Source organism: Meleagris gallopavo, chromosome 8 (assembly GCF_000146605.3).
Source record: "Meleagris gallopavo isolate NT-WF06-2002-E0010 breed Aviagen turkey brand Nicholas breeding stock chromosome 8, Turkey_5.1, whole genome shotgun sequence".
Classification (NCBI taxonomy): domain Eukaryota; kingdom Metazoa; phylum Chordata; class Aves; order Galliformes; family Phasianidae; genus Meleagris; species Meleagris gallopavo.
Genome location: NC_015018.2, coordinates 30033037 through 30105125, shown reverse-complemented (window position 1 = coordinate 30105125; position 72089 = coordinate 30033037).

Genomic DNA, 72089 nt, shown 5'->3' with positions numbered 1-72089 from the left:
ACATCAAGTTTTATAGTGGGTGCATAAAGAACAGCTATTATCACATCTTTTTGCAAGAGCTTAATTACTGTGACACCCATTTGAAATAAGTTCTATTCTTTCCTCTGTTGTTGCACTGTTTGAGGCAGAAAGTTGTGGCTTAATAAGTGGTGGTGCAAGTTTTCTTTGCTTTCCTCTTGCTGAACCTCTCTCATACGTATGTAATGTTTAGCCATCCGTTAGATCAACACGAGGACATTCATGTGTGCGCATGGATGAGCGCAGTGATCCAACCCCGGGGTCAGGACATCCCCTGGGAGAGGGGCTGCCTGAGTCAAGGTCCTTGTATGGATTTAAAATTTGAAATAGACATCGATTGAAGCAAGGACTGGAACTTGGGTCAGTCTCCTTGCAGATGGGTGACCTAGAGAAAGCCTATGGTTTTTTTCAAGCCCAATCGATATTTAACTATTTAGTTCAAAATATAGCAGGCTTGGTAAGAGGGGTAAAGAAAAGTCTCCTCTCAGGACTACTCAAATCAGTTTATAAATACTGAACAACTTTAGGATATTTTTCTTGTTACAGAATCTGTAGAAACAGTAAAATGCCAATCATAAACCAATGTGCTAATAGTAATTAATTAATCCTTACAGAGGCACCTCACAGTATTTAAGTAGCAGTACACATTTCACAGATGACTTAATTGCTGAGCTGAGGTTGATGTCTCAAAGTCAGCAGCAAGGCCACGGCTACGAACAGTCAGAACTCCACTCCCAGGCTCTTGCTGTGAGCAGCCCTCCTTTCCCTGTGCACGGGTTTGCTGTGCTGTGCTGTTGGTGTATTATTTTAAGAAACGAGTGGCTGACCATATGCTTTTATGATCGCTTTCAATATTCCATGGAATGAGGCAGAATGCATCACTTGAAGGATGCTATTTCCTAACAGAGCTGTATTCTAAATTTAAATGAACACACTTTCCCTCTCTAATTCCTCCCCTGTCCCCGCCAATAAGGATTACATTTAGATTGTCCAGAATGTTCTGATACTTACCAGTGGCAATGCCTTCTGTGTGAACAGGCCAACAGAAGTAGCAAGTACTGTGCTCAGAAGTAAATTCTTGTGGGATCGAGGTCTATAATGCTAACCAGACATTATGGCCTCAAATGGCATTTTAGGCATGCATTAATGACCCTAAGCGACAGACCTTCTCATCTTATTGCTTAATTAATCAATGGCCCAGTGGCACATTGGCAGTGCTCTTTTTCAAGCTGTGCCTCCCCTCAGATGGTAATCAGATGGTATATGGCTGTATCTACTTATGGCAAAGTCAAAACCCAATAAATAAAGTTTAATTTCCTGATTCCCCTGGGATATAGTGATTCTTTTCAACAATGCTTCTTCAGTTGAGTTGAAATTAAAAAACAGCATGATCAACATATTGCATAATATTTCATGGATGGAGTTAAGTACCAGGTTTAAAGACTTTGCTGTTGTAAAAAAAAATAAAGGCCTGGAGGGGGGAAAAGACCGTTGAGAGGGAAGCAAAATATTTGCCATCACAACGTCTAGTCCTAGCTTTGTTAGTGGTGTTAAAATTTACACTGGTAGCTTTCAAACATTGCTGTGAAGATCTTCTGTGCATGGGATGTATTAATTTTCATTCTAAATTAATATTACTCTCATTTGAGTAGAATTAATGTTTAATCTGAAAAATATTTTTGTAGCATGCGATACAGTTAGGTACCATAGGAGGGCAGATGTGTTGAATAGCTTTGTTTTAAAATTTAAGTTTTGCTTTAGTTTAAGATCTACTGGAGTGAATTTAATGATTGCATTTCTACTGGTCTCGCTGGGCTCTGAATCATATCTGCAAAATGCAACTACTTGATCCATACACAAACAGTGACAACTAAGTTTCATGCCTTCATGGATTTAAACACCCTTTTCTAGCTGTTCATTTTTGATGCTTCTGAATTTCAAGTTTATTTCTTCTGTGGTTATTTTGTTTTGCCTTTGAAAGCCAATAATCTAAGCAACTTACTTTAACAAGAATGACAATATTCAGCAAATTAACAAAATTAGTTCTTTAATTTATTACTAAGATTTAATTCAACTTTCTGTGACATTTTCAGCTTGAAGCTTTCAATAGGAGCTAACATGCTACAGTTTTCTTTACACTTGAAGTTAAATTCAGCCTTAAATACAGAAGAGCTTTAACCTCTAGGTTAATGAATTCCTTATGAAATCTGGAATTTGAATTCTGCTCAGTCTTGTGTAGAGAGTGGAAAAAGGAATAGGAATTGTTTAGTTAAAAAAAGAGTATGTACTTCCATGGCTCAGATAAACTCTTCTTGCAGAGTGATCGGAAGGGAACCCACCGCAGTGAAGGGATCCCCAAACACCAGACTTGTGCTGAGGTCCCCACCGATGGGCTGTCAGATCCAGAAACAGCCTGGAAAGTAGGTGTGAGCTCCTCGGGCTGTTTGCTTGGCTCTGTTCCCATCATTGAGCATCATAAAGGCAGATTGCTACTGAAGTCTTAAGCAGAGACTGTCCTGCTTTCCTCTGTTACCACATAATGATTGTAGAGTGAAGGCTATCAATGGGTAATATTGCTGCTGCTGAAAAGGGAGAAAAATTTCCAACATCTCCAGCTGGAAGAGTAAGATGAATGTTTTATCTATCGTGTACAACAAAGTCCCTGAAGCAAAGGCAGGCTTATTAAACAGTGAGGACATTAAGAGGCACTATTTCTAAGACAACTGCATGCAAACTAAGAGAGGTACAGGTGGCATCCTGACCCTTCTTTGTGTTCAGCTGACTCCAGCTCTTCCATTTGGGAATGGCCAAGTCTCTCTCCAAATGCACCCCAGCATCTGCAGGTGGGATGCAGACAGGTTTGCTTTGATGTTGGTTGAGAACTGCTTCATCCTGCAGCAAATATTCTTAGGTCATAGGAGGAGGATGTGGCACAATGATATTCTGTTGTCCCCAGACCCACAAGCCATAGAAGGAGCAACTTAAGGAGGAAACTCTTCCTCACCTTCCTTCCCATCTGTTCTCTGGCTGCTGTTGTACTTTATGTAGATTCTGTTCTTACAGCCAGAGTAGAAATGAGCAGCTAATGGGGCAGCTGCTACACGGGTGAAGGTGCTGCCAGAATCCCAAAGAACAATGCTTAGATCAGAATGCTGACTGTTCAATTAGTTTACTTTTCTTGATGTGCAGGTGTCTCTTTGGGTAAATTCAGAATGACCTCAGCCTGCTCTCCAGCATATGATCTAAATGTTGGTATCTAACATGGAGAAAATCTGTCTGACTCCTGATTTCCTTAGTGAGCTGTGCATAAGAAGCTTGTCTTCAGATTTTCTTTGCACTGTTATATGTAGTTAAACCTTTTTTCTGTAGAATGAAAGCTTCTCTCTCATTTTTCTTAATGGCATTATTGTTGGTTAAATGCCAACAAAGAAGGAAACACTTTTCTAGCCAGCTACATTTTGCTACTTCTTCCCTCTGTCTCCCCACTCCATTTTACTCCCCCCAGTAGGATTTTTGCAATACATTTCTGGAAATAACATATGCACTCTGACACAAAACCGTATCTCCAGCAGTAACAATAAATTAGACACTGTGGGAATTTAAGCTTGTTCTTTTGTCCAAGGTGAGACAGTGAAGTCATTGGTAATGAAGAATAAAACAATTGTTATGCAGCATGTTTGTGTTAAGCACTGCTCCCCACATTATCCCCTGTATAAAAGAGAATGTTTGAGGAGCTTTGTTACTATCACACTTGGACAAAGCACATGAGAATATCCTCTTATTTGCATAACAGGGATTTCCTGAACTGCAAACCGTTCAGATGTGCCCCAGCTCCCTCAAGCCTCGCTACCTCACAAGACATGGCATAGTTTGATCGTTAATCAAAACAAAGCCCAAATCAATAAACGTGCATAATCAAGGCTCTCTGATTCCAGTATGTAAATACTCTGCGTATTGATGAAGTGGCTCTGAATCTAAAACAGTTTTGCTTTTTTCCTCCTCTCGGAAGACCCTAAGCCTTTTAATTTTAATATTTTATGCATTGCTATACAAACACTGCAAGGCTTTGTCCGTGTATCAGAGGTAACAAGTTAGAAGATGGACGCTCCAAATACTTCTCATTCACTTTGTGGACTTGACAGCACTTTATGCATTTGCATGGCTAGTAATTACTTGACCTGTAAAGGCCCAACTTGGCACGTGGTGAAGCAGTCGTTCTGCCATGCACTTTCTTGCTACTGTATCAGAGCTCAACCTGTCAGGATCCTTGGTCCTGTGCCAGGGCCAGTGGTTACTGTGCAGAAATCAGTTGTTTCTTATGTGCAGGGCAATGGAGATGTTGCATAAGGAGGGGACAGAAATGCTGCTCAGTCGGGACAGGTTTGTGCCCTTGGTGTGTGACTGGGAGTGATGCCAGGGCATTGTTGAGGGGATGTACAGATCTCTGGGTCTAAATCTGGTAGGAGCTCTGACCTTCTCACACGTTAATGGATCATGCAAGTAATTATTGCTGTATGCTTAGTGCTGTCCTATATGGATTATAATTCCTTATTAAAAATATACATGCTGTGATGCAGGGATTGTTACAGTCTGAAGATGCATCCAAAAATAAATATTTTGACAAAAAGTTCACTGAATTTGTACGTTTTAGAGATATTCATAGAATCATAGAATGGTTTGGGCTGGAAGGGACCTCTAAGATTATCTAGTTCAAACCCCCTCACTATTGGCAGGGACACCTCTCACCAGACCAGGCTGCTCTCAGCCCCATCCAGCCTGGTCTTGAATGCCTCCACAGAGCAGGCATCCACAGCCTCACTGGGCAACCTGTTCCAGAGTCTTCCAGTTTAAAGCCATTTCCCCTTATCCTGATGCTACATACCCTTATAAAAAGTCCATCCCCAGCATTCCTTTAGGCCCCCTTTAGGTACTGGAAAGCTGCTGTAATGTCCCCCCAGAGCCTTCTCTTCTCCAGGCTGAAGTTCATGTTGAGTCTTTCATCAACTGACACCCCAAATCCTTCACCTCAGGGCTGCTCTCAAGCCATTCTCTGGCCAACCGTAATTAGTTCCTGGGATTGCCCATACTCGTGTGCAGAACCTTGTACTTGGCCTTGTTAAACTTCATGAGGTTGGCACGGTCCTGTCCAGGTCCCTCTGGATGGCATCCCTTCCCTCTAGCACCTCAACTGCTCCACTCAGCTTGGTGTCATCTGCAAACTTGCTGAGGGTGAACTGCTGTAGTTAAGTTTCAATTCATGGCTCACATTAATTCTGCAAGTTCCTTTAATCTGAATTAAGTGAGCTGGAATGGGGTAAATCATATCAGCAACTCTTCTTATATATTAATAAGCTGCACGTACCCACACCAAGTGTAAAACAGACCCAAGAAACAAGAACAGCAGCAATGAAAGGATTAAAATGAAATTCTGTGAAGGCCAAAGTTAAAGGAAACGAAGGTCAAAACAGATCAGTGGTGGAGAAGCCAGGCTGCAATTAAGTTGAAAAAGTTCCTTGTTTGCCAGTCAAATAATAAGCTGTGTCAGAGCTTAGAATTGGCTATTCTGGTGTAATTGCATCTCTTGTGTATCTGTGGGACTCTGCTAAGCACAGGCACGATCCTCTCGTGAGTCATCTCTCCAGAGCTGATTTATTAACAATGTGAAATGTTTAAAGGTGTGATGTTTATTTTATATCATAATAAAATAAATGTGGCAGTGATTGTAGATTTGGACGCATGGTTGCAAACTGAGAGAGTCTTTGAGGCTTATTAATTTGCTGCGGATGGATTTCACAATGGGCATGTATTTTTGCCAAGTCATGCTAATTTACATTTGCTCACTGCTTGTTTCTACAACAAACATGTAAAAAAATATTTCCTATGCCTTTGACAGGAATGAGTGCTCACATGGAAAGAAGAGAGAGGTCCTGCCTCTCTGGCTGTTGTCCCTATGGATGGAAGCAGCCCCACAGAAGTCAGCAGGATGATTTTATATAGATAATATAGATAGATTTAGATATAGCATATATCTATATAATATATAGAGCTACATCTAGATCTATCTCTGTATTTAAAGCTGAGGGATGTAGTGACTTCCTCAGAAAGTCAGGTACTTGCTGCTTTGAGTTTGCCACAAGGATGGCTAGGTGAAATGCTGTTACGCTTTTTAATAGATTCTTCAGTGATCTGATCTGAAAGTCACTGATCGTTTAGTCACAGTATGGAGTTTTAAATGCTATGGCAATTGCCTGTGCTAAGGGATGAATTTGGCAAAGGGAAGAACAAAGGTTTCTGCAGCGGTGGGTCGATGATCAAGAGGAGCCAGTGTTTGAAGCCAGAACATCTTCTGTTGTAGGGAAGCTTGCTTTCTTACTTAAACTGCTTTCCTGCTGCTTCGTAGTGCTTGATTCATATTTGCTTACCTGTCTGTGTTTTAACCACGCCATTTTTTAGAGGACAGCAGTCTGGCAGCAAGCAGTGCACTCGGCCAGGATCACTGTGCTCTGGAGTGTGGTGAGGTAGTCCTCAGTATCTCCTTCCCTGCTCAGTTTCCTGAGACAGAAAAGAGTGAGGGCTGTTTATCTTTCTTTTGACCTTGGCTCACACAGTCTGGGGTGGGACTTAACCCCTGCCCTTTTCCTTCCTCCTCTTGGTAATGGTGCATTGCTGCGAGTCTAGTGGCCTGTTTGCTTCACCCAGTCTTGCTTATTACGTTATATGCAGTCTTCTAAGCGTGTTTGTTATTTATTTTAACTGTAATTCACTATTCTGGTAGGTCTAAGGATAATAAGTAATTGTGATCTGATGCATTCTACACTTCTACACCACAACTTGGTTCACACTTGGTTATTTTCAAAAGTCAGAAAGAAAAATCAACTAAACTGGGAAAAACAAACTGCACAGCCTGTCTGGTTTTGGCAGGGATGGTAGAAAAAAATAAAACTGTAGCCGTTTTCTTATTGCTTGTGAAAGGTATTCAAATAAATAAGAAACTGGAGTGGTGATGTGAGTGATTAATATTTGTAATGCTCTTGGGTTTCTTTGGCTCAAACTTTCTGAAAAAGGGTGGAGTATTTGCATTAATCACAAGCAAGGATATTCATCTCCAGGGCTGTCAGCCAGCCAAGCACCTCTTCTCGTCGTTGCATTTGAAAAGGAAAGAATAAAAACAAATTACCTGGTGGCCCTCAGGCGCAGGGGATAACAAGCTGTGGGGTGAAGGAAAAGCCATCTTCTGGTCCAGCTATGAGGACTGCTAAGTTTTTAACATCAGTACACTGCAATTCACCAGACTGTTGTTCAGGGGATTTATTAATCTCTAGCTACATGGAATACCACTTACATTTAGACTAACATTTTGTGTTTTTAAAATATTTTCCATGTGAGACTTCTGAAGTGCATGGGAGAGAATAAACGGACTCTCGCCGCCCTGATGAGGTATAACTTAACTACTTGGCACAGATAGGATTAGAACCAAGGAATCCCCATTGCCTTTATCTCCTTACCCTACTCTCAGCATCTTCATGACCTTTTTGGGAGAAGTTTTGCAGAAGTTCTGTTGAGCAGAGGACATTTTTTTTCCACGTTCTCTGTTCTATTGTACACTGTTAGTCTGTTTTAAATAAGCTCTGCGGTGCAGTCATTTAAGGAAATGAAGATATTTCATAGCACGCTTAGCATTTGCATTTGAATGTAGGCCACCCTGCTGTTTGATTAAACTGGAGTTTAAGAAAACTGTAAGAATTGAAGTTCATAGGCAGTGCAGTTCTTCGCACTCGGATTGCAAAGGTTGTTGGAGGAAGAAAAAATGATAATATCCTTGGAAGTACATGACTAATGAGAATATATATAGCACTTCTGAGACAGCTCAAATATATAATTATTGTGAGGATTTCACAGACACATAAATATAATGATCTTCAGCTAAGTAAATTACTACCTACCAATGAAATAAATATGGTCCCTTCAGAATTTGAAATAATTCAGTACTGTAGGTGGTGGGAAATGATTCACCTTAGCTGTTATCTCTGGAACAGTAATATAGAAATATATCTGCCAGTACGGTTACATTTACATTGTTCTTCATATCCTGTGGAGCTTGTCAGAAGATCTGTGGTCCCTGCTGGCTTCCACCCCCTTATTTTGATAAGGCTCCACACAGCATGGCTCAACAATGGGTTGGAGCAGCTAATATTGTTTACCACAGTAGGCATCTCAGCCATAATATTTTTCCAAGAAACACTGATGTGTTTAAAGGTCAGGTTGATACTGATTTGACTGCTTAACATGAATTCATTTCTCTAGGAGTAGAAGGGTGCACATGCCTTGGGATAAAGGTTAAACTGTTGTTTATGCACTCAATAGGTGGAAAACACCGGGCTTTAATACACAAACCCTAATAGCCTATTCTGGTCAGTCAGGGAAATGCAGTGCTTTACATTTAAATGAAAGCTTAGAGTGCACAGGCTTTGCTGACTATTGCTATGGAAGAAAACTTACCAAAAAGCTGCAGCCAGTTCGTTTCTGGTCGCTGTAGTTCAGACTAAAGCAGGGCGTTGGGCAGCACCGCTGCAATGGAATTTGGCTGCCACTGCCCGGCCACTCCTGCTGTGCTAAGGGGAGCAGAAGGAAGGAGCACGAGGTGCCGGGCCTGCACGTTTGGCTTTGCCTCTCTGGGCATCCTTACTGTGCTGTGCTGGGGGAGGCCTGCTGCCCTCCTCACCTCTGAGCCAACTGTAGCCCCATGAAAGGCTAATGTGCTTCCCAAAGAACCAACTGGGGCAGCTGGATGCCTCTGCAGCAGACCAGCACCAGCAGTGGAAGATGTATTTAAGGGACTCAGGCTTACTAATCAGCACTGATAAGCATTCAACTTCTGCCTTTAACTTTGCCTTCGTTCATTTCACTGTTTGTCTTTACTTTTGCTGATCCACGTGGGTTGCAAAGTGCTCGATTGCCTCAGAGCCCACCCAGAATTATTCTCACGGAAGTAGCATGTAAAGGTTTTATAGGGCTGTTGTTTCTAATTTTTATAGAATTTGTGTTTGCAAAGGCTCCAGTCCTTGCATGGCAGCTCAGATCACTTTCTTCGATCGTGTTTCCAACAGGATGTTCTGACACCTTGACCATCCTGGCATTTGCTTTGAGAACAGATGGAGAAAGCAGTCCACAAGACGCCTGTTGGCCCAAAAGCGAGGAATCTAGCAGTGCCACGAGCAGCTTGCTGGCTGACATCAACAGCACAGGATGCTGCATTTGATTAGCTTCGCTTTCACAAGAAAGACCCACTGTATTGTTTTGAAGAATGTGTTTGGTTGTTTCAACAAACTTAAAAATCCCCCATGGCTACGTAAATAGGACATTCAAGCGCAATGGCTGCAATGTCAGGGACAAAAAACCTCACAAAATGTTTTGTCTACTGATCACATTTGATCCTGAAGCTCTATCAGTTCAGAAAAACTTTTGGATTCCTTTTTTTTTTTTTTTCTTCTGAAGGCAGACATCTCTGGAAATCCACAAGTGGATTTCTTACTTAGCAAACAGAGCTTGACTGCATTTTAGTTTGATATTTTAGCTTACAAACATTTGTGTCAAAGATTCTGGCTTGAATCCTGGAATTATTTCAGATGCGATGGTGCGATAACAAAAAAAAAAAACACCTCTCCAGGATTTCCTGCCTGCCTCTTACTTCTGCCAGGCTGCTGCTGCTGAACAGGGAAAGTTGAAAAGCAAACCCTGTATTCCTGGGGTTCCTTATGGGAAAGCAATTGCCATGGATGCTGTGTAAGGAAACGTCTGTAGTGTTTTAAATAGAAAAGCATGGCAAATACAAAGAAAAGGGTCACATTAAGAAAAATAGCACAGGACTGGCAATGAGAACTTTGGTTTTCAATCTGCAGCATGTTTTTCTTCTTCCAGCCCTGCTCCCCACAGCAAGGCCAAGTCCCACCTATTTCCTCTCCTCAGTATTAATTGTTCCTCCGCATTGGTACCTTCAAACTGCTTTCTTGGAAAACCATCTCTCTGATTTCCTGGTAAGTGGTGCCTTACCACTAACGTGTTGAGCTCTTGTGACAGCCGTGTTAGATTAATTCCAGATATGTGTTTTACAAGGGCAAGTCCACGTTTCTTAAACATTTCAATGAGTATTTAAAAATACTGTCAAGAATTGATATTGTTTCTAATATCTGCTGTTGTTGGCCTTTTAAGAATCAAAATGAGCATTGACATTTGGTTGTTATTTTAGAAGTATAATCTTACAGATTTCTGTGGAAATCAAAAAATTGAAAAATGATATAAATACCATTCCATGTTAAGGCTGTTTCAAAACAGGAAGAAAAGCTTAATCAGTTAGAGAGATTCCAGGTTTTCTTCTTTTGTTCAATAGTAAGTAACAGATATTTACCAATAAATGTTAGTTTCGCATGCTAGTCGAACGAGGTAAAGGACACAATTAGATTCTCTTATTATTAGTGACTTTTCTACCATCCTTGCCACCATGGCAAGCATTCTCAAGTCATACATTAAGTGAAATAAGCAACACGTGTCAGACTTTCCTTGTCTCTTCTTATGGAAATTTGTTTATCCCCTTCACAATTTGAATTGATATAGCCTTGCTTAGGTGATTTTTATATGTATATGTAAACATGAAATATAATCACCAGGCAAAGAAATCACATACTGCGTACTGAAAGAAGGCCACAACATGTGTGATGAATTGTTGGATCTGGAATTAATGATCAAAACACCAGGCTGAGTAATACCTTGAACCTGAATACCTCCTAGCTTTGCATCTCTTGCTAACAGGAATACATAGGATTCCTCAGTGGAAACTTAGCAAGCGTAGTGGGTGAAGAAGATATGCAACTGGGCATTATGTTGTATTCTTACAGGTTAAGACATAATATTGTACAGCTACATTGAAACTGCCTCAAAATGAACTAAAAAACTTTGTGCTTTCTCAGTAATAGCACAATAAAACCTGGGCAAGTTTAAGCTCTATTTAATAGTGAAAGCAAAACAAACATTGGAGATTGAAAGCAAGTGAAAAGAAAGTGATTCTTAGTAACAGAATCAGGCAGGAGCTGTAGACACCTTCATATTAAAAAAGGCAATTAATATTTATTTCATATCAAAGCAGAGCTCTAATTAGGGCCGTGCTTTTCCCATCCCCCAGGGAAATAATCAGATGAGTGAATCTCATCTGGAAAGTTCACGTATGGCAATGAGAAGCTCATCATGAAGATAAAACCAGGAGAGAACCTGGGCGACCTGATGAGATGTTCAGCCTATCTCATAGACTTTGCTCTCTAATGGGGTTTGAAAGACCTAGTATTAGTGAATTTATTTTCTTGGATTTCTGGTGACACTTTCTAAAAGGCCATGATTATATATAGCTCAGTCACTTGTCAGTGTCTTTTCATTAACATGCCTAAAGAATCTTAATTGCTCAATCAGAATAGCAGATTTTTCCTCTGATGGTAAAGTTTAAGAGGTTATTCAAGCCAGAGAGAGAAAATGGAAATCCTGCCCAAATTGATCTAATAGAAGGAGCAAACTATTAGAGGAAAAGTCAAGCGGGAGGAGGAAGGAAATTGAAAAGTAAATAACTGAAGATAGAAAGATAAACAAGAAATGATTTCAAATATACCAAAAGTAGTGGAGGAGTAGGGGAGTACAGCAGTGCTGAGTATTGGTGTCAATAAAATGACACTGTTGAGATAAGCCAAAAAATTGAAAACCAACAGGTAAGTTAAGCTAAATGGCCTCCAACATTTAAATGTTGGAAATGTGAAATAAAATGTGGTCTCTTGTACAGCTTACAGCACTGTGTTATGAGAGCTCAGTAAAAACTGTGTGTGGCTTTAAGTGAAATATCCAAGTGATTAAGTAAGCCTGTGTTTGGTATGGGGAAACAACTTGAAATGATAAGTGGGGATGATATGAAATTTTCTGCTAATGAAAAATCGCTTTCCCTCTTTCCCACTTTCTCCCTTTTGTTTTGTTTTTGACCAAGTCTTGTCTGTATGTGTGCCAAAGCAGTGTGTTTTCCATTGGAAAATGCCAATGCTTGTCAGACCTTCCAGTAGCCCCATCAAGGTCCTCTCCATGGAAAAATTAATCTTTGGGTTTTCGATGAAAAAACCACATTTCTATCTTAAAAAAATTTAAAGATTTTCTTGGGAATAATTCCTGTTCCCAGCCAGATGTAAACCTAACTGCATTAGAAGATATCTGTGGAAAAATACAGCTGCTTTGGAAATTTCCCTTCTGGTTTAGCAGAGGTTTGGGTTTTATCTTTTCTTGTTGTGGTTAACTTATTGAGAGAATGAACTCAGACTTTGAAATGTCTGTGATACGTTGACAAAACAATGACATCTTCAAGGAGTAAACAATATTTCTTTTTATTTTTGTAGCTCCTTTCTAAGCTGAAAAAAATCACATTTGTCAGTTTAATTTTTTTTTTTCCAAGACAGATATGTAACCCAAAGATTCACACTGCATCTCATTCAATCTCTTAACATTCAGAATAAGGTATGAATGAAAAACATACAGATGAAACCAGCCGGTTAATTGCTGTAGGCAAGAGAGGCTGATGAGACTTGGAGGAAACCCACATACATCAGTGCTGAGCATCATAAAAGAACTGAAATTAGGTGTTGCATTAAAGCACATTTAAAGGAGTCATTAGAAATAACCTCAGAGATATAACACACAGATAGCTTCTACATTAATTCCAAATGCTCCAGAGAAAGAAGAAGAGTAGATAACCCTTCAGAAGTATAACTTTCAGTGGGTAAATGACCAACCTGTATCAGAAAAGATTTTGTGGAAACAGAGTTTACAGCTCTGGGAAAACTTCCCCAAAGAATTCCAATAATAAATAACAAACTCAAGTAAACAAAAAGTCTTCAAAAGAATTCAAATAAAACTTGGTAAATTTAGTAAAAGAACCATGTGATTCTCTTGGCATTTTCCTGTGTGGGTGTGCACATGCTTAAACTTTTTCAAATTGATTCTTTGGTCTTTCATAGATTGTGTCATGCTTGGAGGTATTTGTGTGAGGAAAGTCCAGTAGCTGCATTTTTTTCTTTCTTTAAATGCTCTGTTTGCTATTTCAGGTGTAAGTGAAGGATGCAGGTTGTCTTCTAAAAGTGTAAGCTATTAAATCAGCAGCAAGACATCTGACGTGGTTTGCCACTGTTCTTAGAAATAACTAGGCTGCGTAGTGGAGTCAACCTCAGTGGAATACAGGTATCTCTGTAACCTTGAAGGCTTAAGTCTTAATTACACAATGGCAGTAGTCAGTTCAGCACTTCAGTCCATTTTGCTGGATGTTGACATTACTAAATTATCTCATCTTCTAAATGCAAAGTAGCTGATTTTTCCTAAATGTATTTCTTGGCAACCAAAAGACAAATTGGTCTGGTTCCATTTTTAAGAAGGGCTTTGTCCTTTAATGGTCCTTACATTAATCCTGCTAATCCCACCTCAGAGGACGACACTTCTAGAAAGCATCGAACAAAATCAGGCATGGTATTGTATTGCTCACATGCATTTACAAATATTATTGCAGAGAAAACGAGATTTCTACAGTTATTGAAGAACAGAGATATAAATAGATTAATGCCATTAAGGAGCAGCCTTCCTGCAGTTGAATTTAATGGTAGAGATTTAGATGAAGTAAAGGACATTTTGGCCTAGAAGGATGCAAGTTCATTTCCAGAAGAGCTCAATCCCTTAAATTAGGTAATGGGGATTTATTTATAGGGATAGATCTTAAGGCATTTTAATATATATCCATTCTGTCTCCACCCACATTCCTTAGTCTATCTTAATTCTCGGACTGGTCCTTTGGAACAGGAGACTGTTAGCAACTTGTTTTATCTAATAAACTTGTGGAGTGTTTGGGGATCTACATCCCAGTGTCTCTCTTCCTTTTTGTTCAGGCGCAGTATTTCAGTGACTGAGTTCAACAGGTGTGCTGTTCAGGGGGAGGCAGAGCAGAGCCCAAGTCAGTCCACAGGGTCTCTTGTCAGAAGACCCTGCTCTAAATCAGCCATCTCATGGTATTTTACAAATATTACTTTGGAGAAAAGCGTTCCTTTAAAAAAAGGGAAACGGTAGCACAAGAACTCTTTAGGAACCAAAGCCATAAGGTGCTGGTGCCAGCAGCTGGACTGGGTGCTCCCATACCATCTGATGCATCACTTTCCCCTCTCTTCCTGCAAACACAAAGGTAGCACACCTACTTCAGCCTACACCTTGCTTGTAGTTAAAGCAAGGGTTCTTCTCACCCACTCCGCTTGCAGGGAAAGGAGGTTGCGTAGTACGAAGTTTAGTAAGTTTCCCAGTAGATGGTGCTGCAGTAAACTTTTATTTAACTCAACCCATCCCTTGGGAGGTACAGAGGGGGCAGTTTGTACAGATACCCAGTCTTAAGATGTGCATGTTTATCACAACTTTCCCAAGGAGGCCTTTCAAACTGAAACAAACTCAGCAAAAGAAAATCAGCCTTTATGTAGCGTAGCATAGAGCGTGTTCAGTGCTATAATTTTAGCCTCTCATGCCAATTAATTGGTAAAACAGTGCAAAAAGTTACTCAGCAATTATAATAGCTCCATCATTTTGGATCAGAAAGACATAAATCTTGATGCTTTCAAAGAATGACTTCCTTTGCTGGAAGAAAGAAAGTTCCATAAAAAGAAAGGAAATCAATATTAACAAACTATACATAAATCTGTGGTAGTGCTTCAGGAAAAAAAGTTTCACTTAGTTACCTTTGTGCTACAAAGTACAAAAGAAAACATAGAGTCCTTGAAGGGCATCCGTACACACAGCCCTCCTGTCTCATTTCTCTGAGGTTAATTATTTGCAGCTTTTCTTTCATTCCAAGCTAAGATAATGAGGTCCATGACACTAGAACAGTCTCTCTTCCTGAGTTCCTTTTTTTTTCCTGGAAATTTACTTGGAAATTAAGATGTTCATCTTGGTCACAGAAGTAATAAGGAAGAAAGGGGTTCTAAAATCCTGGCTCAAGAATTGAATTTTCAGTTCAGTATTTAAATCTCTCGGTTAAAATCCAGGATGGTCAATGGAGATATTAACACCACCACCAAGAGCACATCACATTTAAGACAGGGGAGGTTTAGGTAAGATATTTAGGTTGTGGATGCCCCATCCCTGGAGGCATTCAAGGCCAGGCTGGATGTGGCTCTGGGCAGCCTGGGCTGCTGGTTCGTGACCCTGCACACAGGAGGGGTTGGAACTGGATGAGCATTGTGCTCCTTTTCAACCCAGGCCATTCTATGATTCTATGATTCTATCCAGTTCCTCCTACTGGCTTTCAAGAATGATAGATTTGGAACAGAAATGTATGTAAAAGTAGATATTAGTGTCATTTCCATCCGACTTTAATAATTATTATAGATAAAGTCAACACAATATCCCAATTTGCTAATTTTAACTGAATATTGCTAAGATCCCGTCACACCTCTCTTTGAACAAACCTATCAGAAAGTGAGCTGGAGATCCCAAAATCTCAAATACAGTGTATTGTCTAACTCCAAAAAACAGTTTTCAAAAAACTTTTCTGTCTATATGAGCCTGTAGGTATCCAAGTCTTTAAATGCTTGTTTCTTATCTTTGCTTGTTAACTGCTGTTCAGATCTTCCGTGATCTGAATATGAGCTTTGGCAAGACCAAGTAAAAGCTGCAAGCATAACTCAGATCTGGTCTCTCAAAAAGATTTAGAGCTGTAGCGAGGAAGGATGGAGAGACAGCAGAAGGAAGGAAGTGGTGTGAACCCAAAATGTCTTGCAAATAGCTGTGCTCGGAGTACTTGTACAAATAAATGGTACTTGTATAAATAAATGCTATGTGTTACATAAATAGCGAGTGATGTATGTTCCATTTCCTCCTTTGGATAGGGATATTCAGATCTTGTCTCTCAAGTGAATTATTTGAGTTACAGAGGGGTGGGTCAGGAGCATTACTCGGCTTTCCTGTTCAAAAGCTGTTAGTCCCATGAACACCAGTGAAAGTGGGTGTCTTTAACCCAGAATGCAGGGCACTTGCTGGAAAGTGCTGGAGGGTCTGTCTTCAGCCCAGTGACTGGCTTGATACACAGAAGAGAGATATTCTAAAGGCAATCTAAAACCTGTTATATAATAAGTTGCTCTATCTCTGAAAAGATATCAAATCTATTAATCCCCAATTCAGATCGTAACACATTTATCAAGGAATCTCTACTTGTGCATTTATCTGATTTCTGTACTATTTTCAGTGTAGAGCTCTGTCTTCTGATGGTCTTCTGTCATAGTTTGATCAGACCAAGAATACAGAAAGCTTTTGGACAGGATGAATGCTGGCAGCAAATTTCCCACTGTTGTGTGTGTTTGCAGCACAGCTGAATTTGCCACCTACCAGGGCAGTGGGCAGCTGGAAAGCTCCAGTTTCAGGCAATCCCATGTGAGAAGTGCATAGACAGAAATGGCTTCGGTTTATTCCATGGAAAGACCGGGTGGTTTAATCTGAACAGGGGTTTTTAACAACAGATGTGTTTTGGAAGCACTGCTTGAAAGGTGGAAGGTAGAGGGCTGGTTGTTACTGTTTGTCTGGGGTGTGGATAGGGGAGACTTTAGAAAGAATGGCAGAATAGGTGTAATGATATTGATGTTCATACAATCTGTACTCTGCATCTACTTCTGGAAGATGATAAAAATGGGTCTCTTTTCCCATAGTTGTGATTAAATACCTGTCCTATAGCTGCATTTCTAGTGTCAAAATTGACTAAATGTGTTTTACATTGCTTTTATTGCAACTGGCAAGTGAACAAGTCGCTAATAGTTACAGAGCTGTTGTGTAATCAAAGCTAATCCTTACCCATGGTAAGAATCAGAGTCAAAAGCCCATAATCCTACTGTAGGCTACATTCCTCTGAAGGTTTCCTCTCAATATTTCTTGTTTTGTTGCTCCTTGTGAACTGTTCTCTTTATTTTTAGATTAAGTTCTTGACCTAAAATTTGTATTGTTGTTTTTTTTTTTGGAGTTATTTCCCACAGGGAATGTGTTCTCTGAGTTTGCCTTGGTGCCCTCTTGATTGCCTAGCAGCCTGCCGTTGTGTCTTCAAAGACAGTCACTCTGCTGGCAGTGCTAACACATTTCATTGCAAGCCTCTCTCTATTTGCTGCATTGCTCACATTCCAGGTTTTTAGATTCCTGCTTTATTTCTGAGTCTCAGCTTTTATTTAATAAAGCAAGAGAAGGTAAAATCTTTGTGGCTACGGAGAAAAGTCTACTGTAAAGGCCTATAAAACAGAGGTGGAGGGTGAGGAGGAGAGAACTTCAGACTCACTCCTCTGTTGGTGCAGACCTGTTCCAGAAGTTTTGAACAGCTAAGAATCTTGGCAAAGCCGTGCCTGTGCTAAAGTGGAACACTTTCTGTGCCATTTTTTCTTCTTTCTTTCTGATATCTGCACATCTCTGCTGGACTGAGCCAGGTAGCACTAGAGATCCAGCCCTGGACTGGTGGCATTTACCCATCCAGCATGCTGCCTGTGCTGCTGCCACTGATGTGCTTAGCACAGTGTAATTTTTTCCCCCATGAAGGAACCAGATTGGCAGTACCACGTGGTTTAGTGACGTAAAGTGAGGGTCAGCGCCTTTGGAAGTGCCCAAGTTCGAGCTTGCTAACTACAGATGGTCCATAGAATCACAGAATCATAGAATTGCTCAGCTTGGAAAAGACCTTAAATATCATCAAGTCCAACTGCAGCCTAACCGTACTACCCTAATTCTAACAACTCTCTGCTAAATCATGTCTCTGAGCAATAGCTCTAGACAGCATTGAAAGACCAATGTCAGGCTTTGGGAAATCCCCTAGAGACAATGTATTGTTTTGCTTTCCTGTCTTCCTTTCTCCCATCTGTTTTTCCTCCAAACTTCTTAGAGTTGCTCATTTTCAGGTATTTTTTTCTTTCTGAAACTTCATGTATTTCCTGGAAATACAATATTGGATTTTCAACAACATTGAGAGGAATCATAAATCTCTGCCTCAACAAATAGTAACCATCATGTGAAACTAAGAAGCTTCAGAATCTTTTTTTTCTCCCTAAAGTATAAAATGGGAAAATCAGAGGGAGAATGCAACGTTGATGAATGCTGAACTGAATAAGTAAATTTGTAGATGGACATTCATTGGTGATTAATTTGATCAGAAAACAAGATTTATGATCAGTTTTCAATCTACTCATACTTGTTTCAACTGTTTTAAAATGATTGAACTGGTTTAAAATGACTTCATTACATATTAAAGTTATTAAATGCTAGTGGAACTGAGATCAGTATCTGTTTGGAGCTGGTTTCTTTCCCAGTTGTTTTAAGTGGAAAATAGAAAATTATCTACGACGTTTTGAGCTCATTAGAGCTTCAGGTGCAAAACATTCAGTGCCAAACTCATTCTTTCACTTGCAACAATCCACATTTCATAAACATTTGCCTCACGGTCTGGAAATTTAATTACTACCATTAATTGTTACTACTGAGCAACAATTTCCCACCGCTTATCCTTCCCTAACACAGCACATGTACTGAACTCTGTGTTTAGTGTAGAAATTAAGTAGGAAACTTCCTATGGAGTTCCAGACATGTAACTTGGATTCATCTGTTCATTAGAAACCTCCTGAAATACTTCATGCAGTTATGTGCTGCCTCTTCTGTTTCCTGATCAACTATGGTAGTGAAGTGTGAAACCAAAATCACTTGATGTGCTGTGTTTGAAGTCGCAGGGAATTGAAATAAAAACCAGTATTGTTTAGCAAATAGTGCCTATTTCTTGTCATCAGCAAAAATAGTTTCTTGCTTTTAGAATTTTGAACGGCTGCCAGTGGACAACCATGAATGAAGAGTTTCTACGCAATGCAGAATATTTTTTTTATTAGTAGGAATGTTGTCTGTTTTGGAATACATAGAATCACAGAATCATAAAGGTTGGAAAAGACCAGTATGATCATCAAGTCCAACCATCGACCCGTCAGTACTGTGCCCACTGTGCCGTGTCCAACGTAGTTGCACTTGAAGCTTTATTCTAAACCATTTTTAAATATAAAGAACACTACAGGATGGGAGACATCAAGGCAGAGGGATTGATTTTATGGAGAGATTGTGGTGTATCTATGTGTGGAAGCTGACTGACTTCAGAAGTTGTTAGCTATCACTATTCTGTTTGTGGTTTGGAATGAACAAAATGGCAAAATTTTGTTACTTTGAGATCAAGCAGTAATCTGATGAAGTTTGATCTCACACAAACCCAGGCTCAAACCACTCAAGTAAGATAAAGATTCTTACCAGGATGTTTTGTCAGACTCAGTAGGGCCAGCAGCACTGACATCACAGGGAAAATGCCATGGATGAGTATAATGAAAGGCAAAAGATGACTGAACAGGAAGAACATGTCAGCATGCATTATATATAGGGACAGACAGCTTTCTAAAATCAATGGTTTACTTTGCAGGGCTTTATTTGCTGCAGGTATGTGAGTGAAAGGACCAAAAAGAGTTAAGATGCACTTGGTATCTGTTAGCATCAGATAATAAAAATTGAATCATTGAATGTGATGGTGAGTTTCCACCAGAGCAATTAATTGCCTCATCTTTCACGTGCATACATTTTCTGAATTGCAACAAGTAAAGCCTGTGGTTCGGAATTATCCCCTTAATGTAAATAGATTTTTTTTTTAAATCTAAACCTGAGTTGCATATAATTCATGTCTTTTGCCAGCAGAGGTGCTTTGATGCAATAAACATCCTCTTCCTGCTATCAGGAGCTTGGCCTTGTGATCTGTGTTCAGCTTGTAGCTGTCTTGCTCTCGTGTAGCTTGTGATAGGAATTGGTATTTACTCACTGCATGCCAAGGGAAACATGGAGATCCAGCAGGAAAGGACAGAAGCTCTGCCTGAGACTCCGTAGCCTTTTGCACACGTTCTGTGGTCTTCCTCTCTTCCAGCTCTCAAGAACTGTCTGCAGAGTAATTTTGTATTTAAACTAAATAGGCATTTTAAACTGGCTGGACCACTTTATCTGTCAACATTTGTGCCTCCTGTCAAACTGCTAAACCTTGCCCTTGGATGAATTCCTTTTAACCATCGCATTTGCAGAAAGTAGACGGCCCATATGCTGCTTCCAGCAAATCTGTTGCTTCATTGAAGCCAGAAAGGGTCATTAGATACAGGTTAGTCTTGCATGGAACAAACACTCCAGGATTTCACCTGGCTATCTTGTTTTGGAGTGCGATCATTTTTCTTTTTCATTTAGGAGGAAGAATCTGAGTTCCATTTATTAAAACAGCCTTTGTTCTCATGTAGGAGGAGAATACAGTCACAGATAATCTTTATCTTTCAGTCTCTTGGTATTTCAGAAAAGCAGCTATCTTCAGGGCGAGCTTTCAACTAGAAAAGGGAAAAAAACAACAATGTTCTTTTCCTTATGCAATTTCATTTTTAATTTTCAGATAATTAGAAAAGATGGACAAATACTAATTGAAAGAGGTTGCACGTTTGTGCAAATAATCTTTCAGTAAATTACAGGTGTTTTTTTATAAACAAAATGTTCAAAGTGCCTCAATTGACGAATATATTTAGCTTGAATGTATGATAACGTGAACAAATCAACAAAGCAGATGAAGAATGAGAGATTGTTCTTTTTGCAGAGGATGCACACAAACTACAGCTACCAATGGAAGTGCCTGGCTATCAGAACTAGCAGATTAATCTGTGCAGAACGAGCACTGTGCTCAGTGCAGGAGGGAAAGTTTCGGTAACAATGACAGCATTGTTGGGAAAAATGCAGCACCCCATCTGCTGAGGACGTGTGGCTGAGTCATACACCGACATCCACGGGAGAACTGTGCATCCTGTAGAGCAATCTGGTATTCAGCTGAGAGGAGGTCTGAGCTCGCGACAGGCTGAACCTGCCTTCTGAACACCTTTCTAGTGGAGAAAAGAAAAAAAAAGACACATAAGAAAAATTTTCAAATAAAAAGTTCCCACTTGTTCAGCTGATGGGGTGACCTTTCCAGAGACTCTTACAAATTTCTACCCTCTGAGTCTTTGGTTTGAAATATGAATTTGAAAAGGAGGGGAGGTAGAAGGCGAGTGTGTCATTTCTTCTGGTATTTTGTTTCCAGCTCTATCCTTTGATCTCTGCAGCAGTGTAGTTCAGACAATCTGTAGGAATATTGCTAAACCAAGTTATTTTGTTATATTTTACTTCAGCCATTTGTCAGCATATGCCATAAAAATTACAGTTTTCTCTCTTGATCTTTATCAGAGATTGCTGTTTCGCTTTGATGTCTCCCTCCTTATTTGACATTTGGGTCTGGTTTCCCATTTAATTATCTAACTCTCTATTGCTATTCTAGTTTAAAAGTTCACTGCAGTATTTTACTCCTCCTGTTTCTGTCCATTCCTCAGTGCTCCAGCTGAGGCACAAGTAAGGATGAGGGCAGTCACCACATCGGGAGCTCGGTGCCCAAACCTGCCTGTGAACAGAGAGGTGCTTGCCCTGGGCTGCAAATTTAAGCCTCATTTTGGGGCCTCCTGCATCAAGATTTCCAGGGGAAATTCCAATTTCCACTCTTTAATTAAATGAAAACCTTAGAGCATTTCAGGTATACTTTAAAGTCGCTCTCACAGCTGTTTAAGTTGGATAGTGATAGGACAAGGGGGAATGGTTTTAAACTGAGACAGGGGAATTTAGGTTAGATATTAGGAGGAAGTTTTTCACACACAGGGCGGTGAGGCACAGGTTGCCCAAGGAGGCTGTGGATGCCCCATCCCTGGAGGCATTCAAAGCCAGGCTGGATGTGGCTCTGGGCAGCCTGGGCTGCTGGTTGGAGACCTGCACATAGCAGGGGGTTGGAACTGGATGAGCATTGTGCTCCTTTTCAACCCAGGCCATTCTATGTTTCTGTGATTCTCAAATTCTGGGACAGTGCTGTTGGAGAGCCAGTGTTCTGTGTGAGTCAGCAGACATTAGGTGGCTTTTTTGTGCACTGTTGCAAAAAAGCTGTCTTGTAATAGCTGGGAGCTGATTTAGGACACCTGGCTCCTAGGATTATTCAGCAAGCCATTGGCCAAATATTGAACAAGGTGGGAATGACCAAAAAAGAACAAGGATTTCATTTGCATAGCTATGTGAATGTGAAATACTAAGGATTAAAGAGGCTGCATTCCTTGCAACCTGTCCTCTGGATAGAGAAGTGCAGGTGAACCAGTGTGGTGGCCATAGCATGCCAGTGATGTGATGGAGTTGTGGTAAATGCCTGCAGGGTCAGCAAGTGGGGCAGGGAAGTTTTAACTTCATGTAGAACACAGTGTGTTGGAGGGTGGAAGTCTGGGACTGCTCTTGCTCTGGAGAAAGGGCAAGTAAAAAAAAAAACCTCTCTGTGGGTGCTCCGAGATAAAAGATGACAGTATTTATATTGATTATTATGAAGAACAGTACTGAGGCCATGTACAGCTACAAGGTAGCCCTGCAATATGAACAAGGGGTCTTCAGTGCAGGATGTGGGCTCCATCTGGCAAGCTCAGAGATGTTTATCCACTGGGACCCTCTGCAGAGCTCTGCAGCCTGAGTATAATGTGCTTCTGCCTGGGCAACCTCCTCCCTGCCTCCACTTTGGCAGCCAGACTGAAATGGTAGATGGGAATACTAGGTTGGATCAAACCGTTCTATTTTTAACTTCTTGGCTTTTTGGCTTTTTCTCCCCTTTTCAAATGGAATCTTTGAAAGCAAAGAGGAAACTGGCGAAGTGAATGTCTGGAAAGAAACAGGTTCAACATCCTTTTGGCGTCGTATTTGGAAAGGTATAGAGAATTTTTTAATGCATTTGCACTGTATCTTTCCCATTATGGAAGTACTTAAAATGTGATGAAGCAGGAGAGAATGAAAGTGACATCCTGGCATAATCAGAATTATCTAGGTTGTAAAAGACCTACAAGACCACCAAATCCAACCATCCTCCTTAGTCCTTCACTAAGCCATGTCCCTTGTGCCATGTCCGCAAGTCTTTGCAACACCTCCAGGGCTGGGGAGTCCATCACCACCACCCTGGGCAGCCCATCCTAATCCCTAACCACTCTTTCCATGAAGAAATTCTTCCTGATAGTCAATCTAAACCTTCTGTGGTACAACTCGAGGCCACTTGCTTGTGACCTGTCACTTGTCACCTGAAATAGCAACTCCAGCCAAAAAGTATTTTCTGTTCTTTGCATTGGAATGGCTTATTTTCGTGTAACAGACAAGGCACTTCTCAGAAGATGGTGCTGGAAAATACAATCCTTTGGAGACGAGTGAAAAACATTCTCTTGCCTTTGGCTTCCCTGGCCACGTTGAAGGTAATAAACTGGAGCAGCCTCCTAAGGGAAGAGAGGGAAGCCTTGCTGACAGCAAGCCACTTAGCATTAGGCTGGACAAAGCTGCATGAGATATCCTTCAGGGAGCTTGTTTTCAGTAATATTTTCTTTTCCTTGGTGCAATTCTGTTTGTGTTGTAACTTTCTGCATGTATAAAAGGCCTCATTTCTAATGGACAGGGACAATAATACACTGATGGTGTAAGCAAACACATTTATTACTGAGCACCTCAAAAGGCAGGGGATTTGAGCATTGGGGATCTCCAAGTGCCGAGCACTCTGTTTTCCCACTTAGGGTCAAATTTAACATCAGCACAGCGGTAAGTCCTTTCTTCCTGATATCCCTTGCTCACAAATCCTTTGCAATTGGATCTTTTATGGGGAAGAAGGTGCTTGTGGTGACATCCAGATCCCCACGCTGCGTTCTCATGGGTCTCTCAGCTTGCTCAAACAGCTCTTGCATCCCAAGCACAGAAGAGAAGGAGTTTGTGTCTGATTTGTCGCCGTGCTTCTCTCTGAAAGGCCATTGCTAACATCTTTGTAAGTTTCTTTTCAAAGTTATCGTGGGGAGAAAAAAGAGAGCTAAAGCACTAATTACTTGACATGCTCAGAAGAACAGCGGCGGAAAAACAAAGAAACTTAATCTGGGATACACAAAGAAGAAGTGCTGGGGGAGGTATGGTGTAGCCATAATGAGAAACTGCAAGATTGACGGGAAAAAGATGGGACAGGCAGCAGAGTATAAATAGTAGCTGCAGTTTATTTGTAACTTTCATTTTTAGGTGAGGATGATTGACACATGGATGGGCTGGATGAAGGTAACCTCCCTGATCTTTAACTTGCAGGTCACATGGAGAAAACTTTGAGAAAATACTCCAACATGTAGATGTCAAATTGAGTGACAGCCGCGTGTGAGGTGAATTGCATTTACTGGCTTTTTTACATGCATCACTTCACAGAAATGATGGCTGCCATTTGAACAAAAAGACATCCTTCCCAACCGGGGTCAACAAACTGACAGTGCCCACCCATTAATAGAAAACACTGTCATTTAAAATAAAATGCTACGGAGAAAACTTCAAAAATCTATTAGCCAACACAGCGAATAGTATCGGTTTATGCCCATGAATTACTGTATACCGTTCCAGTGTTAATGTACAGCACAGTGTGTGGTACAATTTTCATCTGTAACAATATATATAGAATGCCATATGGCTGACAGCATGTACTACACATGTCAGCCTCTTCTGTTTTCTAGCTCTGTACTTCTTACTCGCTTCTGTCTAATTATCTTGCTCTGTTGAGGGAAGGGAGAGGAAATAATAAAGTCAATGAGGATTGAAAAACCAAGGGCAACAAATAGTGCCAGTTACTTAATTCCAGTGTTAATGTGTTCCTGCAATATTTCCCAAAAGATGCAAATGGACAGCGGTTGTGTGAGGGGAATGTGGTTCTGGAATAAAGGCTCTATCTGTGGCACTTCAAAGGAGGGAAAAAAAAAAGGAAAAAAAGAACCCAAATGAGAAAGAACAGCCCATGCTTTACGTTGTCCACTTAGGTTGTTTAATTATAAGCATCATTTTTTCCAGCTGCTAGAATGTGCCCGCATTGCTGCCTATTTGGATCTCTCTTCCTACAAGTACTGCCTGGATTTTTATTTTCCAGAAGCAAAACAGCACTGAAAAGGCATGCTGCAAAATTGAACCCCAAGATCAGAAATGGTCTGAGGAGCTCCTCAGAAGTTAAATCCTGAATTAAAGTTTATTGGAGGCTTTTTGTATTGTTTAAAGGTCAAAGCACCAAGATTTGAGATTTGTCTTCAGGGATTTACTCTTGCCTCGTCTGTCAGTCATCCTCCCTCCCTTAAAGGCCAGAGGCAATTGCCAGAGCCCCCTCCTCACCATGCTTGCTTTTTATTGAGCAGTTCTATCCAGAGAAAGATGTCCAAGGGTGGAAGCTCCCACCTGTCTGGGATGGACACGGGCACAGAGGAGGAAAGGGGGAATGGCACCTGTTTGCAAATGCCCCGAGTGGGCAGCAGTGCTATCCCTGCTCTGCTCCTGAGGCAGTGACAGAGCTCAGGTTTATTGAGGACATCACAGGGTGCCCGGGGTCTTGTTGAGTTTTCACCCAATTACGGCACACAGGAGTGTATTTGCCTTCAAATCTCAGGCTGCAAAAAGTTGTGGGGTTTTTAAACAGATGCTGAGGAAATCTCTTGCAGTAGCCTTTGAAGAAAAGCAGATTGTACTTAGGCAGTGAGATGAGCTTATGTTTCATGTTTAAGGGTGACTCATCAAGGTCACCTCTTGTGCTGCCCAGAGATGACAGGGATGGGGCAGTTGGGACACGGGGCTGCTGCAGCCCCAGGCGTTGCATTTCTTACAGGGCTGTGAAGCAAACCCAGTTCCTCCCTGGTTAGAAGTGATTGGTTGGTCCAACGCAGGCTTAAAATAGTAACATTTTTGGATCATTAACTTTTAGTAGCTGCTGCTCTTGAAATGAAGCTCAGTGCCATGCCGAAAAGTCAATATAGTTAGAAATGAATTATAAATTTGGTTGGAAAAAGCAAATGGCAGAAACAACTGGCTTGGTGCACCGATTTTAGGGTGGCAGATGCTAAATTGTACTAGTTAACATTAGTCTGTGCTTATAATACCTTCCTGAGTTACAGACATTACGGGAACTCAATTTTTAACACACGTGGCACAGGCTTCCAAGTAGGTGTAAAATACTCTGCCCATGAGCGGGGTGCCCAGAGCTGCCCTAAGGAGGTACCTACAGTCTGTACACTTGGGATGTTCCAAAAGGGGGCATTCTTTGACCAGGAAGGCAATTTTTCCTTAATGTTTTCAACAGCAAAATGGTTTTTATTGTACAGATCTCATTGCAAATTCAGGAAGCAGCCAAAGTTAACAGCACTCTGCTCTGTTGTGTGAGGATCCCTTGCCATATTTTCTCTTAAACCTAATTAAACATGACTATCCATTTAGGAATAGAACCCTTAGTATCATTTTCCAAAAGTTTTCTTAATTCAGTGTATTATCACTTTATGCTATGACATTTTTCCCAGTGCCAGTATCATTTCTGCTAAGCTCACAGCACAACTGCAGCTGGAATTTCCTCCTCCCAGTGGTGTGGGTGCCTCCTTTGAGTTGTCTTGGAATTTGTATCGCTTCCAAGTACATGATATTTCATTAGCACACATTTCTTCTCGTTGGTAATTCTGTTGATTGTGTCAGACTCCTTCTGTACAAATTCCATGGTAATTATGAGGAAGAAGCATGTTCCACGCTCCCATTTTGGTCTGAAACCTGTTTCAGCAAATGGCATGCAATTCCTCTATCCCAGCTTGAAAGCGGAGATCTAATTTTCACACCAGAGGTGTCTGAAATTCCTAAATAGGAGTGTAGTGAAGTGAGCCAGAAATAGAAAACTTTTTGCATCGAACATATGAATATTTAATACAATTGAAAGCAGAAGTTGAAACTCTTTAGCCAACACTCCAGATTGGTTTCCCCATTGAACACGACCTTGGTGGGGTTGGAGATTGTCCTCAAGCACTACAGAGGCTGCAGCCCCTGTTCTCCTGCATCCTGCTAACTGCAAATACTCAGGAATCTTGAAGGGGCAAGGCACAGAGAGAAAGGTTTCTTAGGGATGGAAGGAGCTGTAGTTCTAGGTTTGTTCTTTTTTAATTAAAAGTTATGGTGTTGCAAAGTTGAGGAAAAAGTTACAGCAGCATTGAAATGTTTGACCAAGGGCAGAAGAATGGCATCAGAGTGGCCCAGGGGCTGTGGGAAAAAATCTCTTGTGTGTGCTCCCTTGAGGACACAAATGCATCATCCTTGGCTCTATTTTCCTATTTTCACCCCTAAAATACTGACAACTTTGAAGAGTCAAAGCGTCAACACATTTGAGTCTGAGCATTTTATTAAATAGCCACACTGTGACACACGTTTTTAAAAATGTTTACGAGTTAAATTCATCTCTTTCACCCACAGCCATGGAGATTCAGCCCTTCCAGAGTGGACAATTGACAAAGATGAAGTATGAATGGAAAAAATAGTTAACTTGTCCATGACAAATTACAGGATCAAGTTCTACTGTGTTTCATTAGTACAATCCAGAGTGCTTCAGTTATTTGATCATCATTTCTCTGGCTTCCTACCAGGGCAACGTACGCAGCAGAGTACACCATGCTCTAATGTCTGTCAGACTGATCAAACCAAGTATTCCCGTGGTATTGAATCAATTATTTTTATGACATCTTGAAAGTACTTCCGAGCCAGGCTCCCCGCGAGGCAGGAGGACGAGGCAGCTGTCTAGAGCAGAGACGGGCAGGCACAGCCCCTATTCCTCCCTGTGCAAGATCCCGTGGGGAGACCAAGGAAGGAGGAGCAGGGTGAGGGGATTTACAACAGGCTCTGCAGGACTCCTGCATCCTGTTCTTCTGGTCCAGATGCTTGCTGCCTATTTTTCTTTCTGCTCCTCATTGAGTTGTCTCAGGCACAACTCTGGCGACAGACTATGCTCCAATTTCCAGGACATCCACATTCAGTGTTTTCAGTACTGCTGGGCAACCTGTGGTGGTTAGGATGACATCTGTGGTCATTGCATTGGCATTTTGTGGCCATAATATCACAATAAACTGAGCTGACAAAACAAGTATCTCCAGCATCTCTCCTGAAGCTCACATGCACACCTCTTGTAGCTAGAGCTAAGTGTTGCCTACTTAAGCACTCCCCCCTTGTTGGTTGATCTCCCAGCTTTCTCTTTCCCTTTGCTGTAGGCAGGCATTGCAGACTCTCTCTCTTTCTGTATGATGAAATGTCTGTATGCATTGGAGCTTGGTCTAGGGCTTTCTTCTGGGTAAAAGTAATCATTAATTCTAATGATGTTAGTGGTTTGGGTTCCATTTCGGAGTCGTAGTTTTGCAAACACTTATATTCTTAGCATGAAAGGCTCAGAATAAATGTGAGGCATCATCTGTAATGGGTATGAATGGCTCACTTATTGAAAATGGTGTGAGTGATTAGCTTTGGCTGTCTGGTCATTAATTTTGGTCACAGACACTTAGAAGAAAGCAAAAAGCCTGCAGGGAAATCACAGCAATGCTCCGCCAGTGAAGACATTCCTGCTTCCTCTGCCCTGCTCTCTGATAGCTGTGGTTTTTCTCACTCCCCTTACTTGCAGTGAGCTTCCATAAGGACAGATTCAAGTGAAATGCCTCTATGCACTTGTTATTTGTATATATATATAGATGTATAGAGCGTGTATAGACCTCAGTGGCCTCCTCTGCTACTGCCAAGACACTTTCCTAGGTCTGTATTTCCATTTCACCCCTTGAAAGACACATGCCTCTTCTGGGACAGCTGTTGTCTTTGTGCTTCCAGTTCTCTATACCCCAATGCCACCATATTTCTACCCTTTCCTTTAGACTTAAATCTGCTATTGCAGTTACCTATGCTCATATTTCTAGCTTTGCATATCTGCCTGCACAGTGGGAAAGACAGTTCCCAGAGCAAGTGCTGCTTTAAAAGCTTTTTGGCATCCAGATGTGTATTTGTTCCTTTCCCATGCCGTGCATGTGCTGTCTCACAGCCATACATCAACAAGTGTGGGCAGGTAGACTGCCATATGGTGACGTTGTTTCATTGCTGACACTGAAGAGAGGCTTTCCAGTGAGAAGGAACCAACGTGGCTACTACATCTGCAGTGTTACAGAGACCTCTGTAAAGCTGTTCTGTGCTTCAGTGCTGACTGCCTTGCAGATGGACAGTTTGCTGTGCATCTCAGCCACAAGCATGGCTGAAAGCATCCTGCTGAGGGAGCATATGTATGCAGCGTAGTGTTGATTAAGCACGTGGCTCCTGGGCAGGTGTGTTAAGGGAAGAGCTCAGTCTGTAAACCCAGGCTTCTATAGATGTGCTGTCCTCAGTCCTGCTCTCTGTTGGATTGCTCTTCCAGAATGGCCTTGGGCTGCATGGAGGGGACGCAGAGATCTCTGCTTCCTGGCCATGCCTTATTCTGCATTCTTAAGACTTCAGAAAACATTTAATCCATTTTATTCTAGTGAAATGAAATTTAGATACACAATTAAGAAAAATGTCTCCCATGGGGTTTCCTGCAGCCCTGACTTCTTTCCTGCTATTCACTGCCCATGGTATCTTGACATTTTAGGAAGGATCTATAGGTTCGGAAGCCATAATGGGAAACTTCTAGCTCTTTGAATTACTTTATCATCCTTCCTCTATCTGTACCATATGCTAAATAATGCTGTTAAATTTGGCTTTGATTTTTATTGTTTTATAGCTTTTTATCATTCATAATCTTGGCTAATCCTAGGAGCTTGAATACTAAAAAATATCTGGCAGTTCTAGGACCCTTTTGTGAGTTGCACTTGAGTGTTTCAGACTTGTTCTTTGCAGCAGTGCAGAACACCTTACCTCCACTGTAGACTAATGGGACTCATAAAACAAAGCAAGCTGCCCACAGAGTGAAGCAGGCGATGCTTCCTTCCCACAAGGAGCTCTGGATGCAGCAGTCATCTCGGACCATAAACACAGGGACTCACAAGACAGCTACCTGCAGATGAAAGACCTCACCTACAAAACCTGCTGTCCATTGCCAAGACTCCCATGGTAGTGTTGAGTATTTATGCCATGGATATAGACTGGAAGTTGGCATCTGCCTTCATCAACTGGAGGCTAGATGCTTTGACTGTGTTATTTGGACCGCTTTATTTTCAGGTGTGTCAATTTTGATTGCCTGTTGCAAAGCAGATAGATATAGTAGATCTTCCCAAAGATCAAAGTGTGTCTCTAGGGCAGCCAATAAATTAGTGGAGATTATAAATGAGGGCACAGTCATTGATGTCTTGAGAGCACAGCTCAAGAGATCAGAGAGTGTTCTTTCCCCTTTTCTGTTTGTCTCTTTCTAGAATAGATTACTTTTTTTACACTTAACAGCAATATTCATGGACTTCATAAGAGCAAGTATTTCAGTAGGACATGCTCTGATCACATCACTCCCTGTTGTATATGGTCCTATTATGGACTGATGCCTCCCTTTAATACAGAGTCACGGAGACTGATGTCGGTGATGTGTGTTTGGGGAATCGTATCTCTTAACTAATTTCATCATATTTTATAGCAAGTACAGCCTCCGTAGGAACTTCTTTGGTAGAATGGGAGCTCTTTGAAGCTCTTTTATGAGGTGCAATGAGTGTATGATGCAGAATAAAAGCAAATTAGAGAACGCTTTACTATCTTGAAAAAGGAGATTATGGCTATGGTGGGGAAAAGTAAATATAAAACAAATAACCCAATGCCAAAAATTGCAAATAAAAAAAACAAGAATAAACATCCATTTCTGGAAGGGATTTGAAGTTAACTTTTAATATCCAAGCAGGGAGATAAGTCAGAATTGTGTCTTTGTGCAGCGAATGAAACAGAGCTCTCATTTACTGTAACAAATCTAGTCTGTGTATTATAAGAACAACCTCAATCTGAAACACTTTAAAACTTGTTTTAAAAGTTTCTTTGTATTCTGTGAAATGAGAAACAAACACAAAAGAAGACGAACAAAAATTACAAAACAAACAAAAAAACCCACAGAGTTTTCTCAACCACTCCACTTGAGAGAAACGCTTGGTATGGAAATGCAGAAATAACTGATGAGGATTACATTATGAAACACTGAGAGGGCTATCTGGTGTCAGTGGAGAGAGCAGTGTTAGATTTTCAGATGTGACTTCGATGCATTCATCCTGTGTTCTGTTACAGGAAGCTTTTGCTGTCACTCGGGCGGATCTGAGCAATTGAACACAGGTGGGAGATGGCTGGTGGGAGCAGAGGCTCAGACTGCACTGTGAAATGCCACGAGCAGATCAGCTGGCAGTGCTTTTCCATCTGTCTGTCTGTCCCATCTGCGCTGAGCATCTCAAACAAGATCGCTGTGACTCATTAGATTGCCCTTGGTCAGCAAAGGTAGCTGCTGGTAGAAATACTCTGCCTTTTCCTTCCGGGCTGCTCTGTACCGAATTCCCCTCAGTTCAGTAAGACAGACTTCTTTACCTTTCCAAGGGCAGAAAGGGCAGCTCCATTAGTCTTAATTCTCACTTAACTGAGAATTGGCCATCAGGATAATACTCCGCAGGTTGCCAGTAGAGGAAACACACTTTTGATCTGCTAGGTATCATGGACACCTGCTGAAGCCCATGGATAAACAGCCTAAGGTGTCACCAGCCCTCAGCTCTGTTTCCACGTGAGTGCGAATTCATTTTTCTTACTTCATCGATGCCACTGACTCAAAGGAAGCCAAAGATGTCACAAAGATGCTATAAAGCCCAATTTGATTGAAAACTGCTAGCTGAAACACCATGCCAGAAGCAACTCCTTGCCTACAAACAGCTTTGCCAAAATGGGATGCATCACTGTGATGCACTGCTGGAATGCTTCACTCCTCACAGGAGGGCCTTGCGATGTGCTTTGACTTCTGTTGTCTCTTGTTGTGACTGGGAGCACTAAGCAGAACTGGAAGTACCAGCAAGGCAGTGGATGTGGTTCTGTAGATCAGCGTGTTTTGGACTGGTTCCAAGTCACAAATGCCTGTAGCTGGAACAACACTATAAGTTTTAGGTGTCTGCTGTCTATTCTAGCTGACATGGGAAAAATTGATGTGAAAGTTGACAAAGCAACGGTGTGCCACTGAGGACATGAACATGTTGAAAATCCAATCTGTTGGAAATCCCTACTGATAGCCATTGCAGTGGTGAGTTGCATAAAGTAAATAGCCAGCCATAAATAAAATGATGTAGGCTTTGTTTGCCATGCACTATCACCCAACTTAGATGAGTGATATATCACAACGTGACATGTACCATGCTGTCCAGAGTGCATCACTCATGTAACATTTTCCTAAGGGCTTAGCACTAAGAGCTTCATTTTGGTGAGCATTTGAAGCTGTAACATCTGCTGAGAACTGTAGCAAAAGTGATGTTATTATTTTGTACAAAAGGAAATTCCTACCATTGGTGTGAATTCCTTTGGAATTTGTTTTCCCCATCTGGATGCAGAGGATTTAATGAGTGATAACATACCAAGAGCAGGTCTGATTATTGATGCTTTTTCATGCAGAGAGATGTGGGCTGTTTGGGGATTTTTTCATTTGAAACGTAGAACCTATTTTCAAAGAGCATTCTCAGATTTGTCATTATAGTGTTGTCCTTTCCTACCTTTCCTTACAAAATATTTATTTTTTTTTTCCAATTCCTAATGCGATCGTTTTCTTACTGTCAGGTGGTACCAACTTGGACAACATCTGCTGCTTACATTCTGTGCTGCTTACACACCGAGCACCTTAATTTCCTCTGTCTTTGTTCAGGGGTCTTGATTACCCACTCTGGTAGTTACACAGTGTAACTGTTTGCTTTATTGTTAAGACCCAGCTGAAGACAAGCCAGGGTGAATAGCTGATGCAGTGTAAACACGTGTGACTAATCCGTCTGATATGGTTCTGTTTTGTCTTTAATATTCTGGGCTGAGAGATAATGTCTGAGTGTGCCTGGAAGAAAAAGGGGTGGGGAAGGGGCAGGAAGCAGTTTCCTTTGGGCGTGAAGACTGATCTTGAAAGACTGTCGGGTGATAAGCTGGGGTCTGAGCCACTCCTTAAAATGGGTTCAGCTCTTGGGTTTTGGGGGAGTGACTGTCTCAGTTAACCTTGCAGTCTTACTTAAACAGCTTAATGACCCATTTTCTGTTTTTGCACAAGAGAAAGAATACAATTAAACAGTTTAGCTTTCAAAATATGGAAAAAAAAAAAAAAAAGAAGTATCAGGCTGCCCAGAGAGGTGGTGGTGGCCATCCCTGCAGACACCAAAGGTCAGGAGATGGGCTCTGAGCACTGATGGAGCTGTGGTGTCCCTGTGCACTGCAGGGGGTTGGACCAGACGGCCTTCAGAGATCTCTTCCAACTCCAACCATTCTATGATTCTATGATATCTGTCCCTGTGTGCTGTAGTGTAACTGTGAGATGGTCCTACCTGAGATATGCGCACTGACTTGGTTTCTCCATCACTGCTTCTCTTGTTCTCAGTGCTTAGTTTGGGCAGGAAGATGTGTGTGTGAAAGGCACATTGCGAGGTTGTTTGCACTGAGGAAGGGCAACGACTCAATGACAAAACACTTGGCCTCAGGAATGTAGATGCTAAGCATTACTGCTCCGTTCTAATAACATGCTGTGAGAAATGATGAGAATTTAGAGCTGAGTCAACCCTGAAAGAACTGCTTTCTTTTGGAGAATGCCATGCCACATAAGTTTCCCTTGGTACTTGGGGGAGAGGCTGAGTTCCATGACTACAGACTACTTTGCCTCAGTGCAGAGTTGTGCACCCTGAGCTGGTCACAGACATGGAGCCATGAGGCCGGGCAGAGTGCAGGCAGCCCACCACCCTTGGGCCTTGTCTCTCTGTGTTGAAGGCAATCCTGCGATTGCCATGGCAACCAGCAGCCCAGATTTGGGGTCCTCATTACTGGGGCCGGGCCGGCAGCTGGGCCGCCATGCGCTGTGCTGACAGCCGGGCGTGCTTTTACGATGCTCAGGTGATTTTTGGCCCTCTCCAGGCCGAGCTGTGGAAAATGTGGGGGTAGCAGGACAGATGGCAGCATAAATAAATATTGCCAATATGTTTAATGTGCACACGTCTCCTGAAAGGTGCAAACCAACCGCGCTCGGTGTTATCAGCTCTGGTGATTTTAAACAAAGCGTAAATAAAGGATAAAAGAGTACCACTGAGCTGATGAGGGTATTTAAAAAAAATATTTAAGTAGCTGATTTTAAGAGCAAATAGAATCATAGAATCATAGATTGAACTTGAGGCTTATAACAGACCTCATAAAATGTCGCACAAGTCTAAGTAATTGAAGTTCTCTTATCTTGATAGATAGTCATTAAAATTCAACGAAGCGGGGCCCAGATGGCTCTAAACCCCACATCAAGCTCTGCAGCAGGTAACATCAGCAGCATGATCCCTGCTAATTCTTAGGCAGCAGTGCTCCAGCCACCCTCCAGTTCGGCTCTCAGCACTGTTCCCTGAGCTGGGGTTTTGTTTTATTAGTGCAAATGGAACTCTGTAGAATGAGCCTAAGCTAAAGCTAAACTTGGCCCCCAAACCACTCTTGGATAACACACAGAATGTTTGATGTGATAATGATTGCAAGTATTTCATGCTCTTCGTAGTTCACCTGTTTTGAGTTAGGGTGGAAGAAAGCAGTAAGGTCAGTAAAGTCAGGATGTAATTACATGCTTTCTGTGATAATATTTTGCATAATTTTGTGTTGGTTTTGTTTCTTCCATTATTGCCTAGGTAAAGTAGAAAAACGGTGGTGTGTAGTTCTCATTCACCTTTTTAAGGTAAACAAAATAGGTTGAGCCATGATTAATGATTGGCCCTGTGATGACAGGTGGTTATCTAGGGTATATTCATGGTTCTGATCATTTCAAAAGGACGAAGAGAACAAGGAAAATTCTGAACAGCATAGAGTAAGCATGTTAGAAATCTTGAGAGATCAAAACTGGTGTGTTTCAACAAGAGCTGAGAACAGTGATACTGTCATCCAGGTGCTTTACTCTCACTGTGAAAGGAAATGACAGATGCCTCGGACTCTATATTGTAATTTGTAGATACTAAACAAAGAACCTCAATTAACCACTAGTAAAGCAATTATTAATATTGGCCGGAGTCCATTCTGCCCAGGGTTTCAGACAGCAATCCAGTCCAGTTGGCTTCCCAGGGCTCTCTGACCTGCAAGGCATCTAAATTCATTCAGTAATTCCCCACATCATTTGAAATCGCTCTGGGCCCTTAATCTTATAGCCAGGACTGGATTCTTTCTTCTGTGTTTTGAGGTTTTTATGGGCATTGATAGTGTCAATGTAAAATGGGCATGTGCTGTAGGATGCGTGGACCGAAATCCAAGGGTTTCTGCCTGCCCAGCTGGTGCAAGATGCTGGGCAACACTGACATTTTGTCTGAGCTCCCCTGGCTGCCTTGTGTGCCTGCCGGCAGCGCAGGAAGAAAGGCAGAGTGCTTTCAGTCTGGTTATTTCCTGGAGGGACTATTTTCTTGGGAGGTCAATTCAATTGCCCTTAATGCCTACAACACAGAGTCACACACTTTACAGCGCACTCTTTCATCAGCATGCAGAAGCAGAGCCCACTACTCCTTATCTGTCTGATGAGCACACCAGAGATGGAGGCACAGAGATGGCCTGGAACCATGGTGGACAGTAGCACCTAATGTTTCCTGTTGCTTCCCTATAGCCTCTAAGAAGCACACACAGGCATCTTCTTGTGAAAAGGTAACCCACTGGGGGCCTAATAAATATAAAAACCACCCCTTCCTCAAGAAAAGCTTCATTTGCAAATAGCTGGGAAATGGGATTACTTTTCTGACCACCCTAGAAGAGAAGACACTGCCCAGAGAGCGGGGTGAGGCTAGTCTTATGTTAAACTTCAGCAGATTGGATTACTCTCTAGGGGCACTTAAATTTTGTATATAGCCACTGGGAAGAAGGAAATGCATCCATAAAATGGATTGGATTGATCTCTGTGATTCTTCAGCTTTTCTGTTAACTACCTTAAAGATGAGGCCATTCCATGAGATGAACCTCACTGCCCTTCAGTGCAGGTATCCAAAGCCTCCATCAGACAGTGGCTGAGATGAGCAGTCCGAGGGACTGTCAGATTATCTCCTATAGAATAATCATTGCAGATGCTCCCAGCCATTTTAGGAATACAATGTATACGACACGTGGAAAATTGGACCCTTTCCTTTTTTTTGGCAGGTTTATTTTCTCATTCACCATCTTATTTCTTTTGTGCAAATAGAATTCAAAATAAATAAATGGCTTTATATTGTTCCTGATTGAGGGCACTTGTTATGCAGCTAATTTTATTTTATCCTTTGAAAAGAAAAATGATACAAATACCTTTTTTTGAATGTGTGAATAAGATGAGCGGAAAGAATCTAAATTTAATCGCCAAATCTAGGTTGCCTTTCTACTGTAGTAAACTCAAGGGAATCTGCCTAAGTAACTAATGTGCACAGAATCAAGCTTTAAATGTGGCCGTTTTACCTGAGAGAGCCAAAGGACTTCCTTAATGGCACTCGTCATGAATCCTGCACAAGAGAGAGGGAATGCTGCTATGTATGCAGATAATATGTGATCATAAACTGCGAGTAACTGTGTCATAAAAATGACTTTTGGTTGCCAGCACAACCCATAAGAGCTCCAGGATTGCTACTGGGGCATTTCTGTAGCCAGAGTGCTGCAGAGCATCCCCGATAAACTGCCTCTCTTGGGCCAGGTTTTGTTTTTTTCCAGGTAGAGCACAAAATGTTTGTGACACATGCCTGTCAGGACAGCTCACCTCTGCTTTGCAGGTAATCTCTAACAGTGTAGGTGGTGAGTGTGAAAAAACGCATTGCAGCCTTGCTTTTTGTTGGGGCAGAATTATGCTCTGAGTCACAGATAGAATGTCTTAATTGTTGGTCTGTACAACAGATATCCAAAATGATGTTATGTAAGGAAAGGAGAAATCTTATTTCTAATCACTCGTTGGTCACTGACATGATTAGAACAGTGGCAGAGACTGTCCGTTCCTCACCTAATTCCTACTGATGTTTAATAACTGATAATACCATTATTCATTTCCTATATTATGGGTGCTTGGCTAACATAAATATTTGTTTTGTGTAATTAAAATGAATTAATGTATTCCCAAAAAACATGTATTAATTTAAAACGACTCTTAGTAAAACCAATTAAACAACAAGTAATTGTTTTACTTTGTATCAGTAGTTTTAAATTGGCTTTTTAAATGGAGAAGCAAAATATAGGACAGCAAACGCACCTGTGTTACTAATTAAGCAGCCCACATTGAAAACTAACAAACAAACAAGAATACTTTGAAATAATAACGAGTGAATTCCAATTCAGCGTGCGTTTTAGTATTTGTTCTGCCCACAGATAATGCCTAAATCTCATCAACTTCAGCAAGACTTCAGCAGTTACAAAATGTCAGCAAGTACTGCAGGTCTGTGCTGAAGCATGAAGGCCCACTATGGGAGTCAGCAGTTGCATTAGCACAGAAGAAAGTAAGCTGCTGTGGTAATCTTTAATTTCTTTTCCCACACCCTTACACAAATTCCGTTTCATTGAGTGCTCTAAAGCAGGTACTCAGACAGGTGTGACTGGCAGACATCAGTCTCCCTGTTTCCCCAGAGCCAGCTGGAGACACTCCATTCTCCACGGCCCATTCGGTTGGGAAGAACGCACTGGAGTTTCTTGGTTCTCTGAGACACCCAGTTCATGTTACAGAGGAAGCCTGCATCAGACACAGCTTTGCCAGTGGGAAGAACGCTCGTCTCAAGCTCTTGAAGCACAAGCATGTTTGCATGCTGAGAACAGAAACTTCACCTGTTCTACACTAGCAATGACTGTTTTTTCTTTTTTACTAGAAACAAAAAATGTGCTCATTTAAAAAATAATGAAATTATTCAGTTCAGAATATTCTGCAAAGCCATCCCAGCCTTCTTTTTCTTTCTATATTTACAAAGTAATAGAAGTCCATTTTTCTCCTCTCTTGCAAACTCAATGGTGATGCTAATTAGCCACACAAGAAACAAGGTGTGAATAATTCAGACACCTGGAATACCCCAGCAATTACCCGGAGAGTGTTTTAAGGTGAAACTCCCAAACTCCTTTGGGAATAGTGGGGGATGGGATCTGGGAAAGGATCAGGCTATGCAGGAGGTCTTTGCTGGCTAATGTGCTGGTTTGAGCATCTGCTCCCTACGCTCATTTTGTGCTGCAGTGATTTTGTCTTGGGTAGAAAGGAGTTAAAGCCAGATTCAGGCTGAATTTAGTCTTTGCAGAACTTGTGTGACTGTTCATTTCTGTGCTGGCCCAAGGCTAACCTTGATCCGCTTGCACATCCCATGGGAAAGGTGTCAGCCTCTTGGCCAAATCCCTTTGTGAGCCAATGCACTATCAAATGGACTGTGACTATCAAAACCTCATTAGCAGCATCACTTGGAGTTATCTGTATACAAATAGTGGTGAATTAGGAGGTAAATGTATTCTTCAGCAACTGCGTAATTTTACAGATTCATTTCCAAGCAGTAGCATACTTTAAAAATTAATCTCTTTTAAATGAAATGTTCATTTAAAAATGATGTTTAATGAGATCTAATGCATCCTGAGATGCTGGCAGGAGAAGGTTTGTTCTGCAGCTGATCCTAACAAAGGAGGGTGGGGAGGTAATTAACTAAGACAATCAAACTTTCATTAGTACTAATAAAGCCTGCAAGTTAAAATGTTTTGATGCAAACAACTTCTATTTATGTTTCAAAACACCATTCTTTTCTCTCAGCACATCTCTTAAAGATACTTTCTTGTGTGGGTTTCTAGTAGGCACTACATGTAATAGATTTCTTGGAAATAGAGTTTAACCATTAAACATGAGGACATATGTCATTATTTTCTTCGGTTAAGTGCCTGAAGGTGAAGCTGAGTGAATTCATTGCATTAAGAAAGGTAATTATCAGATAATCCTGATTGCCAATATTCTTCTAGCTCCAACAAAAACTGATGGTGGCACAATCTGCGTACACAAACATCTCATTTTTCCTTTATGACTTTGATTTAAGCTTGACAGCAGTATATAGCGATGTTGTTTTTGCATTTTCCTTATAATATTTCTGCTGTATTTATCATCTTTTTTTTTTTCTTGCTCATTCCCACAAATTACACTTCTTTTACCAACTCTTTTTCCTTAAGTAATAATTTTACGGTCAAATGGATTGCTGTGCATTAAGGGCTGGAGGGAAAAAAATTGGCAAATTTTCCAGTAACAGATTTTTTTCTTCGTTTCTGAAAGCTGAGGTGTAAGTTTGTCACAGCTTTCACAAATCTTCTTTCTCAGCAGTCATGCATCAAAGGCTTAGAACTGCAAATGAATTATTTTGATTACTGCTGCCCTGGGATGATCTCCAGGGATGGGAGGTGGAAGGCTTAGCTGCTGTCCGGTCTTGCTGGGCCAAATCCTGCTCCCAAGGAGTAAGGCATTGGGATGTTTGCCACTGGTTTCAGTGGGGAAGAATTTGGCTCACAGAGAGTAGACGTTTTTATTTAGAAAAAAAAATAGGCTCTCATGTGCACATAGTAGTTGACTCCCCCAGTTTTATAAAACTTAACATTCTTCCTCTTTATACAATGCCAGTATTTAGGTAAATGGAGAAGATAAAATGAAGAATGCCTCTGGAGAAATTAAAAGAAAAAAAATTGAAGTAAAAAAAATATTTCATGATACACTTAGATCATCAGAGCCACCTTTTCCTTCACCCTCTGCTTTTGTCTGATCCTTACAAGACTGACTGCCACCTCACCATGGGAAAGACCTAAAGATGATGGCAGGGATAGAACCAGCCTGAACCTCCTCAGAATGGTCTAAACTGAACAGACCCTCAATTTCTGTGGCATTTTTTAATCAGTTCAACAAATTCCATGCTAGAAGGCATACTTTTCTATTTAATTACAGTTTTTCCGTGGTGTTTCTCAACTGATGGAAAAGAAGGTTGGGACAGGAGTAGCTTCTGGCACTGGAAGACTCTGCGCATCTGTCTCCATCTTTCATCCAGTAGAGGTTCTAACCAACAGAGGTTACCTTTCTTGTGTTTCTCCTCTGGCCCCTAAGGAGGCTCTTTCCTTCCTTCCAAAGCAGTCTTCCAACAAACCAGTGTCTTTTTATCTTTGTATCCATTCTGGCAAATAAGCTCCTCACCAGTACCTGGTGTTTGGAGCCAGTCTCTATGCCATTGTTAGGTGCATGGCTCTCAGAAGATGCACCCAAAAACCACTCTTACCTTTCCTGCCCTTCTGTGCTCCTTCTGGTATGGTCTGCAAAGGCTCAGACAAATTCCAGGAGCTGGGAATCCCCAAGGGAGGTTGTGTCTTAGCTCACAATGCATTGATGGAAAATATCAAATGACAAGTAAGCGTTGCTATGTTTATACTGCAGCAACAGTAAACTTGCCAGATAGCATGAAGGCAAAGTTTCTTCCAAAAAGGGCATATAAAATAGGTATTTTATTTTAATTAGAGTAATTATTCATGGGACTCCAGATGCTGTTAAAAAAGAAAGAAAAAATAAACCTCTGCCTGACAATGAATAGCAGCATAAATTGCCTGTGTCAGAAGCGCAGGGTGGATGCACTGATCAATATATCTCTCTAGTTTTATCAAGTAATGGTAATAGCTATTGCTGTCAATACTCCCATGGAAATAACGCAATAAAAGATTATTGTCTTTCTATGACTTTAAAAAAAAAACACCATTCATTAGAATTATATCCTTCTGAAAGTTGTCTGAAAAAACCCGCTATGAAAAGGACTCCCTGCTGTACTAAATTCTATAGGCTTTAGAGGAAATTCCATAGAGCTGTATTACATTTCTATAGATTTAATTCCTGCTCATTTCTATGGGATCTTTTTTTTTTCTGGGAGGACATATGTGAGAGGTATAATGTTCTATTTGTAAACGCATTAGTATTCAGCAGTTCTCTTTCTGTTCTTGTTTGTGAGCTACCTACAAGTTTTCCACTAGCACACATGGGCTCTTGTGCTTTGAGCAGAAGCTCGGTGACCACGGACTTGGCTGCCTTCTGCAGGAATTAGGAGTCAGCAGAGCACAGTGGCTCTCTGGACTGTTTGTTGAGAACCAATGCTTGCTTTCTTTGCTCTACACCGATCATGCATACGGAACACAGCCACCACTCACTGTGGTTGAGGATAGCTGCCTCCATATTTTACACTTCGAACACATTACTGTAATCAACACCACCGTCATTTATTAATTTACACAGATTCACATCTGCTTTTCCATAGTAAACACTGGGCTAGAATTATTCCCTCAAGCATGAAAACAGGAGCAGCTTTAAACCATAAGCAATATCACTGCCATGGTTTGATCAGCGTTGGATTCATTAAAATATGAGAATCAATGGAACTTGATTTTTCAAAGACTAACATTTAGCCCACGTTTGGGTTTTGGAAACAGAAGAGCTGCTATAATACTGCCTGCAGTTAGATTTGCTTGACTGGCAGTGACTGTTTGTTGTTGTCTCCTTCTCTGTGAGCAACCAGACAACTCAGATACGAAAGTGCTATTGCTGGCTCTGAGAAAACCCACCCGTGAGTTCTATACATGTAGGGGAAGGAGCAGAGGCTTTAAATTATCCTGATGCAGAACAATTCTCGAGGCGGGACAGACTTTGTTATGCTGTAGGAACTTTGCAAGTCCCCATGAATCAGAGCATTTGAAATCTTATGGAACAGGTTCAAAACTGTCAACAAGGTCTATTCAATATTGAATATGCTTGCACATTCAATAGCGGAGAGGAAAATCCAATGTTTGCCAAAAGAATGTGAAAAAGACTGATAAAACAAGTAGAAATCAGTTCTTTCAACTCCAAGAGTTTTTGTTCCTTTTTTTTTTTAATTTTTAAAAAGTAAAAAGAAATAAACACAAAAGCTGCAGTTGACAGTGCCTCTGTGACAGCACTTTTGTAACCATTTAAGCAAAACAATGCAAAGCAGCTTGCTGGAGGATGCTGGCAGAACATACTGTAGCCTTCAAACTTTGCACAGACTGCTGAGAAATGAAATGTTTGACTGCGAAGCTGATGTGGGTTTGGCAACATTGCTAAATTGATAGTGCAAAAAAAGGATTCTGCTTCAACCATCTGCAGCAGTAACCGGGATCAGCCCTTTGTCTAATAGCATCTGCAGCCTTTGGTCCACCTCTGTCTCACCAAGCAGATAAACTGCAGGGAAGGGATCCAGCTCATATACCTGGAAGGATCAAAGAGTTTGAGCTTCCCTTCAGGTTTAATTACAAATATGAAGCTCCTCTTTGGTCTTGCCTTGTTCCGGTTGGGAGAAACGCTGCTTGGTGGTTGGATTTGGGTTGGGGGCTGCTGTAATGGGGCTGCAACGGGTCGGGTTTTTGTTTACCCCACTAAGGAAGAGATGGGAGAGGCTTTAAGATAGTGCTTCCAGGGCTGCTTGTGCATTTGGTCACAAAGCTGGGATTTCCTGCTATTTATGAATTGAAAATGAGACTGATGTGCACATGTGGGTTTTGACAATGTACTCAGCTCTCCTGCTCAGACTCGGAGTTTCTTCCTGTCTCTGTACAAATGCTTGAGCTCTGCGGTGTGCCAGAGCCCCTTTATCCCTGCATCCTGTCTTTGGCAATGGCCAATGCAGGGAAAATGCAAGAAATGCCTGCATGGCACCCGATGGATGAACCAGGCCAATTCAGAGCATTTCTTCCCATCACTCCTACATTGTGAGTGAGATTAAACCCTATAGTAGAAAGCTGTAAATCAACAAAACAAACGAAAAAACAACCAACATTTATTTTCAGGTAACCAAAGAGTGATCTCTTGTGGAGTTTTCCTTCCTTACCTTAGCTCCTTTATCATTTTCGATATGAGAAGTATGAGAAAGGGTAGATCTAGTGCTGATGTTGGACAGATTAAGCAGAGAGGCAGTTTCCCAGCCCAAAGACTTGAGCATCTGTGTTACGAGGTTTAGGCACTGAGAGCATTTTGTTGACAAAGTTGGATATAAAAAATTTTGCGGGAAGCCTCTGGTAAGCATAAAAGTTTTGTCACACCACCGTTTCAGTTCTGTAATCTGTATTTGTATTTTGTATTCTGCAATCTGTAATTCTGTAAAATAGGAGAGAAACCGGAGGACGATTCCCACTATTCTCTAAATATCATCTGTGAAAATAATTTCATGTGATGAGCGGCTGCGGCTGAGGAGACGTTGCATTGCACATTGCCATTATCAGCTTAATCCTCCTCTGTGTCCATCCATTTGAATTCCATTCCCAGTCTGCCTTCAGGCACGTTACACACAATTAATAAATCATCTTCAGCAATTCCATTTTTTCCATATAACTAATTTTGGCTGAATGATGTTCAAACAGGGGGGCAGCGCTATTGCACTAACCGAATCTATCTGTAGTATGCTGGATATACAAAGCCTTCATTTCTAACTTGGACAAAGCTGCAATCCAGATAAACCTGCGCCTGCAAGAAGAGAGCCATGCCTTGATCTAGCAGACCGGTTCTCACTCGAGTAATGAATGCGTCTGCAGTGCAGGTGGGGACCGCAAGGCCAGTTCTCCAGCACCGGCAGCCTGAAGGCAGCGTCACGTCGTAAATCTCTTCCAGCTCACCCCTTTGTCTGCTGGCTGCTCCTGGAGCTGGGTGTGGGTGGGAGGCAGTGGGTGTGCAGCTCCCTGCCCTCACAGCCCTACCAGGGGCTCAGTGGGAAGGTGGGGTTCTGCCAGAGCTCTGCACCACAAAGCTGTGTAGGAGCAGCTCAGCAGCAGTGATGAGGTGACATGATTTTCTGCATAGCTCCTCAAGGTTGAGTCCTTAATGCTAACAAATACCCCTTCATTTTTACCCATATTACCTAGAATTCAGGCTGTGTGTCTATATAAACAGCTCTGTGAGTCCAAGCTGCAGTCATAACTTGCAACAAATTATACCTTTAGAAATCCAGGGATGCTGTTTGCTGAATTTACCTTTTTTAAGCCCTAAGTAAGGAAATACATTTTCTTGAAATGGTCTGACCCCGAGGGAGGCATATAAATGCACTGGCCTCAAAGGAGGTGACCCCAACTCTTGTGACTTGTAATTAAGAGCCTCTCATCGAAATTGCCAGGAGTGTCTGTTCATTCTGGCTGTCACTTGTTTTTACTCCAGCTGGCTAACAAGAAAAAAGCAGTTTTCTTGCAGGTTTTTATCTGGAAAAATCACAGCAACCTGTTGTGACTTGTATGGATTTGTGAGAGAAATTATAGCAATGTTTCGATACGGAGCACAAGTGGTAATACTTTTGTCATTGGCATCCAGTGGAGAAGGCAGTGATAACTTCACCAGGAGAGGAATTAGATAAAGTAATCAGCAATAAATAAATTTGCTCTGGGCTGTAAATCACTTCAGCATTCTTTGCAGCATTTTGTCTTCCTCGCTGGCCTTTGGAGGCTCAGCTGCCTTCCCTGTGCTTGGCACGCTGTTGTGTCTCTCCCCTAATGAGCAGTCCAAGCAGGTGGGAAGGTACTGAAATTCAGCTCTGAGTTTTTGTAATTGAAATTCTCATTTTCAGTTTCGCTTCCCAGAAACCTACCAGCTGGTTTGCCTACCAAAGGGCCTGGCACCTACAAAGGGCTGCCTGGGGAGCTGTGGGGTCACCCTGGAGGTGTTCCAGAGCAGTGGGGAGGTGGCACTGAGGGATGTGGGCAGTGGGCACAGTGGGGGTGGGCTGGAGGTGGGCTGGGGGATCTGAGAGGTCTTTTCCAGCCTTCATGATTCTGTGGTTCCATAATGCTATGGTTTGGGTGTTACTTGCTAAGTAACGAGGCTGAGGAATGGTTGCAGAAACAGCAAGATATGATTCAATGAAAAGCATTCTGAAAAACTTGAATGTTGTTTTGTTTTTTAAAATGTTTACAGTTTTGAAAAAACCCACATCTAAACTAGATATATATTTTTTTGCTTTTAGCAGACATGGTGCTCACACAATTTCGATTCTGTCCCGACTCTTGTAGCATACATGTGTTACTTCTTATTACTTCTGTACAGCATTTGAAAGCATCACCTATATTACCACTTCTTTATCATAAGGAATTCCTTACAGTACTTGAAGGGAGCATATAAACAGGAGAGGGAATGGCTTTTTACGAGGCTGGATAGTGACAGGACAAGGGGGAATGGTTTTAAACTAAGACAGGGGAGGGATATTAGGAGGAAGTTTTTCATACAGAGGGTGGTGAGGCACTGGAACAGGTTGCCCAAGGAGGTTGTGGATGCCCCATCCCTGCAGGCATTCAAGGCCAGGCTGGATGTGGCTCTGGGCAGCCTGGGCTGCTGGTTGGCGACCTGCACATAGCAGGGGGTTGAAACCAGATGATCATTGTGGTCCTTTTCAACCCAGGCCATTCTATGATTCTATGATTCTATGAAAAGAGATCTCTCCTATCCAGATAAGAATATTTCAGGACATTCCACATAGTCTGCTTTTTTTTCCTGTGACCAAGAAATTGTACCTGGCTGGTAGTTTCTGCAGCAGAGCTCCTGCAATAGAGGAGCCAGCAGAAGAAGCCCCACCTTGCAAACCCAGTGGTGCAAGGTGCAGCCGGCTGTGTAGAGCCATCCAGGAAAAGCATTGCGTCCCCTGCCAACGTGCTGCAGGTGGGTGGGGAGCTCCCCGCAGGCAGCTCTCGTTAGTTGAGGCAGCATGGTCAGTGTGAGCCTGGCTGCAATGCTGCCCACTGGCCTGGGCCCTCTGTGCCCCGCAGCTCTGCCCAGACTCCTGCCCTGCCCTCGGCACTCGCTCTTCCATAGATATATTTTGTGCTTCACACTTGGCTACACCTCCCCTGGATACAAACGTGAAGCTGTACGTTTTCCAGCTCCTCATGTGGCACGCCTTGCCGTTAGCTCATTCTTTCTGCTGGATAGAACTTCAGTACATTAAAAAAAGGATTAGTATGTGCAAGCACAAAAAAAAATCGGAATACTGTAGAGCACTTAATTGGCCAACTGCCGTCAAGCATTTCAGCTTGCATCTTCCCAGCGACTTGCACCGTATTGTTAGAGGAGAATAAATCGTTTGACACAACCAGGTTTTAGAAAAATATGTGAAAACCACTCAGGCAAAAAATCAGTTGAAATGTATGAAATTTTCCATCTGAGCGCTCTCTGCTAAGAGAAAATATTTCAGCGAGGTGCAATATTTAATCTTGTTTTCAAATAAATAGTTTACTATATCAAATCACTCAGGGTGTGATTTTTTAAAACGCCATGTAATTTTATTTCAGTTTTAAGGTTTGCACCAAGAAGAGCCGGCAAGAGGAACTGGGCAAACTTTGGTGTTAGGAATAATCCTGCTGCAGTTGGGTTGTATACAGCACATGCACAAGTTTAAATCTCCAAAACAAACTGATGGAAATTTGCAGATGTGGCTAACGCAGAGCTTGCCTTTATACAAAGCTTTCCCACCCCATAACCCATATGAGATGCTTTTCCTTGTTTGTAGTGTAGGCAGCTGAAGGTTTGCCCCGCAGGAGGAAGGAGGGAACAAAGCACTGCTGGGCACATCAGCAGGGGCACCTGAGGTCCCTCTGAGCATCTCACTGCTGGGGGTGGATGAAGGACCACTTCTGCAGAAGGTCAGCGTGTGTCGAGGTTTTCTTACAGACTCTGCTTCTTGGGCAGAGATTTAATAGTAAAAAAAAAGCAGCACGTCCTACCTGAAGGATAGAGCATTTTGCTAATTAAGTAATTAAAACTCTAGGGGTTTTGCAGCACATACGGGCATGTAGCACAAGTTATGGCTCATTAAAGTCCTGATCCTGAAAGCTGCTGAGAACAGGAGACGTTTCAGTGAGCGGAGCAATCTTTTGCTCTGAACTTTTATGATCTATAGGAAAACAGTACTGTATCTGACATCTGTATGTGGCCAATACAATGAAACAGTAAGTGGCTCCACAGGCATTCTCTTAATTGTTAGCTGTCATATTGTGACTAAATTGGGCATTAAATTAAGGTTCAAGAGAGATTAAATTGTGACCTGAGGTATAGTAAAGTCATACTAAGCAATTAAATATAAAACCCGTTGTTTATGGGAATAAAAATAAGAACTCGTGTTGCTTTATTTGTAGGATTCAATTTGTTCTTCTTAGGATTGATTAAGAAAATACAAAAGTAACTTCTGAATGCATATGGTCTGTGTTTATTCTCTCAAAGGTACAGTAAATGGAGGAGCTTCTGGGTTCCAAAAGCTTTCCCATGACCCTCCAGCTGCTTCTGCAACACTCCCCTCTGGCCCCAGGTAGAAATCAGGGGCCTCATTAAGAAAACCCCTGTGCACAGCTGCCTATCTTCAGTTCCGTGGATCTTAGAAGTGGTATTTATTTTATTTGGTGATTTTTTTTCCCCTGTATGTATAGGAAAATGTTTGTTTTCTTTGGTTTGGCGGCTTTATTTTGTTTGGTTTTATCATTGCTTTGAGGACTTTACCATCGAGTGTGTTTTCTGGTCCCTTGGCAGGGTTATTATGCACGAGGCTCAGTTTTCCTTAATGGCTAAAGAAAGGATGGTCCCAGGCCATCAGGGCAGGAGCACTAACAGAAAGGCTGTGCCTATGTGAGTGTTGCAGCTGAAGATCCAACACCTTCCATTTTCTTTTCTTCTGAGGCTGAAAATGACATAGATAAGGAATGCGGCATGAACTTCAATGATCAAAACACGTAGTGGACTTTAATCCTTTAGATGCTGTCAGGCAGAGAACTGGACAACTTTGGATGAAGTTGGTACTTAACTGAGCAATGTCTACTCTGGAATAGACCTGGCAGGTTTCTGGTTCCCTGTCTGTGCTCGGCTCGTTGGACCATGTTTCCTCACTGCCTCAAATAAGCAGTTCTACAGCTTGCTTGTTTAAAGCCCTTTTGTTCCTCTTCCTCTACTTCTTATTTAGAAGAACATTAAATTAAGCATTTGCTTTAAATTAAATCATGTAACTCTGTAGTATACTTTCCACTTCAGCAAGTATTATTAAATAAAGCTTGTCATATAAACAGTTAAAGAGCAAATTCAGGCATATTCTAGACATCGAGCACTGAACATATGCAAGCAAATGTAATTGTATACATAGCAAAATAAATGATGAAATTGGATAATTAAAGACCATACCCAAGCACACGGCCATCACACAAGAGCTGATACATAAGAAATCCATGAGACCAGTTCTCAAACCGCAGACCTCCTGAGCAGATGATGCAATGCCTCGCACGGCAAGAACCTCCGGCAGTGGGGTCTAGCTATAGGCATGAATTAGCATAATTACAATTCATTTAGGAAAATTAGGCTGTGTGTTACTCATAGATCTGAAAGCAGTATGGGCATTTGAAGAGCACAGGCACGATCCCGTCCTCAGTAAATAGGGGAGAATTCTGGGGGTCTGATGGGGGGATGCTGACCACGTCTGTGGGTCCTCAGGGCTTGGCATGAGAATCTGGTAATTTTTGTCAGTTTCTGAGTCCAATCTTGAGCTAATCTGTTCTTTGTGCAAATCCAAGAGCTTGTGGCATCAGAAATTGGAGCATGATTGAATGAATTTTGCAGAATTTTTGGGTGGTGAGTGACACGCACCTTTTTCCTTCTGGTCTGTCGATCATGCTTCCATTGGATCTAAGCTCACTTGCTCTGCCCTTCCCTTGATCAGAATTGCAGTCTTTGTGTATTGTGTTGCTCTGGGTTGGTTTCTGCAGACTTAGCTAATGGTATTTTATTCTTCCTACATTAAGACTGAATTGCATGCCATTTTCATAAAGGCTTTGAGGCTAAATGCACCAATATTCCTGCTGCTTGCAGTATGTTTTTTTCTCTGCTGTTTCCTCGCTGACCTTTTTTTAAGAGTGACTTTGGGCTCCCTGTTATGTTTGCAAGAGACTTTTGCATTTCACAATGGCTCCACAATGGCTCCTGGTAAGTATCCCCCTTGATGTGCTCCTGTCCTCCAGCCTTTCCTCCTCTCACATAGCATGCTGTTCCCTTTCTTTTGCTTCCACACCACGGCTGCTTCCCAGCAGCCCAATGCTGGGAGCTGGTTCCCTTTGGCATGTAAATAAAGCACCACTTCTCCCAGTAAGGAGCTGTCTGGCATTGTGTGCCAGTAATGCTCATCCACACAGCGATGAGTTCAAGTTCCACATTGTGTGCAGGGTACTTTCCTTAGCAATAGGGAAGGTGCTCACACTGCAATTAGTCCTCTCCTTCCCTCCTTCCCAGCCTTTTGTAACTCTGTCTTTGCTAGTTTCTCATCTCTCCAGACCAAACCTCAAGGTAACTTTTTGGAATCCATTTAATGTGACTGTCCTCCCATCATCCAGCTCTGCATAAAATTAGCCTGTCCTGCAGCTGCCACTGTAAATGATGTGGCATTAGAGCAATATTTGGAAAGATGTGCCTGGAGTTCACTATTCTGGTCAGATGAGTGGGGAACATGCTTTTGCATTTTAATTTGAAATTCAGTGAATATTTTGAATGCCACAGCATGTCTATAACATTATTTAAAAGATCCTGTGCACTCAGGCGCGTAATGATTGACATTGGCTGTAACTTGATGCAATGTTGCACTGTTTTAATTCTTTTCGGGGCAGTGTTATCTTTGATCACTTCGCATTCACTGGAAAAATCCCACAATTGCAATCCCACATTATGTTTCAGTGAGGATGCCAAGTTCTCTCTGGTACGTAGCTATTCAAGGCACTTTGTCCACCCTCAGGCTGCTCATTAAAGTGATGGCAGTTTCTATTTTAATGAATAAGGTAGAGTGCAAATTCCCAACTTCATTCACAGACCTTGAATGGTAAAAAGGAGTGGGCTCTTTTTTCAGTTCCCAACTTCTTTGTTTTCTTGGAAATTGTGTAAATGTGTTCATAACCATGGCCGTCACTCCGTGTGCATGCAAAAAACATCCAAGTTACAAGCTTTTAGCTGTGTCTATGGTTTAGATCACTTAAAACTTCATTCTGCAGACGGTTCCCCATTTCATATTTCATTTCTAGACACAGTTCTGTGTCCAGATTGTGAGATGTAAGAGTAGGAAGACGCCTGACTTGGGAGGCTTAGTTCTCTCTTTGATTCTCTTATTCCCCCACTAGTGCTCAGTACTGTGCCAGAAAGTCTCAATGCAAAAATATCATTTCTTGCTAGCAGTGACTGGCATTTAAGAGACTGCAATTGCCCACAGTTGCACAGCAGAAACATGAAAGCTGCTGCACATTTCTTCCATGGCTAAAATAGAGCACTTTAAGGTAAAGCGACAGAGTGTGGGAATGAGACGTGTTCCCCCACGCCAACCAGAGCTGACAGCCTGCAGCCCTTCCTCTGGGCTCTGCTGCTGCTTGCTTTGCCATGAACCCCCTTCCTTCTGAGGACCAACCAGCTGCCCATTGCCCAAAGTCTGGGAAGAGATGTGGCTGCCGAGGTGGTGATTTGAAGCAGCTCCTTGGAGCTGGGTGGAGGAGTGCATGGGCTGTTTGCTGAGCCCACATTTACTGCCCCTACAATCAACTATTTTTCCTTTTTTTTCCAACATGTATTTGTTGTTTTCATGGATTTTTCTCACCAGAGAATCTAGGGGGTACACAGAGAAGATAATTCAGAAAAAAAAAAACACCTTTCTTCTTTCCAGCTCCATTGAATCACTTGCACACCTTGGAAGCCTTCACCTCCTTCCTGAGGGTTTGGGACTCCCCAGCTCCTGAGAGAGACGATCTTCTTCTGATCATGGTGTTTGGGTAAAACCCATGCTTGGCTGTGAAACGTGACTTACACAGGCACTTACACTTAGACAGACATCTGAGTCGATCATCTCAAATAACGAACCCAATCGGTGGGATTCCCCCCCAACGTTTTCACCATGTCATTAGCTACTACTCAAAATGATCTTTACTTCGGGCATAGCTTCAGCAACGCCTTTATGATCTGGGGTGAGGAGTGGTTGCTGTGTACCCAGATGTGCCACACCACCACAATGCCATTTGCTCCAGCCGCACTGCAGACCCCTGGCATAACACTATGGCTGTCCCTTGGGAGGCTTCTCATGATGAAACACAATCCCTGGCTCGGCTTCAAATCTGCTGGTATTAAAAATTAAATAATAGTTGGAGGTGGTTATTTTTCTGTAGCTGGTAGCTCAGGGGATCCAACAAAGGCAACCACTCTGTGGCCTTTTTCTCTTGAGCATCCTCAGCACAAAGATTTTGTGTTCGGAATTTTAAATTACCAGTGGATGATTTTCTGTGTACTGCAATAGATACTGCTCTCTTTCCTACATCTGCACAAGTGACACAAAACCGAATAAGCCCAGGAGGCTTGTACAAATAACCAACACATAGGTGTGCAGAACTTGAGCTTTTTAAAGAGCAAACATATCATCACAAGGACTGCAGTCTTAGCAGTATATCACCTCTAGCATGCAAAACAGGTAGATCACTGAATTGTAAAAAAAAAAGAGCCAGTTCCCAGGATGTAATTGCACCTTAAGGGCAAATAAATTCCTCCTGGCTGCTTAGGTTGGTCGCGTTCCTTCCTGGAGCTGAGGCATCGGGACCAGTTGTGCTGAAAGACACTCGAGCTAGTGGAGAAAACACATCCTGCATTTTATGATGCTCTTGCTGGGCTTCTAGCATAACATGAGAGAAATCATAGTCACACCGTTGCTGGGGGTGGGTAGGATTACAGCCCTGTGTTGGTCCCCTCTGTGCCATGCAGCTCTTTCCACTTTCTACATCTCCATTAATGGTTTTCAAAAACTGTGGGCGAAAGGAGTATCAAAATGCCTTGGCCATGTTCTGTTTCTCCGTCTTTTTCCTGCAGGATTATATATACCTTGTTTCTATTTGATTTTGTTTGCTTTGTTTCCCTACATCGTCCACTGGCTTTTAGTACGACAGAATAATTTTAGTTGTACTTTCTTGCCACGCTCTGTGCTAATCTGCTGATTTTTGCAGGCACGGAGTTGCCAGTCAGCGCTGCAGTCTACAGCCTTTCTCCTTTACTGGGTTTTTACCAGGCTATTTTATTGCCTGTCGTTACCATTCATTGTGGCTTTACGCGCTGTGCTCGCTGCTCATGCCTCCTCCTGGGCTGTGTCACCAGGAGCTCGCGAGCGTCGCATCCACACAGCTCTGCCTGCTTCTCCTCACATCGCTGGCCGCGAAATGTTCAGTCCCAGCAAAACTGCTGTATGTCTGGGGAGCTTTGAGACCTGTCAAGTGTTTTGTGTTGTGCTAATGGAAGGCTGGAGGAAATTTCAGTGTTTCATTCAAATGACAGTTGAAGTAATGATTATTTACTAAGAACGTGTTAAATTTCTTATAGCTTGCTTATGAGCATTTCTCAGTTTTCACTTACTTGTCAGTGCCCCCTTCCTGAAAGCATTCAAGGCCAAGCTGGATGAGGCTTTCAGCAACCTGGTCTACAGCAAGGTGTCCCTGCCTATAGCAGGGGTTTGGAACTAGGTGATCTTAATGGTCCCTTCCAACCCAAACCATTCTGTGATTCTATGATTAACAGCACATGGATGTGGGCCAACTCCAAACCTTTATCTGCATGTCCTCAAAGCTTTGGTGGCTCATGTAAAGCAGAACTTGACTCTACATAAAATTATGGTGAGCCTGGCTGATTTCCTCTCTTTTAGTAGCTTGCATAACTGTGGATACTTTCTTCTAGTCTGAGTTGTTTTGGGGATGGTTAAATCAAATCCTCGGGAACATATTCAAGCTATATCAAGGTAGGGGTTTATTGCCAAAAACCAAATGCAGCAAAAAAAAAAAGAAAACCCAAACTTTTTAATCCAGCTGATGCCTAACACAGTGTTTGTAGCCCACAAGTACATGGGCAAGCGTTGCCCATCAGCCCGTCGGTATTGCCTCTGGTCACAGAGAAGTACAACTGAGGCCAGCAGGCAGAAAGCAGCCTCAGGTTGTCTGTGCTGCGCTGCTTTTTCAGTGCTGCTGTCTGGTTTGTAGCTGGACTTGAACAGAGATATGTGTGTATGAATAAGAGCATGCATAAATCTTTGCCTGACTCTACTCAGCAAAAGGAAAATGGATTGTTTCCTTGAGCAACACCTGCATGTTTTTATCAGCATTTTTGAAATAAATAAGTCACTCACTCTGAACTTTGTAGTAAGACAATTTATTTCTTTAAAATGTAGTGTTCTTCTGAAGCAAGCCAATGTGCTGAATAGGGAGCATGGGAGCAGCCTGCTGAGTGCCCCCCTCCCTGCACTGCCCTGTCTGCAGTGAGCTCACCTGCAAGTCAGCTCCTGGTGCTGCAAACAGCCATCCTTCACAGCCCGACCTCTGTGGGAGCTGAGTGCTCAACTGGACCTCGAGTACTCATCTGTCTGAGCTTTCCCTTATTCATTCTACAAATGAAACCGGTTGTAATGTAAACTGTAGAATGAATCTTTTTGTGGCTTAAGATCCTGTAACTTAAACCTCCTAGGCTGCTTATCTGCCTTCTGCCACCTACCTACAGTTTATCCAGTGCACTCGGCATCCTTGATTGTTCCTTGCATATAAATTTCAATCATACCCACAGGGTACCTCTGTTCTATAATAGCTTGCATTGTGAGCAATTTAGCAGGAGAACCGTTCTGCCCAAACAGTGAGTGAGACATTTGCTATTGGGAAAAGCAAAACCCTTGGGAAGTGCCATGCATATTCCTATCATAACTCCGTAATAAGGCAATTGTATTGAAATTAAAATAGAGATTGAGAGATTTATCTCCCCTTTCAGTCACACGGTATCACAGAGCTGTCCGGGAGCTCTAAGCAAAGCAATCCAATGTATGCAAAACCAGCTGTCTCAGGAAGTCGGGCGGATTGGCTAACGATCGTTTGATACCTTCTACAAAAGTCATTAAAATTCTTCCTTATCTCAACAGAATAACTTTGCACTGTACTAATCTTATTACACCCCAGTCATTCTGTCTCTCTGGCAGTCAGGTTGCGCACAACGGCTGCTCTGTGATTCTGTGGCTGCCTCCTCCCACTGATGCATGGCCCCGAGGCAGCCCCTTGCACAGCTTTCTGGAGCATTGCAGGTGCTGCTGCTGGAGCTCCCCTGCAAGAGGAAGAATTGGAAATGGTCACTGGCAGGGTGTTCACATACACCACAAACCTCAGGTTAACTGAAGATCTGAGTAAGACATAAAGTCTGTGGGGTAGTAATGCTTTGAAAGAGAGGGAGTAGTAAATGCTGTCTTCCACTTGCACTCATATTTTCTGTCCTTGATATTAGAGAAGAGAAAACGTGAATAGAATCATAGATCCAACCAAGGTTGGAAAGGACCTCCAAAATCATCCAGTCCAACCATCCACCTACCAGCAATATTTCCCACTAATCCAATACCTCAGTAAAACATCTATGTGTTCCTTGAACACCTCCAGGGTCGGTGACTCCACCACCCCCTGGCAGCCCATTCTAGCATCTAATTACTCTCTTGGAGAAAAATATTTCCTGACATCCAACCTAAATTTCCTCTGGCACAACTTGAGGCATTCCCTCTTGTCCTATCACTAGTTACATGGGAGCAGAGGCCAAGCCCACACTTCACCATAACCTCCATGCAGGCAGTCACAGAGAGTAAAAAAAAAGAGTGAAAAAAACCAACATCCATATTGTTTTTAATTAAAAGAGACTTGCAAGTGTCAACGTGATTTAGCAGCTCTCACCTTGCAGCAGCACCATCAGAAGGAAGGCAGTCTGCCCTGAGTCATCACTGAGGAAGACATCAGGAGCTGTTTCAGGATGGTGTAAGCTAAGGAAGTCTCACGAAAGCCTTCTCCAAAACCTGAGAGATGTATTCACTGGTTCCTGCTGCTATTAGAAATCAGCAAGAAGGATTATGCTTAAAATCTATTGCTAGTGATTTCCTTTAATAAAGTTAAGGAGATTTCTCTCCGTAATACTCATCACGTGCTTCCTGAAGTTCATTCTATTATTGTCCTCTCTAGTACTTCCACAATGTCTTCTTATTACTTATGGAAAAGGGAGTTTTGGTCTGAAATACATCAGAGAGCATTTAGGGAGGAAATAGAGCTCTTCAGGGAGGCTGGGATCCCCTGCTAGGGCAGGGGGAGAGCATGGCAAATGTCAGGTCAGCAAATGAGGGACAGTGCACAGCTAATTGTTGTAATGGTCCTTCCCAGTCTGACCTGCTTTCGTATCAAAATGAAAATCCAAGCAAAATGTCAAGTCTTCATGTCAAAACTAGAAGTGGTTCACTATGAAATAAAAGGTCTGAATTTGAAGTGGACAATGCCATCAAGGAGGAGATTCCAGGGAATGGTGGTTTCCTTTTTCCTGGCAGTCTTTGACAAGAAATTCCCCCAGCACAGGACTTTGATCATCCAAAGGCCTCCAAGTTAGGGTGCTTCCATAAGAGATCAGTTACCAGCTCAAATCAGTGTTGTAAATTCAGTTTGGACCAACCACTCTTAGGTAAGTGTACTTACTGGGAAGCTCTGGAGCGCTTCTCTGCAGCCAACCTGCCTTGTGAAATTGGGAAAACAGTCGAAATTTTCACATTGTAGGAAATACGTGGAGAAAGTGAAGGTGGATTTATGGCCTGATGGCAAGGCATTTGCTCAAGATAAACCCGAAGGTCTGCCTCTGTCCTGCTTCATAGTGATGCATAAACATTAACACACTGAGAATATGTCTCAGAAAATCTGTAGCGTGCTCTGTGCACATTCCTTATACAACCAGCCCTCCCAGAAAAGCCCAGAACAGCCATTCCCAACGCTGCTCCTTCTGACATTTCCACCCTGAGCCCAGCTGGAGCAATCTGCAGGGACAGACCTTCATGCTTTTACTGTTTGCCTCCTCTTTGGAACTTTCTGAAACTATTTGCCGGCTTCCCTTCACCTTCTGCAAAAAAATAGCATAATGCCCTTTGTCCTAACCTATACATTTAGAGACAGGGATGATTTCTGCATGATTTTCAAAGCCAAACTGTAAGGGAAGATGGGTTTCTTATTTTTTAAGCTCTCATTAGTAGTAATCCCTCTGCACACAAATGAGGCTGAAGTCTCAGCATGAAGCTTCATGAAATCGAACAGCAAGAGGAGGTCCATATCTGGAGAAGTTAGTGTCTAACTGTGAAAAAATCCAACATCTACAGTGGAAATTCAGACCTGGGTTGTGCGACTGACCCCGGGCAGCTCCCAGAGCCACAGTAACAGCCAGACCCAGTGCTGGGAGCCACAGCCTGTGCGGATCTGTAGCTGTCCTTGCAGGCATCTCACAGTGCTCCAGGCCTGCTTGTTTCTTTCCCTACCAAGTGGAACAGGCAATTCTCTATCTTAGCCTTTAACCAGCTCTAACTTGCTTCTGTAGAAATCAGTGGCAAAACTCCTGGCTTCAGTGAAGCACAAGCACAGCCAAAGCATGCTATAAACACAAGGCCGCTGTAATTACATTTGCTTGCTCACTGCACAGTGTCTGTGCAGAACTTTCCCTTTGTCCCAGGAGCGACACTATGTCCTCAAATCAATGCAATCGATACCTTTATAAAAGATTTGTTGATGTTTGGACGGCACATAAAATTAGATGCTGTGATGAACAGCGCTGTGATGTGCCAGCGTTGCTGCATTGCTCTGCATCAGGCCCTTCCTTGGTCGCCCACTTGCAAGTAACTGTAGCTGGCAATAATAAAGACTAAAAATTACACTTAAAAGAATAATGTCTTCCAGAATAAACTGCAAACTGCTCCTGTCTTGCTCCCATCTAAGCACTGGGTGTCATTTCCAAATGGCCTTCAATTGCAATTGTAGACGTGCCACAACGCCTGAGGAGTTTCCTCTCCAGCTTTTGTGGGCTCTGGAAGTATTCGTGGGACAGGGGAGCTCACACATGGGGTTGCTTTCCATTCTGACTGGGTTGTTTCTACTGTGTAGGTTAATTAGACTTATTTCCCAACTTCTAAACTTTTGTAGCATCTTGCTGCACTTTCATAGATTTTCCTCTCAGCAGATTGTGTTTCACTGTGCAGTGTCTCTGCATTAATTTATTATCACATGTTCTTCTCATTCTGCTGTCCTGCTGGGGGCTGGTGAGGTGGCACAGGGACAGGGATTGCTTGGGGAGCTCCTGAAAGAGCCAGGCTCAGGGCTTTGTCCCAGCAAAAGGGATCTGGCTTTGTTTTCCTTTCTCTTGTTGTAAATTGGAGTGGAAGATCCTTATCACAACTTCATAGCTAGAACTGCAGGCCAGCATGGCCGTGTGAAACACTGCTTGGTTTGGCTTTGAGCATACTTGCACATAATTAAATCTCTGACCTGAAGCAGTCCTTTTGTTTTGAAAGAACTAAGTGTTTCTTTAAGAACTATGTCATATTTAATTTCATCTCATCACAGCAGTGCCCCACTGAGTGTAAACAAGAAAGAAAGAAGGCAATTTTGTTTGCTTCTGTTCTGAATGAAAATGAATCGAATGAAAAAAAAATGAGGTTTTTTTTAATTCAGTTCTGTAACATCAGAAGGAACAAATAGACCTGTGAAATGCGTGCTGACCTTCAGTGGAAGAAGTCAGTTCTTTTAGAAAACATACATATGCAAGGGTTTGTATTTGTTCATCTTTCTATCAGACATGCAAACTTCTGCATCCTTCCTGATAGGAGACTCGGAGAAGCAGAGAGAAAAGCTGAGGGATTTGCTGTAACAAGGCTTCAGACCGACCTGTGTACGGGTGGTGCTCAGCAGGTGCTGTTCATCAGACTTAACAAATACATTTCTTTGAAGTAAAATTCTTGCTGCTGCTCGTGGTACAGGGAGGCAGCAGTTAGGGTACTGTTCACTCATTTAATTATCCTACACGTGTGTTAATAAGGGCAGGGATACTTCATTTAGCAGAACTCAGTGTTTAACAAAACTCTGAGTTCCTCCATAAGATATTTTTGTCTTGTTAAACACTCGTTTCCCCCTTCCTACCTATGAACGGCACAGACTCAGAGAACTCAATATCCTTATGGTTCCTATGACAATGCAATACCTCCTCTTGTTCCATCTGGGCTCAATTAGCATTTTTGTGTTCTTACTGAAAAGCCTGAGATGAGAGTTCAGCTAATGAAGTAATTAGGAAATACCCACCTCTTTCTTTGACTGCCTTGGGGGAGTTTGCCAACACTCAACAGCGTGGTGCCCCTGTCTGCACTGTCATCTGCTGGGTGCTACGGACAGACAGAGCCAGTGCTGTGCTGTGCAGGGGGCTTGCACTGATACACGTGCTACAGAGAGCACTGCTGCTTCGGTGTCATATCGACACGCCAGCGTGAGGAACTGCTTTGCAAAGAACTAACGTGTCATCCTGTCTGTTCCATTAAGGCCATGGCTGGTTTCCATCCCTCGGTAAATCCAGGAACATCCCGGATGAAGGTGTGTGCCCGAAGCAGGTGGGAAGCAGCATGTCAGTGAGATTTCCCACACGAAGGGCTCTCGCCCAACACCATTCCCACCTTCAGCCCCGGGGAGGGGAGTGGAGCCATCCTAGGAACGGTGTCTGGGTCACCCTATGGGACGGAGCCTCACTGCTGTCCCTCCGAGCAGCGCGCAGCCATGGCGCATTTCATACCTCACTGCAAGCACTGGAATTACACCCTTTAGCTGAAAGACAGCCAAAATGTCTGAATGGCTCATTGTTTCCCAAGTAATATTTTCAATACGAATTGAGCTAAATGGTTCTTGCAAACAATTGTGTATTAAACTCCAGCAAATACAGACGCAGCCCCGGCCCACACAGAGCAGCATGAGCAGCAGCCTGACCCCAGGAAAGCACAATGAAAGGCTCTATTTTTGTGAGTGCCGCTGACCTTGCGTGTCTGATGGAGAACTGTTCAATCTCCTGTTCAGGATGTATAAAATTAATATACCTAAGGGGGAGGATGTTATTAGGAGTTAGCTCGGAAATGCTACAGGAAATGCTGCGGATAGATGGCTGAAATTACCCTGTAGACATTGTTCAAACAGATCTGTGTTTAAAATTAAACTTGCAAGAAAACCTTTCTACCAGTTAGTCACCAACAAAATAAGTATCTATTGATTGTATCTCCGTTTGTTACCTCTTAATAAAAGAACGGGTTTTAAAACTACATAAAAGAACAAGGGGGGAAGAGCGTTAGAAGTGTTATTAACATATTAAAAGATAACCACAATGGATATAATAAAATGCATTATTCACGAGGCATGATAGCAAAACTCAGTGAGAGTGTCTTTGCCCCTGTAAGTTCTTAACATCACTGAAAAGAATTATCTCTCTTCATCTATTTTCTGCTGCACGGCTTTACCTCAAAAGCCATACATTATTCCCCCAATCTATTTCATTGAGTGAGATAATTATCTATGCATGGATGCTTTAGCATGAAAGACATCTCCCAGGAAGTACAACTTTCCCGTTTATTTATTTCTTTTAAACAAAGGGGCTAAAATAAAGGTGTGTGGGGGAAGGAAATAAGGATCGGTGCCTAAAACATAGCTAATGACATGCTAATGTGCACAAATGAATATTGAAAGAACTCAAACATCGCTTTGAAATTAATTATACCACTCCCTTTGTCCTGTAGAAATGGGAGATTAAAACCTGTACAGCGATGTTTACTATGTTTAATTTTCAATTGTTTCTTTGATGTAACAGATAGAAAGGTTTGCACCTGCAAAGCAAAAAGGCTGTGAACAGATTGCAAACATTCTGCAAACACTTCATCAAGAATTTCAGTTGTCAGCCTTCCCGAGCACAAGGGAGCCTTGATGATATCTTTGTGTGCCTTTGACTCCTTTTGATTAATAAATGCAAACAAATTTCGCTCAGTAACCTCTGGTTGCAATCTATGCATGACAATTAGGGACAACCTCTGGTGAAGGGATGCGCTGGAGGCTGCTCCCCCTTCCTCTCCCACACAATAAATAGTTGACGTTTAATGCTTTTTGACAATTAGAGAATGAAATCTTTTGTACTTGTGCAGCCCTGGCTACCGTTCATTAGTCTGTTCCCAGCGATGAAAGATCAGTGTTTGTTGGGGTATTACAGCACTTTTGGTGAACAAGCTTTTTTTCCTCCTTTTCTTTTGCTGATGCTGCTTCACCACGTTATGGAGGCTTGGAGTGCAAATACTGCTTTCTTTGCTGAACAATGGTGTGCGTTGCACCAGCACGACAGATCTCAGAGGGAGCAGCTGGAAACTTGCTGGAGCGCTGCGTATTGGTTCACCTTGTGGGTCCACCTCAGAAATAGGACTAAAACTGCTAAATGGAAAGTGCTTGCAAGCCTGGGCAAGCAGCAGAACCTATCTGCATTTACTCCTGTGCTTTTGGAGTAAAAAGAATAAGAAATAACAACTTTACAGATGGGTAAGGTAAATATAATCCAAGTATGATCCCAAAAATGAGTGGCTTTACAACCAAACCTTTTGGAAACCAACCTGTAAAAGCTGCTCTGGCCTCATGTAGCAGCAATGCCCCAGCTGATCAGATGGGGTAGGACGAACACGTGTGTCTAATTGGAGACTGTGCTGTGGGTCTGGAAATGGCACATGCAGTACCTGTGCTTGGGATCTGGGGGACAAGGGATGAATAGTGTCCTCAGCAGGCAGAGCCTGGCTGGAGGGTCTCAGCTGCAGATAGGACTTCACATGCATTTGTAGAGAAATTGTAATTAAAAGCTTATATTAAATTAATCTAGTCATTTTTAAAAGAGGATATAAATGGGAAGTATAATAAAATACAAGTTTTGTCCTCTGGTACCACACGCCTTGCTAACCTGATATCTTTCTCTGATAGGATAACTGATTTTCTTGACAAAGAAAATGCAATAGGGCTCATCTTTATGGACATCAGTGAAGCATTTGATATAGCACCACATGGGAAATTATCAGCGGCTCTGGAGGCAGCGGAGATTAGTGGGAAAAGGGAAAGGTTGATAAGGTACAAGCAACAGGTGGAATGAAAACGGATAGCATCGAAGGGAAAGGCATCGAGTCGGAAGGAGGTCACCCACAGAAGTCCCCAGAGACGGTCCTGACACTGCCTTGTTTCGTATTTCCACAAATGACCTTGGGCAGGAGGCCCCACTAACAGAGTTTGCAAATGGAACAGTATTAGAAGCATCATCAGCACAGGGTCTTGCTAGGTTGTGTGCAAGGAATTTAGGATGGGAAAAGCACAAAGTGGATAGGCTCTTCTCATCCACCTCCCTTCAACTCTGTGCATGGCGGTTTTGGGCCTCTTCCACAACGGCACAGGACGTCACAGAGGATATTCTGGCGTGTGTCCTCAATGCCAGAAATGCACCTGGCTGCTGTCTGGCTGTGCCACAGCAGCTGCAGCCATCCCTGCAGCATCACAGCAGGGCAGGTGCTGCATCCCCCGTGCTGTGCAGCGCCGCGTGCTGTCTGCCCTCCCAGCCTCTGCGCTTTCCTTTTTATTTCCTTTTTTTTTTAATGGAAGCATGAGGTAGGAGGGTTGGTGCCTGTAACATTTGCCAGACGTTGCGTGGAAGTGGTAACACATGCTGAGAGCCTTGTATATCTCACAGATGTTTAAAATAATCCTAGCTCTAATAACTCACCGTGTTTCCCTACCTTCCAGTACCTTCCAGGTGAAAACAGCTCTATTCACTGCTACTTGGTAGGGATTAAGAGCTGAAATTAGATTGACATCTTACATCAAAGAAATTTTAAGTTACAAATGACCTCAAGAAACTCTTAATTTTCTGAAGGTGAAGCATCACCAGTTGCCCAAGTTCCACAAATCTGCAATGATGAGTCATTGGGAATTCATACATTTGAATCAGTTCTTCCCTGGGCAGAACTGAAGAGTTAGCAGAGAGAGATTTCCCCAGTTGTTGGAGGTGATGAGGGGAAAGAGAGGACATAGACTAAGGTTTGTCAGCATCAATCTCACCAGGACGGGTCCTGACTGCCTCCCAGGTCACTGCTCACCACTCTGTTGCCTAAAAACAGCCATCAGTGCATCAGTGCACTTTTCCTCCTGTTTTTTTGGCATGAAATATTTCATATAACCGATGAAAAGAATTCAGAAATTAAAAGTGTCCTTCATTTTAGTTGTCCCTTTAGCTGTTACTGACCCCCTCAGCCTCCACCCATAGCCTTTGTGTTGTAACATCTGTTCACAGCAGGAAGGTGCTGACAGGAGCTGCTGGTGCCTGGGCACCACAAGGAGCAGAGCACAGACCAGGAGCGGTGCCCAGCATGGCAACACAGCAATGGGCCGGGGGCTGCGGGACCCCCATAGGGTTCGCCTTCATGCACTTCATGTGTACGGTCCTTATGTGCAGCTCTTAATAATACCCAGGCCAGTACGGTTGGGGCAGATCTATTTATTCTCTGTTATTCAATACCCAAGTAACTACAGCTGGGGCATTTAATGAGTTCTTTAGAAAAAATCTGCCGTGAGCCACACATTCTCGCATATCTCAAGCTTTATTTCATTCACTTAATGGACTCCAGCCTATGCTCTGGTAGTTAAAAATCTTCCATTACTATCACTCCAGCATTTTTACTGCTTTTTTTTATTTGCTCAATCATTTCACAGTCCAGTTGCTCAGTTGTGGTCAGGTGGGCTATAAAATATTCCTGTAACAAGTTCAATCTCTGCACCATCTCCGGCCTCCATCTATAATGACTTTGCACCATTGTGAGTTTCTCCCAAATCACCACTTTCAAAACCAACAAATCTTCCTCTCCAAACACATCCCAAACACATCCCTCACTTTCCCAGCGACTCCGAAACAGCAATAGCACTTAATACACTTGGTTGTTCTGTCCCACTTGGCAAGATTTCATTTAGAATGATCTATATTAGAATAAATGAGAATTTTGCGGTGGCTGAGCACCAATCCACCCAGCTGCATGCCTGTATTCTCAGCTGTTCTCAGGACTGTTGTTCCACAATCCTATTTTCCTTCATCTCCTGCAGCTTCATCCTTCATGCATCTCTTCAACCCCATTTAGAGTGGCTGGGGGTGGCACCACTGCTGGTGTTGGGCATCCTTGAGCATCCTTGTGGGGAATGCGTGCTTTTGCAGGGGCATGAGCTGTTGGCTCCAGTCCTGCCCCAGTCCCAAAATCTGCCCTGCTCTGTGGAATAACACAAATCCAAGACACGCATAATGAGAGTTTCTGGGGAGGTCCAGGTTGGATATTAGGAAAAATTTCTTCTTAGGAAGAGTGGTGAGGCATTGGCACAGGCTGCCCAGAGTGTGGTGGAGTCTCCGTCCCTGGAGGTGTTCAGGAAACTCTTAGATGTGGTACTAAGGGACGTGGTTTAGTGGGGAAATGTTGGTATTAGGTGAATGGTTGGACTGGATGATCTTGGAGATCTTTTCCAACCCTGGAAATCCAAGGGAATCCAACCGTGGTGATTCTATGATTCTATGAGTTGGGGGGGTCCTTGTCCCTGGAGGTGTTCAAGAACCATGGAGATGTGGCACTGAGGGACATGGTCAGTGGACATGGTGGGAGTGGGTTGAAGGTGGACTTAGGGATCATAGAAATCTTTTCTGATTCTGTGAGGGTTATGATTCTGTGAGGGTTATGTGAGGGATTCATGAGACAACCCAAAGGTATGGAGCTCACAGCAGATTTGGAGGCTTTCAGGAGGTTCTTGTTTGCTCCGTGAGCTCTGAGACTCTGGGTATTCCCTGTTGAGGTGTGAGAAGACATTTCTTTGAATGGAAACTGATTCGCATGTACTCACATGAGATAAGAATCAGGAGATTTATAAACCAAGGAGCATGGTGAAGCTGTGGCTGTGGGTTTCTGCCATGGGGCTCATGAGGGAAAGCAGTACTCAGTACCCTGGAAGCTGAGGGACGTGGCACTGTGCCTGCTCCTGCCCAGCAGCACCGCTGACATGAGAAGGACGGCTGCTAGGCTGCACCTTTCTGCAACAGCTGCAATCCCAGTGAGGAGGGCAGTGGAGAAACCGAGTCTCTAAGCCCATAGAAATCTTGAATAAGGCAAGTTACTTTGCTCCGTGCCTTGCATTCAGATACTCCCCTGAGCCAGACCCTGCAGGAGCTGCCTCATTGATTTACCTGGGGCTGTAATTCGGAGTAGGGTTACCATACCCACGGGGTTTTGTGGTTCGCTGCCCCTGCCTTGCTCACCTGGCTGCCTCTGAGCTGTTCTCTGTGGCTCCTTCCAGTCCTGTCCCACAGGCAAACATCCTCCCTGCTCCATTACACGTCTTGTACCTCTCCTGGAAGCAATACCTATAGAAGTCAGCGCTTTGGTGATTTATGTAATTAAAATATGATGAATCAAGCCATTAACATTCACCAGCATTGGTACACATGTTCACAACCACACAACTTGTCTCCAACTGCGCCTGCCCCATCATCCCACAACGACCTTGTTTTATTGCCTCAGCTTTTACTCTGTATCAGAAAATTATGAATAGCGGAACAAACTGAAGAGTGGAATTAAAAACAAGAGAGCCCGGTATATTTTTCTGCTTGTATTTACTTTGTCACTTCAAAATGACAGCCTTGAAATTCCTGCGTGATCTTCAGCGTGTTCCGAAAATGACAGCTACCATAATTCAAATTTACTGCTGTATTTTTTTTTACTAGTAATGAAGTTGTAAATGCAGCATTTCTTTCATTACCTATTCATTAAAGATATGACATGAAAACAGTGTTACCATGGAAATGGCTCTGTGAATTCTGAGTACATAATAAGAATTTCATTGTTTACACTACAGCATAGATAACTGATGGGTGTTGTTGTTGCTGGTAAAGTCTTATTTAGCCTCGGGAATGCTTGTAAGGGGAAAAAGGTTATGCAATTGGTCTTCTGCTAAGTGCCTGCACACAGGCAGAGCTCTGTGAAGCCATCAGTGCAAAAGAGTTTTGTGATGAAAAGGAGTGAATATGTGGCGAGCTTTACATCTCTGAGCATCGTTTGGAGCTGAATATTTGAACATTGAGAACGGAGATAGCCTCGTTTGAGTCTTGTTAATGGTCTCATTGCAGGTCTAATGCATACACCTCTGTATCAATACATTTGCATAAGTAAAACTTAGGAGTTCTTACACCTAAAGTGAAAACAATAGGTTTCAGTAGCATCAAAGTGTCAAATTTGCTAAATAATGACATCAACAGTTGGGAAAAACGTGAAGGTGCTACAGGTCTTGTTTTTGTAGCAAGACCTGCAATTTCAAATGAGCTAATGGACATCAGGAGCAGTGTCCTCTGCCTCCATAACACAGGCTGTACTTTTGTGCTGGACTGCCCCTGTGAAAAGCTTTGGTTCTGTACATGGTTCTGTACATCACGGGACTGGGAATGTTTTTAAATAACGCAGTGCCATGTGGGCACTTCGTCAGCAGAGGTCAAAGTGATGGTAAACATCACTTCTGGTAGAAAGGTTCTAATCCAGTCCCGCACAGCTCTTCAGAACCACACCAAACAGGCTTGTGCAATGCTGAGGATAAACGAATCTGGCTCCTCGTTGGTGCCACAACCCCTGCATGCCTGCTTCTCACTTGAAAACTTGTTTGTTCTAGGGAATGAGCCGTAAAGGGAAGTGTTACAGATGCTGCGTTACAAGATAGAATTGGTATCTCCTTGTGCCTTAAATAAATATCTAGCTGATCTCAGTTCTAAATAACAGAAGACAGGCACCTGCACAAACATGGGAGGGCTGACTGGCGCTGAGCATGCCCTGACACCAGCATAAAGATTCCTGGTGGCAACGAATGCCCCGAATGGAGCTGTTTGATTTGCACCAGCACTCCGCAGCCCCAGAGTCATTTAGACGAGGCAGCGCTAATCACTGCTCATTGATTGGCGGAATCACACTAATGACATCCCTGAAGCCGCCTTCGTGCTCATCCTGCAGGATCCTTCGCAGGAGAAGCAGTTCCTCCAATCCCTCCCAGTGCCGGCAATGAGGCTCCGTCTTCCTGCTCCCTGCCCCGTGCAGGCAGCCCACACTGGCTCTGATTTCAGTATGTTTGGTAAGTTCAGGGAAAAATTAGAGATGGCAGCTGTCAGACATAAGCACTTAAAGCAATGAGGCTGCAAAGAGCATCAGATGGGTCACCTGTGTGCCCACAGCAGCTCGCGGTGTCTCCCATGAGCTTCCTGCTGTAGAGCGGCGATAACCCCATTAAATCTGTCTTTATGAATAATTTGATACTGCCAGCAGTCTGAGGGGCAGCCACAGACCTTAGTTATTGCATAGTATTAATAATAATTTTCTAGACAAGGATTAGAGTATTATTCTTCAACGTATCTGAAACTACTTTAGCAGAGATTCAGGTAGCGTAGGCACTGCGTGCCACTGCCACACAATTCACAATAACTCAGGACTGCCCTGGAGACTGCACTTCATCCCATTGAGCAGGAAAGGCTGGTTAAAATACAGAGATGCTCTCCTGCTCCCTGCAAGTTCTTTGCAGAGAGAGTGGTGAGGTGCTGGAACAGGCTGCCCAGAGAGGTTGTGGATGCCCTGTCCCTAGAGGTGTTCAAGGCCAGGTTGGATGGGGCCATGGATGTGGAGGTTGGTGGCCCTGCATGTGGCAGGGGGTTGGAGACTGATGATCCTTGAGGTCCCTTCCAACCCTGGCCATTCTTTGATTCTGTGATTCTGTGCTCCTGGTGAGAATTATTGTCCTCCTTCAGTTGTTAGGAGGGATCCTGCTGTGCACCTGTGGCTCTCAGTGCCCATCACAGAATCACAGAATCACAGAAACACTAAGGTTGGAAAAGACCTACAAGATCATCCAGTCCACCCACCTATTACCAATAGTTCTCACTAAATAGATTGTACCTCTCTTGCTGCATGCAGGGATGTGCTGCAGCTCAGTCAAGCTTTTCACATCTTGCTGTCAATTACCCAATGAAACGTTGCTCAGAGTTTTGGAGCCACTGAGTTTAATGGTCTCAATAGTTTTAACTTTGCAGAGCATCTGCACCCCAGGTGAAACCACTGTGCTTTGCTGGTTGAATCACTGCTGCGATGGAGCAAAAGAGAAGCATTCTGGTCGTCCTTTCTGCTGGAAGCAGCAGCCTGTGTTCTCCTTCTCATAAAGTGTTATCAGACATGAAGCAAACAGGAAGATGAAAAAAGAGAGAGACTTTAACAATCAGTGGACTGCTCATCATCTCAAATGCAAAGCCTTGTGCAGCGGGCTACATTTCAGACCTAAATTGCTTGTTCAGCTCTTGTTTTTTTTTAACATGTAATTTTTTCAAGTATTGTAAGCCACTTTTACTGGTTTTACACAGCAAATTCTTCTGATTAGAAACAAAACCAGAAAGACAAAGCATTCTTCATTCACCTCCTGAGAGTACCAGTATGCCCTGCATGCTCCTCATTGCAGAAAACTTACTCTGGGATGGATAGATGAGACCAGAGCTGTATGAATAACATTTCACATTTCACTGTGTGTTGCAGTTTGGGCTTTCCAGGCTCATTTTCTACACAGCAGGGACCATTTGCACATAATATCCTTGCTGCTGGACTGCGACCATTTATGCTACATAAAGTTAAGCAGCTGTTAGAGAACCCTCAGCAATGGAGTTTTATGAAAGAAGTGCTGACACACTTTTAATTGGAGCATCGGATGCCACGGGAGCAGAGGTAGTTTGCGTATCTTGTTTTGCAGCTTGCTGTGTCCAACAAATAGGGAATGACCAGCTTTATTTTTAATGCATATTATAGCTTATTTCCAACTGTTGAGTTGCAGGGACCGGGAGCCTAGCTTGCTCTTAAAGATGTTATTAGAAATTTGAGGAAATTGATTATCTAAAGAGCAGGCAGGTCCTTACAGCTGGGGGATAAACACAGTTCCTTGCTGCCAGGATGGTTTGGGTGTTTTTTTCTAACATTTATTAAATCTGCAAGGAAACGTGCTGGCTAAAACCAGTGTTGGCCATTTTCTGAGCGCTGTATGTCTCTTACAGAAAAATTCATTATAATAACAGAGTGATTGGGCTGACTGTATTTGTGTAAGACAACACTCTCTGGAGATACCAGAGGGGTAACACAATAAACGCACAACATCCTGATAGAAATAAAGGTATTGATCTGATGGATGTTGCAGCCAAAGGACTACATGTTGTCAGGGTGTAATGAAATCTTGTTGTTTCGGCTTCAGAGCCATTGCACTGCTGATCACTGAGATCAGAAATTACATCTGATGCTTTAGAAGATGCCATCAGCTTCCTTGTTTCTTTTTTTTTTTTTTCTTCTGTCTCATCCAAATGTTCATTTTTATCTCGAAATAGTCCACTGAATAGTGGAAATAAAGCTTTTCCCTCCTGCTTTTGTCCTGTTCGACAGGAGCTGAGGTGGTGGTTCATCAGTGCGGTAAATCTGGCATGAAAACTCCTGATACTGGATCCAAAATGCCACAGGCAAATGATGCAAAGTGCTGATTCAATACAAACTGACTCTCAAATTTATTTGAAATTTGTTGATAGATTATAGCATAATAATTTTTGGGTTTTGTTTTAGGGTTTGTTTTTTTTTGCTGAATCAGATATTGTCCGTGCTCCCACAGATAAAGCTGGCATTAAAAAGCATAAAAACAGCATGAACTTCATGTCATCTAGTTTGGCTTCTTCAAGAGAAGTGTGGCCACGGGCCCACTACTATTGCAGGGCAGCTGTACAGGAGAACCTCGGCATCAAACAAAATATATGACAGAGAGAAGGGGTTGTGGAGGGACACCAGGTGCCCCCTCCATTCCTGCACAGCCTCTCAGATGATGCCCGTGGTGCAGTGCAGCTCCCACTGTCCCAAGCAGCATCACCTCCCCTGGCTCCCCTTCCTCCCTCCTACACGTGAGGTTGGTTTCTATGTGGCTCTATCTGCAGCTACGCCCAATTGCACAGTTTGGACACAGATGAATGCCTGCCTGAAAATTTCAGAGGGAAAAGACCATCCTTTGCTGCTGATGATGTCTTCCTCCCTTCCCAGCCTTGCTTTATTAGCACGTGAGCGTCCTTCACTGCTATTTCACTTGAAATCAATCTCCTCAGCACTGATTGCTGTGTCAGATTCCCCTCTGTAGGCAAGCTTGCCAAACACTTTTATCGTACAGCCCGCAGGCAGACGGTCCCACAAAGAACTCTCCGGATTGATCTCAAGGTCACAGGTCCTAATAGCTTCTCAGGATGGCTGCACACTCTGTCACACATTTACTTTGAACTCAATCTTGCTTTGGAATTAAAGCTTGCTCGGCTTTAGCACTGGGCCTTTGGTAAAAGATGCTGTTGCTTGTAAAGGACTTCTCTGCAGGTTCCTCTGGAGCTTGTTGCTTGTCTGCGAGAGAGAGTCCTGGCACCAGGAAAATTCTGAAGTCAGGCACCTGTCTCAGCCTTCTGAAAACAAGAAAACAAACGGCGTGGTTTCCATCCATCAGCATAAATAAATGTAAGCATGTCTTCTCCTGAGTTCCATCGTGGATCCCAGACTGGCTGAGGTTGGCAGGGCCAGAGGAACCTCTCTGGGCAGCGCTCGTGATCGTCACTTAATTATGATTGTCAGTTAATGCTGTACTGCTTTTGTTTGTAGATTCCGAATGTCCTTGGATCAATTCACTTCTGCAGAATGCATCTTTCTTTGGAGGCACCACTACAGTTTTAAAAATAGGAAGTGTTTAAACCTCTTACATGTCCTGGAGTGGATTAAAAGATCAAGGCCTGGTGCAGATTTGCCAACGAGCTTCACATGGATGCAGTAAAGTACTGAACACACTTTTTGAGTGGTCCTTCACCAGATCCCGTGGTTCACAGATGGCAGGGCCTTCACTAAAGCCAATCTCACACTGGAGTGACTGAGTTCTGGGCAGCTGCTGACATCCCCAGGGGAACTGGTGGCTTACTGGGGTGTCCCTCTATCATGGCTTTCTCCCCCCGCCCCTCTTCTAATTCGGTGTAATTTGTTTATCTTTGTGCTACATGCCTTTGCTCAAGCCCACTTGTGGTTATCTCAACACACATAACAGTAGGTTGTCCATCTGCTTTATCATCCATCTTTGTTACTACTTCTTACGTGTGTAACTGTCAGATAAAAGAAAATAGGAAACGTTTATCTCTGGAGTCCTTTAAGATACTGTTATTGTTTTATTACACATAGAGCATTATCTTCTTGTTGTTTAGGGTCATTTTAAGATACAGTGCACTTCACCTTCATGTTCTGCACATTGCAGGCTTTTGTGTGTGACCTTTCAACGGTAATAAAGAGAGAAGTTTCAAGAACACTTCCACTTCTGCTCTGTATGGTTCATCTTGAGCCACTCTCTTCCCGTTTATGGCACGATAATTTTCATAGCAACCACTTTTCATACAACATAATGCAAATGAATGTTGTACTGCATCGTCCCCATACCGCTCTCACCGAGTTGAGTAGCAGCCGTAATGGAAATGTTACAAGAAGAAAGCATGAGGTGGAGGATGGGGAAGGAGAGGCTGCTGGGGTGTGAGAGGTGAGAGATGTTGTACAGCAAGGCAAAAGAATGACAGATGGAGGATGGCTGCAAGTGGTGTAGAAAGCGAGTGGTAAATGGAGACTTTGGACGTCACATGTTTTGGGTTTGCTGACCAAGTTGCAGGAAACACTCTAGTAGTTTAAGGCATTACCAAGTAATTCAATATTAAATTTTCATCAAAATGAGAACGAGTAAAAATTTTGTTCAGATTGACTGAATGCTTTGATCAAGATAAGGGGAACAGGTTATATATTTTTCAAATTTAGCACAAATGCTGTTGTGAGTCCATTCCTATTGTGCCAGGCGTGCTGCCACTCTCTTAGGAAGAAGGCAATTTGTAAAGAATACACAAATTCACTCATGGAGGTCATGGTAGATAGGTTAAGGTATTGAACATACTGTGTAGACACACATGGCAACTAAGACTTCCTTCCAGATAGGAGAAGAAAAGGAATCCTTTTTAAGATTGCTCCTGGGGCACTTACAGACACAAAAGAGAAGACTCCTATTACCTTCTACTCCCTTTCAATCCAACTCTTGGAGAACTGCTATATTAACACTCACAGTAAGAGTTCTCACAGAGGAAATGTGAGCTATAAGCCCTAATGCAAAACACATCAGACAGTCAGTAGTCAAACTTACAGGTAAATAGTGTGTTTTAGAAGAAGGTTGGGGTGGGAAAGTTTGCAGGAGGTCATGTCAGACCTACAAGCATGATGCAATCCCTTTGTGCATTTGCAACACAGTACTGTCTTTAGTTAACATGTCCATGTGCTGTTTTCTCCAAAGAGCTCAGAATACACAGACCTGATTGCAAGGGCAAATTCCATCTTGCTTTTCAATACCAGCAGTGCTACTGAGCTGTTTCTCGTTGACTTTGCAGGCACTGCTGCAGCTAGAGTCTTTTCCTATGCTTGATACATTAATCTAAAATACAAAATACTTTCCAACGTATTTTGTGATTCTACTTGTTCAGTTCAAAACCAATTTACTCATTTAAAATTGTGGATGCTTAAAAATGGCCTTGCTTGACCAATTTAGCTTTTTACGTTCCCTCTGCATTAGAAGATGCTAATTGCCATACCTCTTAAAACGCAGCGGGATACCTTTAACATCTTCTCTGGAGATGCCTAAATTGTGAAGTCCCTGGAGGCCTCAACTCTTCTACATCAAAGAGAAAGAGAACCTGAGGTGATGTCGGCTCTCTGTCTAAAGTAACTCAGCAAGGTACCTGCACTGCAGTGCAACAGGCCTAACCCCCAGCCCAGGGATGGCTCAGAATAATGGGAAAGCGACTTTTCCCCAGCACAGTGCTGCATGTCAGCTAGCCTGGGCTAACTATCCGTGGAGGCACTCCTGATCTATGTCCTTTCCAAGGCAGCATCTTGCTGTAGGTTAGTGTAAAGCCAACGAGGGCTCAGTTAACTCAAATTATGGTGTATTTGCTGTGCACTCGGAGTGTGCAGATAGACCAG